Genomic DNA, 72,089 nt, shown 5'->3' with positions numbered 1-72,089 from the left:
TCAACTTTAACGGTAACAGGAAGAAGTGTGGAAGCAAAAGACACAACTCTGTCTGTTAATTGGCTCATGTGACCTAAGATACAGTACAGTGAATCCTACGATCCCTTATTTTTTAAAATGGCAGTTTTCTATTTATGATTACCCAATGGTACATACTACTAGAAAAGTATATCATTATGAAAATTGTTTATTTACATGAAGCAGGATTTTACATATGAGCTGTTTTATGCAATATCTTTTTATAGAGACCTACATTGTTTGGGGGGTATAGTTTTCCTTTAATATCATTTTAAATGACAACCATTTCTGTTCTGTGTTTTTAGCTGAAAACATAATGCCCAAATCAATGCTCTGAAGGGCAGCCCCCAAGGCACTAAAATTAGCTTTTATGAAATCCATGGTTTTTGTTGCCCCAGTGTTTATTTGTTTTTTGCACCAGCCATTACATGATATAACATTATGGTCATTATTACCCAGGGGTTCAATAACTTACACATTTGCTATAAGTTCTGGGTTATTTGAGATCACTAGATCCAGAATAGCATTTTTAAATGACATTAAATGATATAACATTATGGTCTCACATTTTGGTAAAACTTCCCATAGTGTTGGTTTACATTGTGAAGAAACAGAATAGTATAACATGGAAACAAGGAGAAAAAAATAGAAAAGTAGGCATTAGAAAACAAACCAACTGCACTCAGGAATAATCTTTCATATGTATGATTTGTGCTCTCATATATGTTTACCTAAGAGTGCTGTAGGAATAGGTTTGCTAAATCTGTTTTGATGTACAGTAGTCTTGTAATTTTGCAGGTTATGCGCACCAGAGTGGGCTTAGGGACCTTTACAATGGGCAGTAAAATAGCAAGCACATTGCAATTCTTGATACAGTATGTAAGTCAACACAGCAGTATTCTGTCTCAAGTAAAAGGCAGAACCAGAAAATATGATGCAACAGCATGCAATTTATAGTAGAGGATAAAAAGAGGGTCAGAATTGTGAGTAGGATGTCCTTCCTCTTTAGCTTTGCATTTTTGCTAAGGACACAGGAGATCCTAGATATACAGTGGGGCTAGGCTAAAAGTTGTCAAAGATAAGCTGCTTAGTGTTTGAGAGTTGAGGGCATTATAACTCCTTATACCCTTATGTCTGAACTGTGGATCCTAAATGAATCTTTGTTAGATTTCTTGTTACTAAAAAGGAGATTTTTTTTTTCTACTTGAAGCTAAATTAAATTTTCCACTTTTACAAAAAAGTGTTCAGACAGTATCTGTTTTGCTTATATTGATTTTAAAACCTCAGCAGGAGCTTGATTTTTCTAGTATTTGATGGAAACTTGGGACCAAAATGTGTTGGTTAAAAATTTATAACTGGTTACAGTTAGTAAAAACACAATCTTCATTCAATCTGGTCTTTTGGACCCTAGCAACCAGATTGTCGAAACTGCAAGCTTAAGAACTGCTGAATAAAAAGCCCCAAATAATAGAAAATGGAAACCCATGGCATATTGTCTCAGAATATAACTTTCTGCATTATACTAAAGATTAATTAAAGGTGAACAAAAATGAAGTAGAAAGCTTCACAGATCTGAAGAATACCAGTAACCTGCCCAGAACACGTTTTAAGCTGGCCATAGATGCAAAGATCCGATCGTACGAATCATCGTACGATCGGACTTTCCCATCTCCCGACCTGCCACTAACCATTCAGATCAAAGTCTTACCAGTAAGATTAGTTAAAGAACAGATCAGCAATGATGTGCCCCTGACAGCAATCGTACGATATCTATATCCAACCAAAGCTAGTGACAGTCTCCCACTGAAAATCTTACGATCGGCAATACACGCAGAGATATTATCGGCAGCCGACAGAAATTTTCTAACCTGTCCGATCGACCAAACAACCGATCTCTGCCGGACGAAAAATGTTGGGACTCTCCACACACGGTCCGAATATCGTACGAATCCTCGATTCGTACGATCAGATCTTTGCGTCTATGGCCAGTTTTACACAGTAGATTTGTTAGGTTTCATATTATAAAAAAATAACACCGTAATGTCAAAATGTTAGATATAAATCTCGCTTACTGGTATGTAGTGCAGTCAGTTCTCTTTATACAGCGTCAATGGAAGCTTCAGTAACACAAATGTAATCAACCATTATAAATGTGGCATTGTAAGTTGTGATCCAAATATTGTTTAATAATATCTTAAGCATGTTTTTATGTTTCAGTCAAATGTATAAGATGAAAACACTTCATACTCTGTATTTCCCCTATGCCACAGCAGTTACTTTTAAAAAGTAATGCTTGTCAAGTAGCCAGTTTTATTTCTTTTTAAGTTCGACCTTGTTCTTACTAATGTCAGAGTTCCCTGTTACTTGACAGATCTATTTCTTTTTTCATTCTTTTTTTCCTTAAATATTAACTAGTTATTTTCCTAGGAATTTGTTATATTCTATTTTAAGATACATAAAAATACAAATAGCTTGTGCTCATTTATAGCATTAACTATGTCAATAAAACACTTTCAAAATGATTTCAGCTATGATGCCATTTGATGAAAATTAAAATTCATAATTATACTATCTTAATACATGATACCAACTACTTTGGTGGTTTATTTTGGTAAGCACTGCTAATGGAAAGCATTTAACTGAAGGACACATAAAATCTGGATTATAAAATCACTTCAAATGAAAAATTGTGTCATAATATGTGAAAGAATGGAATATTAATGTTTATTTCACTGCATGCCTTTTAGCTGTCATTTGTATTGCTATCATGTGTTAAAGAATAAGGCATTAATATATTATTGTTAAGATATTATTTCGGGGAGAAAATTTGATATCAGATAATTCAATACAGAATACACATCCATCATTTTGGCAGGCAATGGATAAATATTTGAGCATAATGTCACAAGATGTCAAAAATACTCTAATGCAAAATGCAAAGCTCATCTACTGAGTACATTTTTCACCTCTCTAACATATCTGATATCCAACAGAGATTTTGTACACACTGGTAAAACAGTTTTCTTGTAAATTAAGGTGTCAAGAGTCAAGAGGCTCGTCATTCCCCACTTCAAAAATGTAGATATACTCTGTATATATATATATATATATATATATATATATATATATATATATATATATATATAACAATACTGCACAGAATGACAGCACTCCAAGGAAGATCACAGCGAGTCGATATTGCTAAAGTGGAGGTCTTTATTGAAGATCTTCAATAAAGACCTCCACTTTAGCAATATCGACTCGCTGTGATCTTCCTTGGAGTGCTGTCATTCTGTGCAGTATTGTTATATATATCTATAGACTAGCACCCAGGTATCGATTTTTTCTTATGGTTGTGCACTCCACTCCCTCTACTTTATATATATATATATATATTTATATATATATATATATATATATATATATATATATATATATATATATATATATATATATATATATATATGGAACATACCCTTGAACGCTTCAAGGGTGATATCACTCTCACTAAGAAGCAGAAATTTGACCATGATGTGATGGATTATGAGAATGGTACTGTATATAAATGGTCCTCTTCAACACAAATTAGGGAACGACATCGACGGGATTTGTATTGATCACATGACCGCACATCTGAAATTAACAAAATGAGTGACAACACAACTTCATTTCCTCCAGCTTTTTTAGGCGTGGAAGAAGGCGCACAGGGACCAAAACAAGGAGAGGTCTTAGAAGGCAAAGAGAGGGGACGCAGAAAAGCACAAACCCAGAGTCGAAAACAACCACGTTGAATGACTCACAACAAATAGTCTTGAACCTTTCATCTGTGAAACATTCTACCTTACAACTACAAGTGTTATCCAAAGGACTTAATTTTTGCCCCACTGTAAAATTAGATGATTTTCAGTTACAGGTTGATCTCTATTGTTTTCTCAGGAATCAAAGTTAATTTTTCTAGTGGCCACGAGGCTCTTCCTGCCTCTATTCATAAAGAGGGATTTGATGTAAACAATATTGGTCTTAAAACCAAAGGACGGTATCTTCCATCTACTACCTATGCAGTTGTTGAGACCTACATACATAAGGTTAAATCAGAGAATGAAAGCTTTATCACTAATGAGTCACATAACAAACATAACGAATTAATTACTAAATTAGAATATGATGCTTTGGGTGATTTACATGCCATGTCCAATATCACGATTAAGCCCTCTGATAAGGGTGGAGCGATCGTGGTCATGGACATGGCAAAGTATATAGGAGAGATTGAGCGACAATGTGTATATACGCTTGTAGAAAGATCCGACTAAGGAATTTAAGGGTGAATCAGAATTCAGGTTACCCACAAGAAATTTTGGACAGCAGCCTAACTAAAGCCAGAGAGAATTTGAGGAGAACAACAAATAGAAACAAAACCGAAAATAGGCAGCGCTTGGTTTTTGTTGGGCAATACCATTCACAAAGTGATAATTTTCTACATATTTTATGCAAGCATTGGCATTTGTTGAAGGATGCTTATCCCACAATTTCAGAATTTGAACAAAAGCCTATGATGTCGTTTAGAAAGGGATGTAATATAGGCAAAAAAGTTACACAGGCAGAAATAACACCTTCACCCAGACAATACACCTTCATGGGGCCTCCAAAGGAAGGTATGTTTTGATGCAGGGGGTGTGCACAATGTCATTTTGTTCTAACTGGAGCTACCTTTACCAATCCAACAATGAATATGGAGTACAAAATGTGGGGTCATTGTAGCTGTGATACTAGCTTTGCTGTGTATATGTTAGTATGCCCCTCAAAATGTAAGGGACAGATTTTCACAACATAGATCTACGGTCAATACTCACAACAGTGTTTTGCCAGTCTGTAAACACTGCATAGAAAAAGGACACACAGCGGAGGATTTAAAATTTAGGGTTATTCAACAGGTACCCCAGCCTTGAAGGGGAGGTGATATGGTACTCCTATTGAAAAAGACACATGGATACATAAGTTAAAAACCCTTAGCCCATTGGGCCTGAATAAGGATTTTGACCTTCATCTATTTATTAACTAGCTCTTCCCCTCTGGGATGTTTATAACATTTGTTTATTTATGCATTCTACATAAATCAATTTTATTCCTTCAAAGATGTTCATGATCATGCCAATATGCCAAAACAACAATGCCTTATATATTGAGCTCATTTCTAAAATGGTGGCCACTGTTGAAACGTCCATGGTGAGGGAAATTACTCCGGCACGACGGTGCAGGGCTCTTGCGTCGCGCCATCACTCTGACGTCATCGCCTGTGCACTAGTGCTGCATATTTACTTTGCGCTGCTGTGCACAAAGGTGACATCATCTCGACCACATGGGACGCCACAGGGCTTTAGCGAGCTTCTGGGAATTGTAGTCCTAACACTGCATGGAGACCAGCTTGAGAAAGGGAGCAGCAGGCACCCAAAACGTTGCATAGATGCATGACAGGGGGGATGTTTTCTTCTTGTGTTATTTTGTGGGGATTTGTAGTCATTGCATTGGAGATGAGTGCCAACCTCTGATCAATGTGATATGCTAGACTGGCAGAGAGAGTGAACCAGTTTGGGGTTAAGGTGCTTGTATGGGCTTCAATTTTTTACAGTGGTATAGGATGGTAGCCACCAGCCCCTGTTTCAGAAGTGTCATATGGAAATGGTCATTATGATGAAATGAGTTTGCTGGGATTGCTGCAAATAAGGAGTGCTATGCTACTATGTGCTTTGGTCACTGGGACTGTAAGAGATGTTACATCATGCGAGAGGGGGGTCACAGATTTGCTATGAAATATATCTGATCATAATTTATAAGAAGCGGCAGGCTGAAGTGCCAATATGACTTACAGATGAGGGAGCTATTTTACCCTCAGGAGTTACTGTGTCAAAACGGACCAGTGGATACTATGTTAGTTAAAGCTATAATAGCCCATAGCTGAATAGCACTAATGATAAGGTTTGAAAGTCATGACAACACTATGGACTAGGGTTCCCTGAGATTACATTTTACATATGATTCTGAGAAAGATTCCAAATATATAGGTTGTAAAAGTTAATTTTATTAACTCTTACTTTTTTCTTTTCTAGCTACAGTTAGCTATTAGCTAGTGATTTTACTTGGACTGATATATAAAATTGATATTATATATATATATATATATATATATATATATATATATATATATATATATATATATATATATATATACACATATAAGCAGGATCAAACGGCACTCACCATTCAAAAGTATTCTCGCCGGGTGATGACCAATAAATCAGTAAAAGTTCAAAGAAAGTACTCACGGCATTTTCCATCGGATGTAATTCAAAGTGTATTTATTCGTGCATGGTGCATCAACGCGTTTCGGCTCTCATAGAGCCGTCGTCAGGATGAAAAACAGGAAGTAAGACAATTCACTAAATAGTCATAATGTCCAATCAACACATCAATATGTAAAACACATAAAGTGAATAACAAGTACCACCTGCCCACAAGTGTGTTAGTTAATACATATGTTCACACCCCCTTGGGTGTCTAGAAACCCAAATCATGTGACAATATCTTATAGAAAAAAATCATGTATCAAGATTAAAACATATTAGAGTATATTAAAAGAGATATTTTTCACAAAAATGTGTGCAGTGTGTCAAATATTAAAATACCTTGCTATAGCAAATCTACCCATATAGAGGAATAAATAAAAACATCATGATCGGGGAACAGTATAACAAAATAGCAACAATTATAAATTTCTTAATATCATACTGCGCTAACCCCAAGCCTTAAAGGGCTATATATTTCTACTCCAATGTATCAATATCAGTCTAAAAGGGTCTATAATTATATTCTACTAGCAGAAAACCACTGAAATCGGCCATTTCAAGTTACAGAAAACTAGCTAAAGAGTACATTTCGTTAAGCCCTTTAAGGGCCACCGTGTCCGAAATCCGCATCCATTTGGCTTCTCGCTGTAATAGAAGTTTGGATCTATCTCCACCTCTATTCAGAGGGGGGATATGATCAATAAGGACTGCTCGTAGTGTAGGCAATGGGTGTTTCTGTTCCAGAAAGTGCCTAGCCAGAGGCGTATCTGCCCTACCGGTAGCTAAAGCTGTGTGTATAACAGAACGATGATTATTCATTCGCATCCAGAATGTCGTGATGCACTTACCTACATAATAGAGGCCACACGGGCATATTATGCAGTAAACGACAAATTCTGAGATGCAAGTCAACCTATATCCAATTCGAAATCATTTCCCACTATGTGGGTGAGAAAAGGTTTCACCAATAAGTAAACACCCACAGATTTTACACCCAGAGCACCTATAGCACCCATTCTTAGTGCTCCTAAGCCAAGTACCAACCTTTGGGTTCCTCATATCAGTTGTCATAAGTAAGTCCCTTAGAGACCGACCTCTTCGATAGGCACATATTGGGGGCCACATATGTGTAAAGGGTAGATTGGTGTCCATCAGTAAAATAGGCCAATGTCTCTTCACTATCGTACTGATCTTTCGACTCGCAGGTGTATAATCTGAGACATACACCATTTTCTCTTTATCAGACATTATGCCCTTCCCTGACTGTTCACCATCAACTACCACTCTCTGTGCCCGATTGAGTTCAGCATTAAGGAAAGCGGCTTTGTACCCTCTCTCCAAGAAATGATCCCGCATCTCAAGCGCCTGCTGTCTAGCCGTAGTCACATTGGAATTCAATCTAAACACCCTCAAAAATTGTGTGTAAGGTATGGAGTTCAAGGTGGAGGAGGGATGATAACTATGGGCATGTAAGATCGTATTCCGATTTGTATTTTTACGAAATATCGTAGTGCCAATTCCCCTCTCAGTACGAAATATCCTTATATCCAAGAAGTCAACCTCATCCTTATCACAAGTCAGCGTAAATTTGACAGGGGTAGGTAAAGCATTCAACTCAGTTACAAACACCTGGATTCCAGCGTGGTCCCCTCGCCAAATCATCAAAATACCATCGATATATCTACAATACAATATAAGATGTTCAGAATATTTGGAGTAGATATATGTCTTTTCAAACTGATCCATATACAAATTGGCATAAGAAGGGGCCACGTTGGAACCCAACGCGGTCCCGTTTTCTGCAGGAAATAGGTTTGCTCAATTCGAAAATAGTTACATGTTAACAGCATCTCCAATAATGTGCACAAAAATTCAGCAGACGGGTCCCCCTTTGAAATTTGCACAATGAGTCCTTACAAGCCGATATCCCCTCTTCAGTCGGAATAATAGTGTATAGGCTACATACATCAAGTGTAGCGAACACAGTATCATCAGGTAGAGGTCCTATGCGGCATAGGATGTCCAATAGTGATGGGGTGTCAGCAATGTAAGATGGCATCTTGGCACATAGAGGTTGTAAGAAGCTATCCAAGAATACAGCCACATTGGAAAACAATGAACCTCTCACCGAAATTATCGGACGACCAGGTGGAGCAGTTGGACTCTTGTGCACCTTAGGAAGTGTGTATATAATTGGCCATTAAGGGTATTCAACCGTAAGAAATTGGAAACACTTCTCACTGATCCAACCCGAGTTGAGTGCCAAGGTCAACAGGGAATCAAGTTGTAATTTAAAACGTTCAGTTGGATCACTGGAAAGTCTTTCATACACCCCAAACTCTGAGAGTTGTGACAGAAGTTCCTGTCTATAATATGAACTATCTAAAAGTAGTGATGGGCGAATTTGCGCCGTTTCGCTTCGCCGAAAAATTTGCGAATTTCGCACGAAATTCTCGAAACGGCGAAAAATTGCCGAAATGTCGCCAGCGTCTCGTTTTTGACGCCGGCGCCCGTTTTTGACGCCGGCGCCCGTTTTTGACACGGGCGTCCGTTTTTTCGTAAAAAATTTTTTGACGCCGGCGAATTTTTTCCGCGAATTTTCGCTGGCGTTTCGCAAATTTATTCGCCTGCCGCGAATTCGCGCCTGGCGAATAAATTCGCCCATCACTATCTAAAAGCACTACGGCACCACCCTTGTCCGCGGGGCGTATGATTAGTTCACTATCATCCTGTAGAGATTTAATCGCTTCTCTCTCAACTAGTGATAGATTAGAAAAATAGTTACTCGGCTGACGGAGTGTTTCAAAGCATTCATTTTGTACAATTCCACAATATGTTTTAATAGACACAGCAGTATTTGGTGGATCAAATGTGCTAACCAGACGAAAAGTCTCACTCTCCGTATTCTCACTATCCTTAAAGTGATCCTTCAATTTTAATTTGCGTTGGAATCTAAAGAGATCCACTTCTAAATGAAATGCATCGTTTTTATTGACTGGCACAAAGGAAAAACCACGTGAGAGTAGAGACACCTCGCCCTGCGTAAGCACATGACCACTCAAATAAAAAATCACTGTGTCGGTTTCCTTGGTGGTCTGCCTCTTCGGGCCCCCACCACCCCGCCTGGTATGTTTCCTTTTCCTACCCCTAAAAAACGATCTTGTGTCTGGCTCCATATGGAGTAGGATCCTGAATAACACATTGTGTAGCTATCTGAGGGGACTCGCCATCCGAGGAGGGAGAATCACCAGAACTATCAACAGTGGAAAACTTTCTTGGTTGTCTGAATCTACGTCTATCTCTTCCCTCCGCAGTTGACCTGCCAATTAACCAACCGTATACCCTACGATCCTTATAGTCTTGATCTACCTTGATAACCTTAGCTTGTTTAAATGTAATTAATTCTTGTCTATACCGCTGTATACTCTTATCCAATTTCTGCAACCAATTATTAGATTGGTCAGATTTCAAAATTGACAACGATTGTTCTTCGAGTTCACTGATCTCAGTTCTAACCTTTTTCAATTTCCTTCCAGATTCCTCTATTACAAGCACCATAAGATCAAGGGAACATTTGTTTAATATGCCACACCAGCGGCTGCAGAATTCTGCACTCGAACGCCCTATAGTAGGGGTGTTCCGCACTCTAAAGCCCCTAGGGATCTTACGCTGCCTGTAATAGTCAGAGAGATAGGAACGATGCAACAAAAAATCAGTTTCCCTTTTTTTTAGGGTTATATTCAGTTGGTTAAACACATCTCTTGGCAATTTACCAGCTTGGAGTACAGCAGCTGAATCAGAAAATAAAATACGTGTAGCATCATCCTGGGTAGATGCAAATTCACTCGTTACATCGACCTGAAAGTTTATAGCATGCTCAGCCATTAGTAATGATGTAATGAAAAATTAAGCAAATATGGCGTTAGTTCATATAGCACTGTTCACACCCCCACAGCGAAAGGTCCATCTGCATAGGTTATTTTTCAAAAGATAAGAGAGGCAATTCATACATATGGGAGCCACAATGGAATCCTAGAAAAAAATGATGCTATTAACTATTTCCTGGGCTCAACCTTTCAATATAAGTCCAAATTTAGTCTCGTGGAGTGTATGAACCAGAGTTCAGATGGTTAATTAACTCTTCTTAGATTGTCAATCAAAGTCATTAAATAATGTTCAAATGAAGAGTGCAGGTTGGAACACAAAGAGCCCATAGAACAGAATGCCCATCCTTCTATGGCGGCAATTGATCAGCTACAAGTCATTTTATCAACAGGGTATAGAGCTTAGCCAACAAGCCCCTGGTTATGGCGGTGACTCAGTTGTAATTCAGTTGTATAGGTGCTCTGGGTGTAAAACCTGTGGGTATTTACTTACCAGTGAAACCTTTTCTCACCCACATAGGGCGAAACGATTTCGAATTGGATATAGGTTAACTTGCATATCAGAATTTGTCGTTTACTGCATAATATGCCCGTGTGGCCTCTATTATGTAGGTAAGTGCATCACGACATTCCGGATGCGAATGAATAATCATCGTTCTGTTATACACACAGCTTTAGCTACCGGTAGGGCAGATACGCCTCTGGCTAGGCACTTTCTGGAACAGAAACACCCATTGCCTACACTACGAGCAGTCCTTATTGATCATATCCCCCCTCTGAATAGAGGTGGAGATAGAATCAAACTTCTATTACAGCAAGAAGCCAAATGGATGCAGATTTTGGACACGGTGGCCCCTAAAGGGCTTAACAAAATGTACTCTTTAGCTAGTTTTCTGTAACTTGAAATGGGCAATTTCAGTGGTTTTCTGCTAGTAGAATATAATTATAGACCCTTTTAGACTGATATTGATACATTGGAGTAGAAATATATAGCCCCTTAAGGCTTGGGGTTATCGCAGTATGATATTAAGAAATTTATAATTGTTGCTATTTTGTTATACTGTTCCCTGATCATGATGTTTTTATTTATTCCTCTATATGGGTAGATTTGCTATAGCAAGGTATTTTAATATTTGACACACTGCACACATTTTTGTAAAAAAATCTCTTTTAATATACTCTAATATGTTTTAATCTTGATACATGATTTTTTCTATAAGATATTGTCACTTGATTTGGGTTTCTAGACACCCAAGGGGGTGTGAACATATTTATTAACTAACACACTTGTGGGCAGGTGGTACTTGTTATTCACTTTATGTGTTTTACATATTGATGTGTTGATTGGACATTATGACTATTTAGTGAATTGTCTCACTTCCTGTTTTTCACCCTGACGACGGCTCCATGAGAGCCGAAACGCGTTGATGCACCATGCACAAATAAATACACTTTGAATTACATCCGATGGAAAAAGTCGTGAGTGCTTTCTTTGAACTTTATATATATATATATATATATATATATATATATATATATATATATATATATATATATATATATATATATATATATATATATATATATATATATAGACAAATTTAGATATATTTGTCTATATGTTTTTTGTGGTCACATCCTCATTGCACCCCCGCCTAATGATTTTAAAAACTAGTGGTGAGCACAACTTTCCCCTGTTTGTTATAGTTATACAGGAGCAGTGACCAGCTCCATGTTGTAGCTCCCACCCCCTCCAACTATAGTCAGGTGATCCCACTGGTGTCTAATAAAAGGGCAGCCAAGTTTGGGAGTTTTACTTTGAAAGCAGCTAGTAAGTTGCAGGTAAAACGTTTTCGTCCCTTTTATAAAATGTATAATTAAACCATAGAATTCTTAATGAATCAGATGAAAATTGAGCATAGGACTGGCCAGATATGGGATGACTTTGACGTAGTTGGCCAGCTTAAATATATTGCAATATATGGACAAACAATCCCTGTTTTGTTTAAAGGGTAAGGCATTTTTCAGTAGCAGTATGCACAAAATGTCGCTGTCTTAAATATATTGATAATGGGTTGAGTGCAGAGGAATCTTGTATTTGTCTATATGTTTTTTGTGGTCACACCCTCATTGCACCCCCGCCTAATGATTTTAAAAACTAGTGGTGAGCACAACTTTCCCCTGTTTGTTATAGTTATACAGGAGCAGTGACCAGCTCCATGTTGTAGCTCCCACCCCCTCCAACTATAGTCAGGTGATCCCACTGGTGTCTAATAAAAGGGCAGCCAAGTTTGGGAGTTTTACTTTGAAAGCAGCTAGTAAGTTGCAGGTAAAACGTTTTCGTCCCTTTTATAAAATGTATAATTAAACCATAGAATACTTAATGAATCAGATGAAAATTGAGCATAGGACTGGCCAGATATGGGATGACTTTGACGTAGTTGGCCAGCTTACATATATTGCAATATATGGACAAACAATCCCTGTTTTGTTTAAAGGGTAAGGCATTTTTCAGTAGCAGTATGCACAAAATGTCGCTGTCTTAAATATATTGATAATGAGTTGAGTGCAGAGGAATCTTGTATTTGTCTATATGTTTTTTGTGGTCACACCCTCATTGCACCCCCGCCTAATGATTTTAAAAACTAGTGGTGAGCACAACTTTCCCCTGTTTGATTGCTCAATGGAGGGTTATTCTAGCTTGCTGCATTTGATTTTATATTGTTGGTAAGGTACTCAGATAAGTAAGTAGGGGTAATAATTTAAATTTTGTATGAACACTCATCATTTACTATAGTGGTCTGTAAATATTTACACAATTTTGAACTTGGATGAAAAATATAATTATAAATACACTGTTAAAATCTTTCTTGGAAACTAGACTAACCTTTATAAAGACATTTTATTATTCACATACTTGTGCGACAGACAGGGATTGCAAATTCTATTGAAGTTTGAAGTTACTTAATGCCAGTGATTCTGTACATGGCAACGCCTCATCGTTTCAGCTTTTGCCATCTGTAATACTATTTTACATTGTAAATAAAATTGTACTAATAAAGTTTAACATTTTTCTGTATGGAAACCTAATTTCCTCTATTCTCATTGAATGTCCCATTAATAACTGCATTTTCTTTGCAATACATGTACTGTATGCTGTATTGCATTATTATGTGCAGTTTATTTTTCTTATTTTTCAGTGTTATACCCTATATGTTCGTAACTAAAACTAAAAATAAATAAAACATCTATGTTAGAGTGTTACTTATCACTGAAATTCATTCCAGCTTTTTGATATTCAAGCCATCTTGTATTTTGGTGCTAATGACATTGTCTTGAGGACAGCTATTTGTCAGGAAACCATTGATCTAACAACATTTGAAGTAGGAAAGCACATTCCCAGATTATTTGCTAAAATAAAAAGAGTGAAGTTACGCCTGAATCTCATTTGCTTTGTTTAATGAAGTAACAAAACTGAATAAAATATTATTATAGCATCATATGTATAAGTTAATTTAGTTTCTTCTCTTTTAATGGAAATCAGAGTAAATACATAAGCATCCTATTATCCAAACCACTGCTGCAGGTGATTTTTAAAAATACACACCAAATTAGATATGTGGTTGGAGTGCTCAAGTCCTAAGCCCGTGACTTGAAATCACAGCCAATTCCTCAGCTCTCTAGTTTTGAAAACAGATTTTGAAGTCTCTGATACACTCACTGGGAGTTGTTGGTGGCCCAGATGCTACAGTCCTGAGTCCATAGCAAGGGGAAAATTCCAGCATCTTATCCTGATGGGTGTGCATTCACCAGACCACCATTCATAGAAGTATCATATAAAACTCAGAACTTAGAACTTTATTAAAAGCATGCTTGATGTGTTTTGTGTCTTGCACTAAGGGGGCTATTTATCAACAGTCTTGTTTTAGTGTTTTTTGAAACCATGATTAAACTCTAAACCTATGAATGTTATGAGATTTATTAAAAAATCAGAATAAAAAAAGTACGAACAAAAATTACACCGGACTGTGCTAAAAAATACAAATACCTTGAAAGTCTCTAAAAATGTTAGTTTTTTTCGGACAATTCCTAGTGAAAAAAATATATGAAAGTCTCTAAAAGTCTGAACTGATTTAGAGCAGCCCAAAATGATCAGCACAGCTCCCATTTATTTATATGGGTTTTTGTGGTTTTTTACAGCTCAAATTTTTCTCAAATTTTATCAAAATTAGATTTTTTTGTAATTGACCCCCTTTAGTCATATCCTTATAACTAAGTGCATGACACAAAACGCTTCAAGCTTTTTTTAATCATATTCCAATAAAATCAGAAGTTTTATACAATACTCCTATGAATGGTGGTCTGGGTGAATGCACATCCATAGGGATTATAGATTAAATACAAATGCATGCCATATATAATAGATAGAGGATGTTTTTTAACAGGTAATTTATTTTTTACTTGTGTTTACTTTGCTTTTTAAATGTCATACTAAGGCACATTTTCTATACAGGCACTTGTGGGTCAGTAACTAGGGGGCAGTGTCCTGTTGCCCATAAAGGCACCCATGGTGCTAATATGGCACCAGTGGTTTCAGCTCACCACACTATGGTCAGGGTCTTACTCCTGACCAGTTATTCTACTAACAACAAATAATGGTTTATGGGTCATAGATATATCCATAATCGGTTACCACAGGGTGTTAGTCTTCAAACAACAATAGCAGAATACAAGTAGCAGACCACTATTCTCATGTTAGTAGTAGCCCTTTACTCCTCTGCTTATATTAAATAAGCGCCAATCAGCACTAAAAAAGCTCAAGTTTTTGTCATCTTAATTTAAGTGAGGCTGCAGGAGCAGGAAGTTCCAAAGAAAATGTTGACACATATGGAAGAAGAGATAACTCACCACAAGAGATGACACATCCAATAGGTGATTTTCTTTTCTATGAGGAGCAAGGAGGGGAAGAGCGCCTACACGTCTCACTGCCCACTGCATATAGCACCCCATTCAAGGGGCTAGCCAAAGCTCTTGTTGGTTCAAAATGGAGAGCAGATTTGTAAACAACAAAACACAGTGTGCACAATGCAAAATAAAAATGGCTGATTGTGCTCTTTTTTGCTTTTTGCACACTGGGTTTTCTAAATGACCCCAACACTATTGCAGCAACTGAAGGACAGTGGGTAAAACACAGGTTATAGCAGTGTAACTTTAGTAACACCATTATTGGCAGAAGATAAGCTGCTTGTGCAGTAGTTAGTAGTGGCACAAAAGAGCTGCAATTCTGTGATGATTTGGTAAGGAGGGCTTTTTTGAATAAACTACAACTTAAATTCACAAGACTGTAATGATTGTATTTAAATAAAAAAATATGTAAGTTATTATACCTTGCATTATACACAGTATGGTACTGATGCCTTCATTACAACAGAAGGAACAGTTCAAGACAGTAAAAAGATATGTTATGCACACATTCTCTGCCCCTGGTATAGCCTCAATTTGTTTGAAAGCAGTCAAGTGGACACTAAATTGATAGGTATGAACTTTCAACCCATACTTACTTCAACCTAAACATTTTTATGCTTAAGAAAGCAACTGTAGCTTCTTCTCAGTGCGATTAAACCAAAGAACATTTTTATTTTTGAATAAGAAAGTCTTCTGTTAAAATCAAATAAAGCGTAAAATATTTAAATATTATTTTGTTGTTTTTTTTAATTGTGTGTTGTTTACATTTAACAAGAGTATAAATATATATGAAGAGAACCATAGATAGAAATCCAATTGAGATAAAAAAAATATTATGATGTAGATGCTGGAAGTATTAAATATGTATTTTAAAACACATAAATTATCCTTGCCTACGTGGTTTTGTGGAATCAAGTTATGTTTATTTATTTCGTTTTTTTCATTTATGTATATATAAAACACCATATTTTAATGCTTTTCTTTCAGCCACCAGCATGATGTATATAAATACATCACAGAAAATGCCTCTCTGTGCAAGTTTTTTTTTTTTTTTAATATATCAAAGCTATAATATATTTAGCATGGACAGCTATCGCTTCAATTTCCTTAAGCTAGGAAAATAAAATCATTTCAGAGAAATGTTTGATTTTTTTCATCCAACAAATTTTTGTATTCAATGTGCTCAGCCTGAAAAAATGATTAATGCAATAGATAACATTTTTACAGTGATTGATGCTCTGGATGAGCTTATATACTTCACCCTAACATCACTAGTAACAGGAAAACTGTAACTTGGAATGCTTTCTCTTAGTCTGGTCCAACCTATAAAATGTATAATGTGATGCTCTAAATCTGAATTAGCAATAGTTACAGATTGTATATGCTGCATGCAGCTAGCATGTGTCAATCATTTTTTTTTTATTGCAGAAACATTTAATATCCTACAAATAAAGCTGGCCAAGTCACCAAAGAAACAATAATTTGCCCAGGCTAGCAATATTAGATACATACACATACAGACAAGAACATGCACATAGCATGTGTTCAAATGTGTGCAATAATCAATTTTTTTAATCATTTAAAGTCAGTGTTTCGTGCAAATTTTATCATGCAGTTAGACAACAATCTAAAGCAAACTTCTAAGCTATTGGGAACTTTGTGGAAGAAATGGGGACTTTGAGTACTACTGACAAGCACAAGTGCTATACCTCAACCATATCAAAATCTTGTGGAAATAGTTTCACCATTAAATTGCTAAAAAAGACAGTTGCACCTCGGCAGAGCTACAGAAGATAATGGCTGAAATTTCCATTGAATATCTTAAACAATGACAGTTAGATCGATAAAGGTCTACAAAACTGAAATTTTTGCAAGTGGAGGATTCTTTGAGCATGTCTCTTCTTTAAAGACAGGGTCAAATTCACTAAAGAGCGAACTTTTGCCTGCGAAGGCTTTACCACATGCAATGCACTTTGCCAGCCTTTAATTTGCTTCCACTATGCTTATTCACTTAAATTCGAAGTTGACAGCTGAATGCTGGCAAAGTATCTTTAGCGCAAACTCATCAGCATAAGTATCATCAAGTAGAATTTGGCATCTATTAAACCTATGTACAATGGGCATCAAACTGTTCATCGAACAACTGGAATTCATATTTAGTGTGTTTTATCTTGGTACCTAATAACATTTGGGAGATAAGATGCTTCAAAGTGGTAGCTTTGAGGTTATGTCACCAAATTTACCAAATTTAGGAAAGCTTTGCAGCTTAGTACTTTGGAGTAAACAGACACATGTACCCGTTTTGGATTTGAGAGAATGTGTTCTTTCCAAAAATATATGGTTTTCTTGGTTGAATGTACTTTTTTGTACCTTTACCCCTCATAAAATGCTGTAAATGTGTTTATTTTGCAGTTCCTGAAATGATAGATCATATAGGGGTGTCTTCATCTTGTGGTTCCCATGTAAACTAAAACACATTGGGCATCAACCTGTTCAGTGGACCCCTGGTATTCATATTTAGAGTGTTTTACCTTTGTATATAATGATAGGAGATGCTGCAAAGTTGAAGTTATGAAGTGATTTTCGGAAATGCCACCAAAATCATCATATTTAGGAGAGATTTTCAACTTCAATTTCAAATCCAAATTTGGATTTGGTGGAATGTGTACTTTCCAAAAATATATGGTTTTCTGGGGTGAACATACTTTTTCTTACATTTGCCACTCATAAAATGTTGTAAATGTATAGATTTTGCAATATCTGGAATTACAGAATTGATAGCTTGTATGGGATGCCTTCATTTTGGAGCCCCTATATGCCACATTCTTAGGTAAACCGATGCATATCAGGCATCAAACTATTTAGCAGACCCCTGATGTTCATCAATATTTTATTGGTGACCTAATGATATGTGGGAGATATGATGCTGTAGACTAGAAGCTTTGAGGTAATTTTTCAAAAATGTCACAAATTTTTATAAAAAATTATAACTTTAGGAAATAATTCTAACTTGGTTGATTGGAGTTGAAATATTAACTCATTTTGGATTTGTCAGAATCTGTTCTTTCCAGTAGTGTGTGGTTTTCTAAGGAAACCCTACTGTCAGTGGAATATTTGGATTTGAAATCAGAAGTATGCAGTAATGTGAAGCCGCGCTTTGGGAATTTGGTAGCGTTTTGACCTATACAGGTGAGAAATCTCCATAAAACGTTATAAATCAGCTATGTTCTTGTGCATAAAATAAACTATGTTTCTTACAAATGTGTTTGTATTATGGGAAACATGATTTTTATTTTTCATTTTTTAGACACCTACTGTATATTTTTTTACAGAAGTAGAATTAAAAAAAACATTTTTTTAGCATGTCTTGAAAGCTTATGTTATCCTGGAAAAAACAATATATTGATTTTCTGGGAAACTAAAAGACACCCCCAGGAACAGCCCTTAAAGTGAAAGAGCAAAAAGTTCTCAAAATGGTATGGCAATAAAAGTACCAAACTGGCCGAATTGGCAGGCAGTGAAAGGATTAATGCTTGTGAAAAAGTGTATAGGTGTTTTCCTAAACATGCATATACAAACATTAATAGCAATATTGCTTATGCAGACACCACAAATATCAATGCAAGGTACAGAACACAAGAAAAGTAATTGTGCAGTGTTATTCAAACTGCTAATTTTTATTTGATATACAGTAAATTATTCATACAAAGCATGTTGTCCCTTTCTTTTCTTTTATTCTCTTGCCCCCTTGGGAGAATTTAATTGGTATCTAAAAAAAGAATGTTTCTGACATTGCTTGAATAGTTGAAAATATGGAAAACAACATTATAAAGTAAGATTATATTCAGCAGCTGTATATTAGAAATGCTGACATGAAGAAAATGAATCCTAAAATCGAATGTTAGAACTGCAGCCACAAGTCAGTAATTGCTAGCCATATACCATGGACTATACATGACTGCGAATAACTTCACTATTTGCTGTAAAGTTCATTTGGTAATATAACAGTGTAACTAAATCAGTCACACAGAGACTTGTTATACATAGAGAAAAAATCCAATGAGTTTTTCAATCTAAATGTACAATAGTAAGTAAGTTCCAATTTAAAACTTTGTAGTTAAACTGGAAAGCAATTAGAGGTAACATTCCTCTAGCTACTCCAGCTCATAGTGTATCTGCTGCATGCCAATTATCCGCAATACTATTTATTCAGTATGAAATTATCATGAGCTTCATACAGCCTGATGGAACCTAACTGCTACAGTGGTACACTGATAGGAAAAGTAAAATTGTGCTTTTTAGCTTCATAGCCTTCAAATGTTAAGAATCTCTTCCATTACAAGGACTAGATACATTTTCATGTGACTGGAAAGGTTATTCTTCTTCCTGGAATCATCTTTATTATTATTATATACATAGAATAAGGAACTGCAGTTCCCCTTTTGGTCAAAACCAAAATTACATAAAAGATTGCAACAGACAAAACATCAAAATAATATACACATTCTTGGTAATTATTCTTCTTATAATTTATGAAAATGTCCTTTTATCTGACACTACTACACAATATTTAATTATTGCTGTCAGGGGCAGATTAAAGCCTAGGCTAGCCTAGGCTATAGCCTAGGGGCCCATAGTGGTCAGGGGCCCATGGGGTTTTTTGGCAATTTTTTTTTTTAAATTCACTAACCAGCATCCACTGACCTGCCCCCCCCCCCGCACGTGTGCGTCAATGGTTGCTGCAGCACTGCCTGGGACTGGGAGATGTCAGGTACATCATGCATTACTTCTATATGTGCGTCACAGTGCATGATGCGCATGCTTTTGCGACTCTGCGTGCAATCTCTCTAAGCCGGGCTGTCTTTGTCGGAATTGGTGCTCGTCACACGCACACGCGACTTAGTTTAGAGAGATAAGCATGCACTTGAACACGAGGTCTGAACAGAACAGACACGCAGTCTCTTCTTGCCTAAATCTAGCTATTAGCTATCTTCTTGGCTGAATCCTGCCTAAATTGTCTCACTAGAAAGCAAGGCATGGGGGGGGGGGGCAGCACCCGATCTAGCAGCAGTTTTGTAGCCTGCTGCAAGAAATCTTTTTCTTTTTTTAAAGAATTAAAAACTTCAGCCAAGCCAGCAAAGCAAACACAGGCTGAATCAGCAGGTACCGCTGGCAGTGGCTGTACTCCACTGGGATCAGTATTGCATTGGGTCCCACTCCCATGCAGTAGCTACGTACATTATTTGGGGGGGGTTGTGGAAGCACTCAAGGCTAAATCAAGTATATTTAAGTATAATGGAAGTGCTACTTACAATGCACTTCCCTGGTCCCCTGTCTCATATGTAATTCAGTATAAATGCAAGTGCATATGTTTACAAAACAGGGGTTTTTAGTTACAAAGTTATGATCATAAAGTTGAAAAGCCACCATACCACGTCAAGGTAAACCCCATATGGCGGTCCCTAGCTTGCTTATTTAAAAAGAGAAACTTCTCTGCATAATAGCATTACCTGTATTCAGTGTGTGTTGAACATTGGTTTCAATTTGAAGGCTGAATCCAACCCCCGCCAATAAAGGCTTTTAAGAGAGAGGGATTGCACAAACTAGCGCCCATATTTTCTAGTTTCTGTGGTCTGTGATGGAATTAGCCTGAAAATTCAACTATTTCGGGCTTTTTGAGCGATTCAGGAAAAATCTGAAAAAAAACATATGATTCCGGTTTTTGCTCAATTTTATCAAGTTTTTCCCCGATCCAATTAATTATAAAGTCAAATCTTGGATTCTAGTTTGGTCTGACTTTTTTATTTTACAAAATCAGATACATTTTTTATAAATAACCCCCTAAATGTTATTATGAAGCTAAATTTGTTTTCTCTGGAGAAGAAGCTATTGCTTATTAACAAATAATTCAGAGAACATTAAAGACAAATAGCAGGAGATGCTATTTTTCTGACTAAGGGGCAAATTTGCTAAGGGCAAAGTGGCTAACGCTAGTGAAAATTTGCCAGTGTGACGTCATTTTGCCACTTCGCCAATTTACTAATGGGTGCTGGTGTACATTTGCCAGTGAAGTAGACAGACTCTAGCGCTACTTCGCACCCTAACGCCAGGCGAAGTTGCGTTCTGGCGAAGGGACGTAACTACGCTAATTCACTAAGTTGTGGATTTTACTGAAAGTTACCTCTAGCGCCAGACTTTACTTCGCCATCTCAGACCAGACGAAGTGCAATACAGTAGATAGCAGTTTGTCAAAAAAAGTTTACATTTTTTCTAAGTCCGAAAAAACGCTGACATTTTTTACATTTAACTAGGTGATACATGTAGGCTGAAAAAGATCGAAAATTGTTTTTGGGGTACCCTCCTTCCCCCTTACATTTTACACCTAAACTATACAATGGGCACATGTGTAGGGCAATATAAGACCTTTGTTTTATTTTATTAGGTTTCCCTGGCCTTGTGTAGTGTAATGTAGTTGCTGCAGCATACACGTCCATTGTACTTTTAACTGCACGCCGTATGCTAATTTGGCATCGATAGCGTAACTTTAGACTGCTTATCATAATATCGGTAGCGCAACTTCGTAAGCGTTCAGTAACCTGTGCGCAGCTTCAGATGTTCGTGAATAAGCACAGCCCTAGCAAAACTAGAGAACTGTATTATACGTACTGTAATTTCTATTTCCAAGTCACCTAGAAAAGAATAAGTTTCTCTATTTCCCAAGCCACTCATGGCAGCAATTACCAATATGAGAATTATCATAGCTAGTAATGCTTAAGTGTTTTTTTTGTGTTTTATGAATGTTTTTTTTTGTGTTTTATGAATGCAACACAGCCTATAAGACTTTCAACACATTCAATGTATAATGCTTTATAAATTCATGTAAGGAAGACCATTGTGCTGCCTTACAAATCACTTCTGGCAGAGCCCTGGCCTCTGCTGCCCAGGAAGTAGCCAACACTCTGGTAGAGTAATCCCTTTAGTCTCCAGGAATCTCTCTGTCTGCCTTGTGGTATGAAAACACAATACCACCAATGGTCCAATGGCTAATTGTCAACTTTGAAGGAACATTCCTTTTCTTGGACCTCTAGGAATGATGAATAACCTGTTGGTCTTCCTCCAAGAACTTGTATGATAGATAATAGGATAGAGCTCAAACTAGCTCCAAGGTATGCCACTCACGTTCTTGCTCGTTCCCTGGATTCGGGCTGGTGTTAACACCTTTAAGACTAAAGGAAACTCCCACGGAGGAATCCTTGGCTTCTGAGAAGGTCTCACCCTCTTTAAGTCATTGAAAAAATGACCACGTCTCCTCAGCCAATGCCCTACCTGTTAATGTTGAAAGGGTCAAAACTTGTCCTCAAAGTAATAACACCTCTGAAACCCTGAAAATAGGAATACCACCACCAACACTGCAGAGAGGTTCCTAGGATTGAATCCTGAATCTTCTGCAAACTTGACAAAACAAGTCCACACCCAGTAGTATTGGTTAAACGTGGACTCCTTCCTGGATTTTAATTTTGAATAAATCTGTTAGGTCCGTTCCACATCCTGCATTTGAAAGCAACTTCTATGCCGTTAGAGACAGGTGGCACACATCCTGAAAGGGTACTGAACCTTGCATCAAGAGATCTCCAAGAACTGGCAACTGCCATCTGCTTCAGGAGAGGAAACCAAGGGCATCTTGCCCAAATCACTACTCAAGTTTTGAGTAGAAACCTTTGTCTTGTTCTCTGAACCTTTGGGACCTCAGATATACGAAACACCTTGCGCTTTGGAAATCTTAAGAATTCCAGCCGATATCCTACCTTTATATTCTCCAGGACCCAATGATGTTGAATTTTTTTGACCCAAACTTCTTTGAAGAATGCCAGGCGAACCCCTACTTTGTAGGCTTGGGCCAGCCTGATCTAATTGTATTCTACTTGAGGAGGCTCCAAAGGAGATATTCTTTCTCACCAGTTGACAAGACTCTACTTTTTGCAATCCTCCAGGATGCCTGTCTACTCTGTAACCTCCTAGGTTTATAGTCCTCCGGACTAGAGGTCCTATTCCCGGAAGATTCTGCCCTAGATCCTTGGCATCAGAATCTTTTCTCCTGTGGCAGGAACATACTCTTGCCCCCTGACACTTTCTTTATAATAGAACCTATATTTTCTATATTATCTATAATCTGTTATCTATAATCTTTCCACTTCATACAGAAGTTGCCACAAGTTTATTTTTGAGGCAGAGTCCGGCAACCAGGGCTTCAAAGGCGCCGGCATCCATTTTTTTGGATGCCGGCGACCAAAAAAAATGGACGCCGACATCCGTTTTTTTATGCCGGTGAATTTTCGTGGCGGTTTCGCAAATTTATTCGCCGCCGGTGAATCGCAGGAATTCGCTGCAAATTCACGCCTGGCAAATACATTTGGCCATCAATATTTACTACAAAAAATGGATAATTAGCATATTAACCCTAGCTGAGAAAACATAAATCTGATTAAGTAGTGAAACTGTGGAAGTGGAGCTCCCTGTTCATTCAAGGGGTAGTTCACCTTTAAAATAACTTTTAGCATGATGTAGAGAATGATATTCTGAAACTATTTGCAATTAGTTTTAATTTTTTATTATTTGTGTCTTTTAATTATATAGCTTTTTATTCAGCAGCTTTCCAGTTTGCAATTTTAATAGCTATCTGGTTGCTAGGGTCAAATCGACCTTACCAACCAGGTAGTGGTTTCAATGAGAAACTGGAGTATGAGTATGAGATACCTAAATAGAAGATCAGTAATACTTACAAATAACAAAATTAATCTCTTAACAATACAGACCATAGTACAATGGTTTATGGGCTACCTGGGGACTACTGTGTGACCCCCATTTGAAAGCCAAGTTAGAAGAAAAAGGCAAATACATTAAAAACTATAAAATGAAGGATGAATACAGGAGCAGTTCCATGAATAAATAGCCCCAGAAATCATTGCATGATGGCAATTTACTGTATAAATACCCACAGAATTAAAAGTAGGATGGCACAGGGGCAATTTCATGTACGAATACCCCCAGAATTCAAAGTAGGATGGCATAGGGGCAATTTCATGTATAAATACCCCCAGAATTCAAAGTAGGACGGCACAGGGGCAATTCCATGTACAAATACCCCCAGAATTCAAAGTAGGATGGCATAGGGGCAATTTCATGTATAAATACCCCCAAAATTCAAAGTAGGATGGCACAGGGGCAATTCCATATATAAATACCCCCAGAATTCAAAGTAGGATGGCACAGGGGCAATTTCATATATAAATACCCCCAGAATTCAAAGTAGGACGGCACAGGGGCAATTTCATGTACAAATACCCCCAGAATTCAAAGTAGGATGGCATAGGGGCAATTTCATGTATAAATACCCCCAGAATTCAAAGTAGGATGGCATAGGGCCAATTTCATGTATAAATACCCCCAGAATTCAAAAGAGGGTGGTACAGGGGCAATATCATGTATAAATACCCCCAGAATTCAAAGTAGGGTGGCATAGGGGCAATTTCATATATAAATACCCCCAGAATTCTAAGTAGGATGGCACAGGGGCAATTTCATATATAAATACCCTCATAATTCAAAGTAGGATGGCATAGGGGCAATTTCATATATAAATACCCCCAGAATTCAAAGTAGGATGGCACAGGGACAATTTCATATATAAATATTCCCAGAATTCATATAAAAAAATCATAGTTGCAAGTTGCGAATTTCAGTAATGATTTTGCAACATTGTATCCGGATTAAGTAGGTTTTAGCTAGCTATGCACCTTGTTTACTTTATTTTATATATAGGGAATTAATTAATGAGATTAACACAAGTATGAATTTTTATTCATAATTTATTCATCACTAGTTTGCACAAAGATGAATTTTGCACATATATGGATTGTTTCACTGTAGGTTAGTCTACATCATCAAAGTTTGCCAAGCTGATGACGAGTTGCATGTCATGGTGGGTGTTACAGAATGGTTCCCGCTGAACACTGTATATTTAAGAGTTGTTTAACGTGTGATTTGAAACTTTGAGAATGGCTGTGGTGACAGCCAATACATTAGTGTCTGTACAATAAATGAATTCTTGTTTTCATAAGTCCTGTCTGTACAACGTAGTAGATTGGGATTGATGGATGTCGTATGATGAATCTATAAGTGAACATGTGTCTTATGAGAATCATTTTGCATTAAACAGCTAAATAATTGTGAAGAACATTATAATAATAACAATAAATAATAAAAATAATAATAATACTAAAATAATGTAATTAGCATCTTTTAATGAAAGAATAAGAAATATTATATATAAATATAAAATATATATGCTATGCAGGAAGGGATAAACAGTTATATCTTCAAATAAAATTACTGTGTATAACATTAGCTATAAAGTAGAATACTGCAATTCAATGGGGCTATGATGAAAACAAAAAAGTAATAAACCTCAACTCATGGAAATAAGAAACCTTATTTGTTTAGAATTCGTTACAATTTCTGAAATGATCAAGTTACTCTTCAATAGAGTATGCTGTTACACATAGGGGCATACAGTATTTATAATGCTGTGTAAAATTAAATTTGCCAAAAATGGTATAAAAAACTGTGTAAAATAAATGGCAAATTCATCAAGGTGTGTTTTATTTTATGCCATGAGAATTCCAGATTTGTCACTGTTATTTTACATTACATCCAGTGGAAGTCCCTGGACTATTCTCCACCTAAAACCTGCCGAGCTCATGTAGAAGTCAATGGCAGAGGTCCCTTGAACTATTTGAAGATGTTAATAGTAGTGATGATATAAAAAATTTGATGCCCAAAAAAACCCTTTAAAATTGTTAATAAAAAATAATTTATTACAGAAAAAAAAATTCATTAAAAATATGACCTGTGACAAAGAGGCATTTAAGTGTATAAAAAACAGGAATGATTGTCATTTGCTCTAGCATAATTTGGGCCAGTGACTTTGATAATTTCAAGTGTTGTCCTATAGCTGCATAATTCATTTGTGTTATAATAAATTGAAAGATACGTTTTGTATTACATGTGGCATCTGAAAAAAAATTGTCCAATGTCAATTCTCCAAATGTAATACAGCAATTAATATTGCAGTTTAAGTACTAGTGTCATCATAACAAGGGTTCAGCTCAACTTTTGTGGTTATTAATGAATATGTACTTTTAAGAAATGCACACCTAGGTGAGCTGCATGTTTTGTGGAAATATGTAAATTGCTTTACACATACCATATTAGTTGTTTTAGAATACTTTCTATGAATTTGAGTATTTCATATCAGTGAAGCAATGAGACAAGAATGTGAAAGTAAAAATCAATGATACATACATCTTATAATGACAGATAACAGGCAACACACTTTATTATTATTGAATTATATCCTTGTCATAAGTTAAAAATAAAATGTTTTTGTCAGAATATGCACATTTTTGCAATAATAATATTTACTGCAATATGTTTCACTCCTGTAAGCAGGCATTCAAAAATGATTTTCAATGAATAATGAAAATCAGTGAATTTAAAATTGACATTGATTAATGTCAATTGATTAATGGTTTTTTGGTACTTAGGAATCAAAAATATTTAAAAAAGCTATAGGGAATACTGCTGTTTACTTTTCCTTCATGATAAATGAACATATCCCTCTGCTCAAGAGTAGTATTAATAGAACTCTTATCAGAGGGGCCTATTTAGTATGCTGTATAAACGGATTTACGTTGAATAAACAGTGGAAAATTGTGAATTTATAAAGGTGTGAATGGTTTTACTTTACACCATAATTTTTTATTGCATAACCCATGCAAGTCAAAGGGAAACATGTTAGGGCAAGCAGTAAGGACAGGACTGGGACTTGCACATGCCTTTACTGCAGTTTGCATTTTGCACTTTTTATCCATGTCCATGGAAGGTGCTGAGTGCAGTCATTCCCCAAACAAAAGGAATCTCTTCATAAGCACTCAGGTGTGCGGTCTTGTGCCCCTTATTTTATTTGCCACCTATTAAAAAAATATATACTTTCAGAACTAATTCAGCAATCTTAAGAAAAGGTGACGTATCTTAAGAAAGAATACACATGTAACCAGTTAAAAATGAACAGCTATGGTTATCATTCCAACATGAATTACAGTTATACAGCTAGTGTTACTTTGAAGTTAATTGGAAAGAACACAGTTTAATCTACTCCAGTATTTAACCTTTTAAGTGCCAGCAGAATTTCACATTTTGGTTACGCGAAATGCCAGCCGTTTTTGAAACATTTTGTGCTCTCTCACTTTAGGGGCATTTTCTGAGGGGAAACCTATAGTTTACCTAGGAAAACTATACATTGTTTTTTTCGGTAGAAACTGAGCTTTCTAAATCTGCCTGAGTTTTCATGTATTTACACCTGTGCAAAAAAATTTATAGTGCTAAATACCAAAAAAAAATGAAAAATTACCATTTTTCATCGTATATCAATTTATACCAGAAAAATATTTCATTTTACGGATGAAAATCCAACTGATTTGGAAAGCCTTATGTCTCTCGAACGTGCCAATACCAGATATGTATAGTTTTAGGGAGATTTAGGATTTCTGTACAGCAAAAACTCCCGGCAGTCTATTACCAAATTTTGAAAGCACTAAGGCAGAAAACGGCATGCTTTAGATTCCAAGGCAAAAAATCCTGAAACCGTAGGTTTACCCCAGAAAACCATACATTTTTGAAAAGTACACATTCTGCCGATTACAAAATGGGTAACTATGTCTCTCTACTCCCAACTACCAAACATAAAAGCTTGTCTGAACATAGCGGTTTTTCAACAAAAAATTCAAAATTCTGAAAAATCATTTCAAAGGTTTTATTTTGCTGCTCCGCATATCCCAAACTATATTAGGTACCAAGAAAAAGCACCTGAAATATGATTGCCAGGGGTCCACTGAACAATTTGATACCCATTATGCATAGGTTTACCAAAGTATCTGGCATTTAGAGACACCAATATGTAGTTAGCACATCCAAATTGTTCAGGACTTTACTTCAGCTACTGAGAAATCAACACATTGACTGCATTTTTTGTGGGGTAAAAACACAGAATTATATGTTTACCCCCCAAACCCATATATTTTTGGAAAGTACACATTCTACTGAATCTAAAATGGGTACCCATGCCTTTCTGCTCCAAACTACTGAGTCGCAAGGCTTTCCCAAAATTGTCGGTTTTGGTGAAATATCTGAAAATTTCCTCAAACCTTCAACTTCCCAGCACCATATCACCCATGTATCATTACGTACTAAGAAAAAGCACCCTAAATATGATTGCCAGGGTTCCTCTGAACATTTTGGTGGTCATTGTTCATAAGTTTACCAAAGTATCTGGCATTTAGAGGCCCCAAAATGAAGTTAGCGCATACAAACAGTCCCGTGGGTAACTTCAGCTAATGAAAGATCAACACATTGACTGCATTTTTGTGGGGTAAAAACACAGAAATATATGTTTACCCCCCAAAACCCATATATTTTTGGAAAGTACACATTCTACTGAATCTAAAATGGGTACCCATGCCTTTCTGCTCCAAACTACTGAGTCGTAAGGCTTTCCCACAATTGTCGGTTTTGGTGAAATATCTGAAAATTGCCTCAAAGCTTCAACTTCCCAGCACCATATCACCCATGTATCGTTACGCACCAAGAAAAAGCACCCTAAATATGATTGCCAGGGTTCCTCCAAACAGTTTGGTGGCCATTGTTCATAGGTTTATCAAAGTATCTGGCATTTAGAGGCCTCAAAATGAAGTTAGCGCATACAAATAGTCCTGTGGGTAACTTCATCTAATGAAAAATCAACACATTGACTGCATTTTTGTGGGGTAAAAACACAGAAATATATGTTTACCCCCCAAACCCATACATTTTTGGAAAGTACACATTCTACTGAATCTAAAATGGGTACCCATGCCTTTCTGCTCCAAACTACTGAGTCGCAAGGCTTTCCCAAAGTTGTCGGTTTTGGTGAAATATCTGAAAATTGCCTCAAAGCTTCAACTTCCCAGCACCATATCACCCATGTGTCATTACGTACTAAGAAAAAGCACCCTAAATATGATTGCCAGGGTTCCTCTGAACATTTTGGTGGCCATTGTTCATAAGTTTACCAAAGTATCTGGCATTTAGAGTCCCCAAAATGAAGTTAGCGCATACAAACAGTCCCGTGGGTAACTTCAGCTAATGAAAAATCAACACATTGACTGCATTTTTGTGGGGTAAAAACACAGAAATATATGTTTACCCCCCAAACCCATACATTTTTGGAAAGTACACATTCTACCGAATCTAAAATGGGTACCCATGCCTTATTGCTCCAAACTACTGAGTCGCAAGGCTTTCCCAAAGTTGTCGGTTTTGGTGAAATATCTGAAAATTGCCTCAAAGCTTCAACTTCCCAGCACCATATCACCCATGTGTCATTACGTACTAAGAAAAAGCACCCTAAATATGATTGCCAGGGTTACTCCGAACAGTTTGGTGGCCATTGTTCATAGGTTTACCAAAGTATCTGGCATTTAGAGGCCCCAAAATGAAGTTAGCGCATACAAACAGTCCCGTGGGTAACTTCAGCTAATGAAAAATCAACACATTGACTGCATTTTTGTGGGGTAAAAACACAGAAATACATGTTTACCCCCCAAACCCATACATTTTTGGAAAGTACACATTCTACCGAATCTAAAATGGGTACCCATGCCTTATTGCTCCAAACTACTGAGTCGCAAGGCTTTCCCAAAGTTGTCGGTTTTGGTGAAATATCTGAAAATTGCCTCAAAGCTTCAACTTCCCAGCACCATATCACCCATGTGTCATTACGTACTAAGAAAAAGCACCCTAAATATGATTGCCAGGGTTCCTCTGAACATTTTGGTGGCCATCGTTCATAAGTTTACCAAAGTATATGGCATTTAGAGGCCCCAAAATGAAGTTAGCACATACAAATTGTCCGGTGGGTAACTTCAGCTAATGAAAAATTAACACATTCACTGCATTTTTGTGGGGTAAAAACACAGAAATAGATGTTTACCCCCAACCCCATATATTTTTGGAAAGTACACATTCTACAGAATCTAAAATGGGTACCCATGCCTTTCTGCTCCAAACTACTGAGTCGCAAGGCTTTGCCAAATTTGGCGGTTTTGGTGAAATATCTGGAAATTGCCTCAAAGCTTCAACTTTCCAGCATCGTATTGTCCATGTATCATTACCAGCATAAAGCATCCTAAATATAAACATATGGGTCTACTAAACAGTTTGATGCCCAATGTGCATAGATATACCAAACTATGTGGCGCACAGAGACCCCCAAATGACAATATGTATAGACATTTTCACGGCTGACGCTCTGGCTGCTGCAATATGAGCACCTGGAGTGTGTATTATGCGACATTAGACCCCCCTAACAGTACAGAGACCCCAGAAAACCATATATTTTCAGAAAGTACACATTCTGACGAATCCAATATGGGTAAATAAGTGTTTCTACTGCAAACTGCCAAACTGCAAAGCAATGCTGAACATAACGGTTTTTATCAAATTTCTGAAAATCGTCACAAAGCTTGAATTCTACCCCATTATATGCCACACATTTCATAACGTATCAGCATAAAACATCCTAAATATGAACGCCAGGGGTCTACTGAACACTTTGATGCCCAGTATGCATAGATATACCAAACTATGTGGCGCACAGAGACCCCCAAATGACAATAGTGTATATACATTTTCATGGCTGACGCGCTGGCTGCTGCAATATGAGCACCTGGTGTGCGTATTATGCGACATTAGACCCCCCTAACAGTACAGAGACCCCAGAAAACCATATATTTTCAGAAAGTACACATTCTGACGAATCCAATATGGGTAAATAAGTGTTTCTACTGCAAACTGGCAAACAGCAAAGCAATGCTGAACATAACGGTTTTTATCAAATTTCTGAAAATCGTCACAAAGCTTGAATTTTACCCCATTATATGCCCCACATTTCATAACTTATCAGCATAAAACATCCTAAATATGAACGCCAGGGGTCTACTGAACACTTTGATGCCCAATATGCATAGATATACCAAACTATGTGGCGCACAGAGACCCCCAAATGACAATAGTGTATATACATTTTCACGGCTGACGCTCTGGCTGCTGCAATATGAGCACCTGGAGTGTGTATTATGCGACATTAGACCCCCCTAACAGTACAGAGACCCCAGAAAACCATATATTTTCAGAAAGTACACATTCTGACGAATCCAATATGGGTAAATAAGTGTTTCTACTGCAAACTGCCAAACTGCAAAGCAATGCTGAACATAACGGTTTTTATCAAATTTCTGAAAATCGTCACAAAGCTTGAATTCTACCCCATTATATGCCACACATTTCGTAACGTATCAGCATAAAACATCCTAAATATGAACGCCAGGGGTCTACTGAACACTTTGATGCCCAGTATGCATAGATATACCAAACTATGTGGTGTACAGAGACCCCCAAATGACAATAGTGTATATACATTTTCACGGCTGACGCTGGCTGCTGCAATATGAGCACCTGGTGTGTGTATTATGCGACATTAGACCCCCCTAACAGTACAGAGACCCCAGAAAACCATATATTTTCAGAAAGTACACATTCTGACTAATCCAATATGGGTAAATAAGTGTTTCTACTGCAAACTGCCAAACTGCAAAGCAATGCTGAAAATAACGGTTTTTATCAAATTTCTGAAAATCGTCACAAAGCTTGAATTTTACCCCATTATATGCCCCACATTTCGTAACGTATCAGCATAAAACATCCTAAATATGAACGCCATGGGTCTACTGAACACTTTGATGCCCAATATGCATAGATATACCAAACTATGTGGCGCACAGAGACCCCCAAATGACAATAGTGTATATACATTTTCACGGCTGACGCGCTGGCTGCTGCAATATGAGCACCTGGTGTGTGTATTATGCGACATTAGACCCCCCTAACAGTACAGAGACCCCAGAAAACCATATATTTTCAGAAAGTACACATTCTGAAGAATCCAATATGGGTAAATAAGTGTTTCTACTGCAAACTGCCAAACTGCAAAGCAATGCTGAACATAACGGTTTTTATCAAATTTCTGAAAATCGTCACAAAGCTTGAATTTTACCCCATTAAATGCCCCACATTTCGTAACGTATCAGCATAAAACATCCTAAATATGAACGCCAGGGGTCTACTGAACACTTTGATGCCCAGTATGCATAGATATACCAAACTATGTGGTGTACAGAGACCCCCAAATGACAATAGTGTATATACATTTTCACGGCTGACGCGCTGGCTGCTGCAATATGAGCACCTGGTGTGTGTATTATGCGACATTAGACCCCCCTAACAGTACAGAGACCCCAGAAAACCATATATTTTCAGAAAGTACACATTCTGACGAATCCAATATGGGTAAATAAGTGTTTCTACTGCAAACTGCCAAACTGCAAAGCAATGCTGAACATAACGGTTTTTATCAAATTTCTGAAAATCGTCACAAAGCTTGAATTTTACCCCATTATATGCCCCACATTTCGTAATGTATCAGCATAAAACATCCTAAATATGAACGCCAGGGATCTACTGAACACTTTGATGCCCAATATGCATAGATATACCAAACTATGTGGCGCACAGAGACCCCCAAATGGATATAAAGTAGATAAAATTTACAAGGCAAAACAAAATAAGGCAGTAAAGAGTGAAATGCAAAAAAATCCAATAAAACCACAAAAATCAATGTTTTTTTTCCAGACTAGTGTTATCGGCCGTCAGAATCACAGTTTGAATATTTTAGCTGGGCCAAACAGGTTATACGGCTAGAAACAAGTGAACACAACATACGCAGAGCTGAAAATGCAATAAAATGGCTAAAAATTCAATAAAATGGCTAAAAATGCACCAAAATACCCAAAATTGCAATATAATCACCGAAATAACATAAAAAAGATATTCCACAGTACGGTTAGCGAATACGCTATTCGTAATGGCAATAAAACATTTTTTTCAGCCAAAAAAAGAGACGATGCGATAAGAAAAAAAAAAAAAAGCCACAATGCCATGTATGTGCGTGTGCGTGTGTACAAATGGTAAATTACATGTTATGTGCGCGTGTGTGCGTGTGCACATGTGTGTAAGTGCAGTGAGTGTAAGTGACCCCCCCAATCCCCAAAAATGTATGTGTAAGTGTGTGTAAGTGTGAATCTAAGTGTGTATTACTGTAATAAGTGTGTGTTGGTGTGTTTGTGTGTGTAATTGTTGCACTAACCTGAAAAAATCGCTGGAGACTGTTGCAGGCGATCAGGAAGAGCCCCTGGAAGACATCTGCCTCGTGGTTCCTGTCTGTGTGCTGTGGGGGCGGAGATCGTCGATCCGGTGCAGGCTGCAGCAGCAGGACACGTAAGTAACACGTGCCTGCTGCTGTTTTTGGGCCCCTGGGCGATCGCGCCCCAGGGGCCACTCGATCCCCTGCTCTGCTCGTTGCCTAGGGGCAGGGGATCGAGCAGGAACGGAGCGAGCGGCTCTAACAGCCGCTCCTCCGCTTCTGAACCCGGAAGTGCTGCAGAACGTAGAATCTACGTTCTGTGGCATTTCAAGTACCTTTGCCACAGAACGTAGATTCTACGATCTGTGGCATTTAAAGGGTTAAGCTTGTAGGATGAAAAGATTTAATTATTTAGTTTTACATTTTTCCCCAAATCATATTGTATTACTTGCCATTCCTGACAGCAAATTAGGGATGTAGCGAACGTCGGAAAAAAAGTTTGCGAACATATTCGCGAACTTGCGCAAAAACGCGAGCGGTTCGCGAACGGTTCGCGAACCCCATAGACTTCAATGGGAAGGCGAACTTTAACATCTAGAAAAGACATTTCTGGCCAGAAAAATGATTTTAAAGTTGTTTAAAGGGTGCAACGACCTGGACAGTGGCATGCCAGAGGGGGATCAAGGGCAAAAATGTATCTGAAAAATCTGCCTGTGTGTGCTTGGAAGAGATAGTGTAGGGGGAGAGCTGTTAGTGATTTCAGGGACAGATGATAGTAAGTTTGCTGGCTAGTAATCTGCTTGATACTGCTCTGTATTGGAGGGACAGAAGTCTGCAGGGATTTGAGGGACATTTTAGCTTAGGTAGCTTTGCTGGCTAGTAATCTACTGTTCTCTTTAAACAACTGCCATACGTTGACCTTGTAGGCATTGTTTGCCCAGTTTTTTTGGACGCAGCCACTGAAGCACAGTTGCCAGAAAAAATATGCCATATAAATGCTGAAAATAGTCATTTTTCGCCATACGTTGACCTTGTAGACATTGTTTGCCCAGTTTTTTTGGACGCAGCCACTGAAGCACAGTTGCCAGAAAAATTATGCCATATAAATGCTGAAAATATAAATTTTTTTGGTTGCAGCCACTGAAGCACAGAGGCCAGAAAAATTATGCCATATAAATGCAGAAAATATGCATTTTTTTGGTCGCAGCCACTGAAGCACAGTTGACAGAAAAATTATGCCATATAAATGCTGAAAATATAAACTTTTTTGGTTGCAGCCACTGAAGCACAGAGGCCAGAAAAATTATGCCATATAAATGCAGAAAACATGCATTTTTTTGGTCGCAGCCACTGAAGCACAGTTGACAGAAAAATTATGCCATATAAATGCTGAAAATATAAATTTTTTTGGTTGCAGCCACTGAAGCACAGAGGCCAGAAAAATTATGCCATATAAATGCAGAAAATATGCATTTTTTTGGTCGCAGCCACTGAAGCACAGTTGCCAGAAAAAATATGCCATATAAATGCTGAAAATAGTCATTTTTTGCCATATACGTTGAGTCAACGTATGGCAAAAAATGACTATTTTCAGCATTTATATGGCATATTTTTTCTGGCCTCTGTGCTTCAGTGGCTGCGGCCAAAAAAACTGGGCAAACAATGCCTACAAGGTCAACGTCGTTGACCTTGTAGGCATTGTTTGCCCAGTTTTTTTGGCCGCAGCCACTGAAGCACAGAGGCCAGAAAAAATATGCCATATAAATGCTGAAAATAGTCATTTTTTTGGTCGCAGCCACTGAAGCACAGTTGCCAGAAAAATTATGCCATATAAATGCTGAAAACATAAATTTTTTTGGTTGCAGCCACTGAAGCACAGAGGCCAGAAAAATTATGCCATATAAATGCAGAAAATATGCATTTTTTGGTTGCAGCCACTGAAGCACAGAGGCCAGAAAAATTATGCCATATAAATGCAGAAAATATGCATTTTTTTGGATGCAGCCACTGAAGCACAGTTGCCAGAAAAAATATGCCATATAAATGCTGAAAATAGTCATTTTTTGCCATACGTTGACCTTGTAGACATTGTTTGCCCAGTTTTTTTGGTTGCAGCCACTGAAGCACAGAGGCCAGAAAAAATTAAACCAGTAGGGTTTGCACCCTAGTTTGTAACGGTGGCGGAGGGAGGAGGAGGACGCTAAAGGACAGCTGTGTGTGGAGTCATGAGGCTTGAAGAGAAGGACAGCTGCATAGAAGTCAGAACAAGTCTTCCGGCGTGCAGTAACCCTCCGAGATCCACCCCTCATTCATTTTAATAAAGGTCAGGTAATCGACACTTTTGTGACCTAGGCGAGTTCTCTTCTCAGTTACAATCCCTCCTGCTGCACTGAAGGTCCTTTCTGAGAGCACACTTGAGGCTGGGCAAGACAAGAGGTTCATGGCAAATTGTGACAGCTCTGGCCACAGATCAAGCCTGCGCACCCAGTAGTCCAGGGGTTCATCGCTCCTCAGAGTGTCGATATCTGCAGTTAATGCCAGGTAGTCCGCTACCTGCCGGTCGAGGCGTTCTTTGAGGGTGGATCCAGAAGGGTTGTGGCGCTGCCTTGGACAGAAAAACATTTGCATGTCTGACGTTACAGACTGGCCAAAGGGCTTTGTCCTTGCAGGTGTGCTCGTGGCAGGATTACTGGCACCTCTGCCCCTGGAATGTTGATGAGTTCCTGAAGTGACATCACCCTTAAAAGCATTGTACAACATGTTTTGCAGGCTGGTTTGTAAATGCCGCATCTTTTCGGACTTGTGGTATGTTGGTAACATTTCTGACACTTTATGCTTGTACCGAGGGTCTAGTAGCGTTGCGACCCAGTACAGGTCCTTCTCCTTAAGCCTCTTGATACGGGGGTCCTTCAACAGGCATGACAGCATGAAAGACCCCATTCTCACAAGGTTGGATGCAGAGCTATCCATCTCCGCTTCCTCATTATCAAGGACTGCATCATCCACGGTCTCCTCCCCCCAGCCACGTACAAGACCAGGGGTCCCCAAAAGGTCACCACTAGCCCCCTGGGAAGCCTGCTCCTGTTGGTCCTCCTCCTCCTCCTCCACAAAGCCACCTTCCTCCTCTGACTCCACTTCTGGCACCTCTCCCTGCGTTGCAGCAGGTGCCTGGGTTCGTTCTGGTGATTCCGACCAGAAATCGTGCGCTTCCAGCTCCTCGTCACGCTGGTCTACAGCCTCATCTGTCACTCGTCGCACGGCACGCTCCAGGAAGAAAGCGAAGGGTATTAGGTCGCTGATGGTGCCTTCGGTGCGACTGACCATATTTGTCACCTCTTCAAAAGGTCGCATGAGCCTGCAGGCATCGCGCATAAGCACCCAGTAACGGGGGAAAAAAATCCCCAGCTGTGCAGATCCAGTCCTACCACCCAGTTCAAAAAGGTACTCGTTGACGGCCCTTTGTTGTTTGAGCGTTGAATTCCAGCGAGTCTGGCTGTCAGAAATCAAACGCCTGACTGGCATGTTGTAGCGCTGCTGAATGTCAGCAAGGCGTGCCATGGCTGTGTAGGAACGTCTGAAATGGGCCGACACCTTTCTGGACTGGGTGAGAACGTCCTGGAATCCTGGGTACTTGGAGACAAAACGTTGGACTATTAAATTTAACACATGTGCCATGCAGGGCACATGTGTTAAATTGCCTAGTCTCAACGCTGCCAACAGATTGCTTCCATTGTCACACACCACTTTTCCGATCTGCAGTTGGTGTGGGGTCAGCCACCGATCGGCCTGTGACTGCAGAGATGACAGGAGTACAGATCCGGTATGGTTTTTGCTTTCCAGGCACGTCATCCCCAAGACAGCGTGACAACGGCGTACCTGGCACGTCGAATAGCCTAGGGGGAGCTGGGGGTGCACAGGTGTGGAGGAGGAGAAGGAGGACCCAGCAGCAGAGTAAGAAGAAGAAGAAGACGAGGTAGAGAGCGATGGAGGAGTAGAGGTGGTGGCAGAACCGCGTGCAATCCGTGGCGGTGACACCAACTCCACTGTTGTTGTTGAGCTACCCATTCCCTGCTTCCCAGCCATTACCAAGTTCACCCAGTGGGCAGTGTAGGTGACATACCTGCCCTGACCATGCTTGGAGGACCATGCGTCAGTAGTCATATGGACCTTTGGCCCAACACTAAGTGACAGAGATGCGGTAACTTGGCTCTGCACATGTTGGTACAGGTGTGGTATTCCCTTTTTAGAAAAAAAATTGCGGCTGGGTACCTTCCACTGCGGTGTCCCAATTGCTACAAATTTGCGGAAGGCCTCAGAGTCCACCAGCTGGTATGGTAAAAGCTGGCGGGCTAAGAGTGCAGACAAGCCAGCTGTCAGACGCCGGGCAAGGGGGTGACAGTCAGACATTGGCTTCTTACGCTCAAACATGGCCTTCACAGAAACTTGGCTGGTGGCAGATGACTGGGAATGGGAACAGGTGGTCAAGGTGGAAGGCGGAGTGGAGGGTGGTTCAGACGGGTCAAGGAGAGCAGAGGTAGAGCAGTAAGATGCTGGACCAGAAGGAGTGTGGCTTTTAGTTTGCCTGTTGCCTTTGAGGTGTTGCTCCCAAAGTGCTTTGTGCTTGCCGCTCATGTGCCTTCGCATAGAAGTTGTACCTATGTGGCTGTTGGGCTTACCAAGGCTCAGTTTCTGACTGCACTCATTGCAAATTACAATGCTTTTGTCAGAGGCACACACATTAAAAAAATCCCACACTGCTGACTTTTTGGAAGTGTGCGATCTGGCGGTAACAGTAGAAGTTGGCGGAGTTGGCGGAGTTGGCGGTATTGGCGGCAATGGCGGGTGCGTTGGCCGGCTGAACACAGGTGCCGATACATGTTGTTGCCCTGCTGATCCCTGCGGGCTGTCCTCCCTGCTTCTTCTAAGTCTTATTCTCCTACTGCCTCTCTGACTCTCCGTCTCTCCATCTGAACTACCCTCCTCTTGCTCTCTTCTACTAGGCACCCACAAAACATCAATCTCCTCATCATCATTCTCCTCAGATGCATCAATTTCTTCTGACACATCACAGAAGGAAGCAGCAGCGGGGACCTCCTCCTCATCACTCATTATGTCCATCTCTATCGTGTTCTCTGCCAGAATTAAATCTGGTGTAAGGTCCTCATCTCCTTCATCTTCTTCTGGCAATAATGGTTGCACATTACTCAGTTCAAGAAACTCATTGGAAAATAACTCCTCTGACCCCAGTGAAGAAGGGGCACCGGTGGTGGAGGAAGTGTTACGTGGGGTGGCCATAGCAGTGGAGGATGAGGAGGATGTTGTGGTAAAGTTAGAAACGGTAGAGGATGGGGTGTGCTGTGTAAGCCAGTCAACTACCTCTTCAGCATTTTGGGAGTTCAGGGTCATTGGCTTTTTAAAACTGGGCAATTTGCTAGGGCCACAGGATTGCATAGCAGCACGGCCCCTAGCACGGCCTCTGCGTGGCGGCCTGCCTTTGCCTGGCATTATTTTTAAAAAAACAACAACAACAACAAAAACTCAGTTGGTTTTTCTGGAAACGATAATACACACAGCTAGATGGCGGGTTGAAGAAAACACTGTGCAAATAATGCCTACAAAGTCAACGTATACACTACTACAGCGGTGGATACGGATTACGTAAAATATATGAATGCTGCTTGAAAAAAAGTAACTCAAGTGGTTTTTCTAGAGACGATAATATTATCAATATTTAGACAAAATGTGAACAAGGTCACACAGCTCGATGGCGGGTTGAAGAAAACAGTGTGCAAATAATGCCTACAAGGTCAACGTATACACTACTACAGCGGTGGATACGGATTACGTAAAATATCTGAATGCTGCTTGAAAAAAAGTAACTCAAGTGGTTTTTCTAGAGACGATAATATTATCAATATTTAGACAAAATGTGAACAAGCTCACACAGCTCGATGGCGGGTTGAAGAAAACAGTGTGCAAATAATGCCTACAAGGTCAACGTATACACTACTACAGCGGTGGATACGGATTACGTAAAATATATGAATGCTGCTTGAAAAAGTGACTCCGGTGTTTTTTCTGGAGACGGTAATATTATGGATATTTAGACAGAATGGGAACAAGGTCACACAGCTCGATGGCGGGTTGAAGAAAACAGTGTGCAAATAATGCCTACAAGGCCAACGTATACACTACTACAGCGGTGGATACGGATTACGTAAAATATATGAATGCTGCTTGAAAAAAGTGACTCCGGTGTTTTTTCTGGAGACGGTAATATTATGGATATTTAGACAGAATGGGAACAAGGTCACACAGCTCGATGGCGGGTTGAAGAAAACAGTGTGCAAATAATGCCTACAAGGCCAACGTATACACTACTACAGCGGTGGATACGGATTACGTAAAATATATGAATGCTGCTTGAAAAAAGTGACTCTGGTGTTTTTTCTGGAGACGGTAATATTATGGATATTTAGACAGAATGGGAACAAGGTCACACAGCTCGATGGCGGGTTGAAGAAAACAGTGTGCAAATAATGCCTACAAGGTCAACGTATACACTACTACAGCGGTGGATACGGATTACGTAAAATATATGAATGCTGCTTGAAAAAAAGTAACTCAAGTGGTTTTTCTAGAGACGATAATATTATCAATATTTAGACAAAATGTGAACAAGCTCACACAGCTCGATGGCGGGTTGAAGAAAACACTGTGCAAATAATGCCTACAAGGCCAACGTATACACTACTACAGCGGTGGATACGGATTACGTAAAATATATGAATGCTGCTTGAAAAAAGTGACTCCGGTGTTTTTTCTGGAGACGGTAATATTATGGATATTTAGACAGAATGGGAACAAGGTCACACAGCTCGATGGCGGGTTGAAGAAAACAGTGTGCAAATAATGCCTACAAGGCCAACGTATACACTACTACAGCGGTGGATACGGATTACGTAAAATATATGAATGCTGCTTGAAAAAAGTGACTCCGGTGTTTTTTCTGGAGACGGTAATATTATGGATATTTAGACAGAATGGGAACAAGGTCACACAGCTCGATGGCGGGTTGAAGAAAACAGTGTGCAAATAATGCCTACAAGGTCAACGTATACACTACTACAGCGGTGGATACGGATTACGTAAAATATATGAATGCTGCTTGAAAAAAAGTAACTCAAGTGGTTTTTCTAGAGACGATAATATTATCAATATTTAGACAAAATGTGAACAAGCTCACACAGCTCGATGGCGGGTTGAAGAAAACAGTGTGCAAATAATGCCTACAAGGCCAACGTATACACTACTACAGCGGTGGATACGGATTACGTAAAATATATGAATGCTGCTTGAAAAAAGTGACTCCGGTGTTTTTTCTGGAGACGGTAATATTATGGATATTTAGACAGAATGGGAACAAGGTCACACAGCTCGATGGCGGGTTGAAGAAAACAGTGTGCAAATAATGCCTACAAGGCCAACGTATACACTACTACAGCGGTGGATACGGATTACGTAAAATATATGAATGCTGCTTGAAAAAAGTGACTCCGGTGTTTTTTCTGGAGACGGTAATATTATGGATATTTAGACAGAATGGGATTGTTCCATTCACACAGCTCGATGGCGGGTTGAAGAAAACAGTGTGCAAATAATGCCTACAAGGCCAACGTATACACTACTACAGCGGTGGATACGGATTACGTAAAATATATTATGGCTGCTTGAAAAAAGTGACTCCGGTGTTTTTTCTGGAGACGGTAATATTATGGATATTTAGACAGAATGGGAACAAGGTCACACAGCTCGATGGCGGGTTGAAGAAAACAGTGTGCAAATAATGCCTACAAGGCCAACGTATACACTACTACAGCGGTGGATACGGATTACGTAAAATATATTATGGCTGTTTGAAAAAAGTGACTCCGGTGTTTTTTCTGGAGACGGTAATATTATGGATATTTAGACAGAATGGGAACAAGGTCACACAGCTCGATGGCGGGTTGAAGAAAACAGTGTGCAAATAATGCCTACAGGGCAAATAATGCCTAAAAGGTCAACTTATACACTACTACAGCGGTAGTAAAATAAAAAAAGTAAAATAAAAAAAAATGAATATTAAAAAAAAAAATTAAAGTTGGTGCTGCTGAACTACTAGGAGCAGCAGATTAGCACACCAGTCCCACTCCCCAACACTGCTAGACTAATAGCACTGGGCTCTTATAGTAGTAGTAGTAGTAGTAGTAGTAAAACAACAAAAAAATAAATAAAAGCAGTCCTTACAAGGACTACTGTTATTGCAGCAGTCAGCAGATGAGATCAGAAGCAGGACAGCTGCCCACTGCAGCTACATACAGAGCACTGCAGTAGAAGGTAGATTACTAGCCAGCAAAGCTACCTAAGCTTAAATGTCCCTCAAACCCCTGCAGACTTCTGTCCCTCCAATAACAGAGCAGTATCAAAACGATTACTAGCCAGCAAACTTTCAACTGTCCCTGAAATCACTAACAGGCAGCAGCTCTCTCCCTACACTATCTCTTCAGCACACACAGGCAGAGTGAAAAAACGCTGCAGGGCTTCGGTTTTTATAGGGAAGGGGAGTGGTCCAGGGGAGAGCTTCCTGATTGGCTGCCATGTACCTGCTGGTCTGGGGTGAGAGGGCAAAAAAAAGCGCCAACAATGGCGAACCCAAAATGGCGAACGTCGCGCGACGTTCGCGAACTTCCGGCGAGCGCGAACACCCGATGTTCGCGCGAACAAGTTCGCCGGCGAACAGTTCGCGACATCTCTACAGCAAATAGAGTAAAATAGATTTTGATTAATGAACTCCTTTTTAATTTTTCATTTTCAAAGTCCTTAGAACGTGTCAATGTATTTTTAATTTGTATTACTATTTTTATTATTTGCACAGTCATATGAAGTGTATAACATACTTTATTCATGGGAAAGGAAGAAAGGCAAATTAGAGGTTCAAGCTATTATCAAAAACTCTGTAAAGCATTTACTAATTTATACAAAAGAGTTCAATGACATACAGTAAAAATAACCAGATATTATTCATAGGGGAATTACAAAATGTTAAGATTAATATTAAAAGTCTTTCTTTATATCAAGAATTCAAGAGTTTTAATTGTATATATCTGCCCAGCATGGAAACCAGTGTTATTATAGAACCATTTAAAACTTCCTCTTAGTACTAATATAATATTTTGTTATGTGTTAAAAAATTAACACAATTTAGTTACATATTTAATCTGATTTAAAAAGACAATAAAATAGACTTCTGTCTAGTTCAAGATGCTCCAGGTAAAATGTTCCACATGCGGTCAAAGGAGCTCTCCATGCAGGTGAAACAAACCATCCTTAAGCTGCAAAAACAGAAGAAAAAAAAAAACATCAGAAATTGTTACAATATTAAGAGTAACTCAATAATTTCTCCAAAACATGCTATTCAATAAAAAAATTATTTTATTCACATCAGTAGTTAAAAAACATGTATAGTAATCCCTCTAACGCCTAACGCGTTTCATGCTTACCCAGCACTTAGTCATAGGCAGAATCTGGATTCTGCCTATGACTAAGTGCTGGGTAAGCATGAAACGCGTTAGGCGTTAGAGGGATTACTATACATGTTTTTTAACTACTGATGTGAATAAAATAATTTTTTTATTGAATAGCATGTTTTGGAGAAATTATTGAGATTGTGGTTTTGCCTCTTTTTGGTCACTAGAGGTCTCCAACATGCTTACGAATAGTATTTACTACTTCTGCTCCCAATTCGATTTAAATAAGTACAATATTAAGAGTGGCAAAATCTACAGTTTGGTATATCCTGAGAAATAAAGCACTGGTGAACTCAGCAACGCAAAAAGACATGGACGTCCATGGAAGGCAACAGTGGTGGATGATCTCAGAATCATTTCCATGATGAAGAGAAACCCCTTCACAACAGCCAAACAAGTGAACAACACTCTCCAGGAGGTAGGCATATCGATATCCAAGTTTTCCATAAAGAAAAGACTGCATGAAAGTAAATACAGAGGGTGTACTGCCAGGTGTAAGCCACTCATAAGCCTCAAGAATAGAAAGGTTAGACTGGACTTTGCTAAAAAATCTAAAAAAGCCAGCACAGTTCTGGAAAAACATTCTTTGGACAGATGAAATCAAGATCAACTTCAACCAGAATGATGGCAAGAAAAAAATATGGAGAAGGAGCAGCTCATGATCCAAAGCATTCCACATCATCTATAAAACATGGCGGGGGCAGTGTGATGGCTTGGGCGTGCATGGCTGCCAGTGGCACTGGGACACTAGTGTTTATCGATGATGTGACACAGGACAGAAGCAGCCAAAAGAGACTTTTTCAGAGACTTACCATCTGCTCACATCCAGCTAAATGCAGTCAAATTGATTGAGAGGCTTTTCATAATACAGTAGGTCAATGACCCAAAACATACAGCCAAAGTGACCCAGGAGTTTGTAAAGCAAAGTAGTGGAATAGTCTTGAATGGCCAAGTCAGTCACCTGATCTGAACCCAATTGAGCATTCATTTCACTAAACATCGGACAGAAAGGCCCACAAACGGCAACTGAAAGCAACTGCAGTAAAGGCCGGGCAGAGCATTAAAAAGGAAACCCAGAATCTAGTGATGGCCAAGAATTCAGGCTGTCATTGCCAGCAAAGGGTTTTCAACCAAGTATTAGAAATGAACATTTTATTTTCAGTTTTTTAATGTGTCCAATTACTTTTGAGCCTTGGAAATGAAGTGATTGTGTTAAAAAATATCTATTTACTCAGTTTTTACACTGAACTGTTCCTTTAAAGCTGGTACGAGAGGACTGTAGACACGGCAAGAGGAAAACTCAGGCTCACAGTTTAGGTGAGAAACCTATAACACAGACAGGAATGATACTAATATTAGATTTCTAACATACCAGCCAATAATAATATGACATATAATATGAAAAGAATGTGAAGCAGTAAGTAAGGAGTGACCCACTGTAAACAAGTAAGCAAGTAGAAAAGAAGCAAGCAAGAAGTACATTAAAGAGAGTTGACAATGCTACAGCAAATAAGATGCAGATTGTTGGATTGTGAGTGTATGAAAGAAATTAACACAATCCTTGCCTGTAATTTGCAGGAAACAGCTGTCACTCGACTAAGAAATGGCAGAAGGCAACTCCACATGCAATAACAGCTGATTCTCAGATTGTTCCAATGTAAAATAATTAAGAGTCTCTTACTGTAGGTTGTGTTGTAGGAAACAACTATTTCTGGCAGAGAGCAGACAGGTCAAGTTTAACAGCAAACTGAATGCTGTTTGCAGACATAGTGGGGGTCATTCATAAAGTTTGCGTAGCGCATATTTAGTCACAAATGGTTGTGTTGTCAATGTTTTTTCCTCAATGCTAAAATATTGCCTGCTGTGACCATCTCTTTCCATTTTTTTAATTTACATTGATTTTCTGCAAATGTTTCCACAAAAGGCTCACAAATGAAATGGATGTTTGCCCCAGTGAAATTCAGTAAGCAGTATGTTAAGAGCAGGACAGGCCATACACAAAAGATAGTCTAATCCGAAGTGTGGCACAGATGGAACAAATGGGAACTGAAAGCAAATTTTTTTTAATAGTAACTTTTTATTATTATTCATTAACAAACAAGAAAGAAGGAAATAAAGAAGGAAGGAAGAAAAAGGGTTGGCATGGAGAGGATATAATGGTATTTCACAGTAGACTTATTTGGTTGTTGTTGCGAGTGAATCCAGCCAAGGAGACCATATACTTTCGAATTTCTGTGGACAGCCTCTGGCCATATATGTTAACTTATAAAGTTCCAGCTGGGAATTAATAAGACTTATCATTTTCTTAAGCGTAGGAGGTGTTGGCCCCATCCAGTGTAGGGCTACTGTTTTCTTGGCATAGAACAAAAGTGCCCTCATCAATAATCTTGAGTGGATTCTGGGTACCAGAGCATCTGTTACTCCCAGTAGGCAGGTAGCTGGGTTCAATACTTGTGGTAGAGCAAATTGGTCGGCTAAAAACTGCATTACTTTTTTCTGTATCTCTGTACAATACCATATAAGGTGTATAAAATCCGCATCTGGTGAATTGCAGCGAGGACATCTGAAATGCTCTAGGCGGCCCATGAGTTGTAGTTTTTTGGGTGTTAGATACGTTTGATGTACAAGTTTGAATTGAATGAGCCTGTCTCTTGTACTGATTAGGGGGAGATAGAGGTTGTCTTCTAACTCCTCCCAGTCATCGGGATCTAAGTGAACTCCACTACTTTCCCACTTAAGTTTGACCCTGGGTCTGGGATCGTATTTTTGAGATGCAATGTATGTGTATGTTTTGGATACTAATTTCTGTTTCCCTGGTGAGCTTATTATAGCCTCAGCATTAGTCTGTTGTATTTTGGGTGGGGTAGAGTGAAATTGAGCATGGTATAAATGTTGCAGTTGCAGGTAACTATACACCGACAAACCTGACAGTTCCGGAATATGCTGGAATTGTTCTAGAGTTTTAAAAATACCCCCTTGTGTTATGTGTTGGAGTTGTTTGACTCCCACTCTTGCCAAGAAGCCCCTATAAATTTATCAAAGTTGCTTAGTGAAGCATTATGCCACAGGGGCACATCTGGTGAGAGGGAATTGTCCTTATTGGTAGATTTGTACAACATGTCCCATGATTTCTTAGTGGCATCTAACAAAGGAATTAATGGTGGTAAGGATTTTTTAGGCCTGTAAAGTGCATGATGTAGTGATTCAATGGAACCAAAGTATAGAGCTTCTAACAGTGAGGCAGGATTTTCAGTGTCAAATGTTCCAATTGGAGGCATGTATTGCTTGCGTTGCTAGGTAGTACGATTCGTAGTTAGGCATTGCAAAGCCTAGTTGTGTTCCAGGGGCGTGAAGAGTTGTTCTAGCTACTGTGGAAGTTTTTTGGGCCCACACAAAATCCGCTTGTGTGCGGTCTATCGTTTGTAGAGATGATTTTGGTATGTAACAAGGCGAATTAGTGAAGATTTATAAAAATTTGGGAAGAAATAATTCTCTATCGTTGGGATGTTTCCAACGCCAGACATCTGTTAGATTGAAGGCCTGCAGCCAATCTATCAGTTTGGACGTATGCGAGGGAGTAAGCTTATCTGTAGACGGGTCTAAGTACATGTTAAAGTCTCCTGCTATACATATGGGGGATGGGGGCAACTGTGCAAGAGCAGAAGACACATCATGTAAAATTATTTCAGAAAATGGAGGTGGAGTATACAAATTGATTATTGTGATGGGAAAACCCGATATCAAGCCATGAATTATTTGAAATCTGCCAGATCTGTCAGTGCGCAGCCCCCCCCCCAACTGAACTGAAAGGCCTTTCCTGATAAGAATTGAGCTACCTCTGCTGTAGGTGGAGTAAGTAGAATGGTATGCGTGTGCGACCCAGGGTTTTTTTAGAGCAAGGACTTTTTGTCCTGTTAAATGTGTTTCTTGTAATAATAAGATATGTGGATTATACGTTTTCAGGTAATTAAAGACTAAGGCTCTTTTTATTTTGTCATTTAAGCCTCTGACATTCCATGAAATTATTTTGATGTCAGCCATTTTGAAGAAAGGTTATTTGTGCAGTTGTCTTACCAAATGGGTAGTCGCCGAGTAGCTTCCAGATGCCCCCGCTTGGTCGTAGTATCATCGTATCTCCATAAGTTACTTGTCTAGAAAGAGAAAGCAAAGAAAAAGGAGAAGAAAGAGTAGTAGAAAAGAAAGCAGTTATTAACACACAGTAGTGTAAAACCCAAGAAACCCTCCCTCCCACCCTGCCCAACCCTCCCCAAGTGGGTGGGCCTTATACCCATAACTGTATTAACAGGAAAATGTGATTGCCACTAACTAGGAAGACTTTAACAAACTTTTAGTAATCGAGCATTGCTCCGTGACCTCGTAAAGAATAAGGGAGATAACTGGAAAGGGAAGATTTCCCAGGGAAGGGAGCGTGGGGAAAGTAAACCCGAACAGACGGTACATCAGTGAACCCTAATGCCATTCGGTGCAAGTAGTGTATTCTAGAATAAATTGCAATAGAGTTCAAAGAATTTGGATGCTAATCCTGACAGAGATCAATTAATTACAGGTGTCAAAGAATATTATTTACTGTAAGAACATAAAAGAAAAAAGTATTGTCTATTCTGTTCGCATCCAATAGTAATTGCTTATAGGTAGCGTCTTGGTTCCTTAAATATTTGGGACATTACAAGCGTGTATGTACTGACAAAGTGTCCATGAACCTATATGTGGCATAGGTGGACAATTAGTAGACACAGTGCTTTAAGACAATGATGATACATATACCGTCACAGGGTTCCCACCCCTTGTAGAGTATTATTGCCAATTCAAGCACGCGGATCCTGTCTGGGTCTGGATTCAATCCATTCCATCGCTTCTTCAGGTGACATGAAAAAGTGTGATCTGTTGGTATCCATTATTTTGAGTTTTGCTGGGTACAGCATTGCGTATGTCAGGTTCAAGTCTCTCAGTTTACACTTGACTGCTGTAAAGGAGTTACGTTGCTTTTGTAGTTGTGTGGAATAATCTGGATATAATGAGATGACTGCTCCGTTATGTTCCAGATGGCCAGCTTTCCACGCTTCCTGTAGAGCTATGTCTCTGTCCCTATAGTGAAGCAAGCGGATCAAAAAGGGACGTGGTGGGGCACCCAGAGGTCTAGCTCTGCCCGGACCTCTTTGAGCCCTCTCCACCGTAAAGTGAGGCATAAACGTTGCTGTTGGAAGCAGGGTACGGAGCCAGGATTCAGCAAAGTCTGAGGGTGAATTGCCCTCAGCTCCTTCTGGGAGCCCCATAACCCGGACATTATTCCTTCTTTGTCTGTTTTCATAATCGTCCAGCTGTGCTGCTTGTTGTTGCAATTGGTGCCTTAAGTCCGATATTTACGCTGGAATTGGATTACAAGTGTCTTCCAAAGTACTCAGCCTTGTTTCTGCCTCAGTTGTGCGTTCACGTATTGTTTGCAGGTCTACCTTAATTTGATTTTGTCTATGCGAGCCATGAGTGTAGCTTGGCAGTTAGCTATGGCCGCCAGCACCTGTGACACCGTGTCCTCCTGGTGTTCTGTGGGAGAAGGTGGTGGGGCAGATGGTCCAGCATCTTCCTGAGCCGGCCTGCGGACAAACTGGGCCATATTTTGCGAAGCCGGGGTTGCTTTTTGGGAGGGCCGTATTTCCCCATCAGTGAGCAGATCGTTTGATAGTTGATCCCTGGGGAGTTAATGATCCGGCCACAGAGGTAAGCAATGTACGTTAAGGTTGCATTAATAAGCCAGAGGTGCTATGAGCATTAGTTCTTATATGAAGTATGCGGAGCACCCTTGCGCCATGTGGCTGTCAGGGCCTGGCCATCAGCACCATGGCCCCTGTGTGTTGCCTTAACAGTCTCTATGGGGCTATGGCTGTGTTTGGCACAATTTTATAGACAGGAGGGGCGCCCCCGGGGTCTTCTTACCCTTATGTGGGACAGTCTGTGGTTATTAAAGGGCACTGGCGCGCCGTCCTCACTCGCATTCACACGCGGCCACACCAGTCCCAAAATTTAGGCTGTGGCTTTAGCGCACCGCTAGGCCCCAAACTGAACACAGCCGCCGCTGCAGCTGCAGCATCTTAAAAACTCTTGAGCGGGTCCGCAGTGGGTGTCGGGTGTGTCCCCAGACCGAGCCGGATGTCTTTGCCACACCAAAAGTCCAGTTCAGAGGCGGCCCTGTCTTCTTACCCCGGGAGCGCCAAAAAGCATGTCCTCCCTGCTGCGTGGCTAGACGCCCCCCCTGAAAGCATATTTAAGATGCAGTAGGTCACTGGAACAGAGACTGACACAATAACCAAGCCAGGTACCATGGATAGTGCAAATATAAGCTGGAAACATACTATAAACATGCTCTGAACCAGACCAAGGGGTATATTTAAGAGTGAAGTTAATAGTGAAGTTCCGCCACTAGAGTGAAATTCCGTCGCTCTCCATTCATTTCTATGGGATCTTTATAGGCGTATTTATCAAAGTGTGAACTTCCATAGAAATAAATTGAGAGCTGTGGAATTTCACTCTAGTGGCGGAACTTCACTCTTTGATAAATTTACCCCCAAATCTGGACCAGATTCCTGGCCATATAACAAGAACAGAACATGTTAGCTAGGTCAGAAATGGAAGAAATCTTTGTCAACTTTTTGAAGAACATACTGAAACCTATAGGAATAAAATATGTAAGGGATGAAATCGAATTCTTGGTATGGACAATCTTTGACTATGCAGTGTCACTTTGGGCTCCAGTCTGTAGGAATGATATGAAAAAACTGGAAAGTATGCACATAAGTGAAACTAAACTGGTAAAAGGAAAGAAAGCTAATTTAATTGAGAATTGAAACCTAAAAGGTATCCAGTCATGGAAAACCATGTTTTTGTTTACAAAATGAATCTGTAAATAGCTTTCCAGCAGCTTAATTCTGCATTGATATCCATCTTTCAAAAAGACAAACAGATTTTTTTTTAATATTTAATTTTGAAATCTGACATGGCACTAGAGATATTGTCAGTTTCCCAGGTACCCCCAGTCATGTGACTTATGAATATGTGAACATTTGATAAACTTCAGTTAGCCTGTACATGCCGCACTGGAAGTTGGAGTGATGTCAACCCCCTACCTTTCCCCATAGCAGTCAATCATCAGAACAATGGGAAAGTAGCCAGTTAACAGCTCCCTGACACCTGCTTACACCTGCTTAAGTCATGACTCCTTCATTTACATTGAGTAGGAGACACAATAGCCTTGTCTGAAAGTGGTTCCATTGTGTTTTGTTTTTTCTGGACCTAACTGTATGTTTCTCTCCTAAACTATGAGCCATGTTTACAGTCCTCCGGAAATAGATTAGGCCCAGCGCTGAATTGTTTCACAGGTAGGGGGCATAGTAGAGAGCAAAAAGGTGGTATTCAGTAGAAGAGCTAAAAGGGGATGTGGCAATACTTTGTTTGTGCAAATAATCATTTGAATTTCTGAGCCCTTTTAGTGAAGGGAGGAAAAGAAGTTTACTCCTAACTATACGGATTTGGCTTCACTGACAGATAAGAATTATTTATGGCTTGTTCCTCTGCAGTTCCCCACCGCTTCAAACCCCCCCCCCACACACACACACACACACTTGGTGGTATTTATTTATCCTGTCTGCATTCCCACTAGCTTTATCTTGCAGCAATTTGGATCTTTCGGTATCTTCCACCTTACATGCAATTAACTCTTTCCTTGCCTTAATTAGCCATTCTGAATGTTAACCTCTGGGGGAATCATAAATCAAATTGCTACTGTGTCATCCAGCTATGAGTTCTGGGGTTATTTTACATGGAATAATTGCCACAGTGTCATCCTGCTATGAGTTCTAGGGGTATTATACATGGAATTTCCATTGTGTCATCCTGCTATTAGTTCTGGGGGCATTTACACATGACATTTACACTGTGTCACTGAGTTCTGGAGATATTTTAAATGAAATTGTCACTGCAGTCATTCTGCTATGAGTTCTAGGGTTATTATATGTTGCATAAAAATGCCACTGTGGTCATTCTGTTACTTACTGAGGGTGTATTTATAAAATGGGGAGTAGTTTATTGGGGGGGTGTTGCAAAAGTGGGCGTTGTCTAAAAATTTATATATACCCTTAAAGCCATATACCTCCTCATCCCCTGTGGATAACACAGCACTCGATTAAACACTTTAGGGGCCCCTAACAATAATCTATTTTCAAATGCTAACAAACCGCCAGAACAAATACCAGGCTTATGTTCCACAGGCAGACTAGGGCACACACAGGCAGAGTATGTCACACACAGGCAGAGAGGGGCACACAGGCAGAGTAAGACACACACAGGCATAGTATGTCACATACAGGCAGAGTGGGGCACACACAGGCAGAGCAGGGCACTCACAGGCAAATTAGGACACACATAGGCAAAGTATGTCACACACAGGCAGAGTGGGGGCACACACAGGCAGAGTAGGGCACACACAGGCAGAGTATGGCACACAGGGAGCATAGTGCAGAACAGAGCAGGAGACAGGGAAACCAATCAGGACCACTCTAAGATGTACTACATACAGTGATACAGTGCTGATGCCCCATTAACATTTCGTATAAAGTGTGAACAGGTGAACAATGTGGGCAGTTTCAGTCTGGGTCTCAGGTCTCAACAGTACTGGGCTTTAGGGTGTGAACAATAGAGGTGTCAGAAGGTGTCACAAGTGTGAACAATGCAGGGGGATCACAGATGTGAACAATAAAGGGGAGTAGTCTGCATTTGAGGTTTAAACAATGCAGGGGCCAGTTAATCTCTGTAGTGATACTATTTAAAGTTTACACATGGTAAACAAACACAGCAGGTAGGTGGGGGGCCACACAAGGGGGGGGGTCATGGGACGCATACGGCCTGCAGGCCACCAATTGGACAGCAAAAAGAAAGACTTACACTCGCACACCCTGGCCGTCCAGACTTCAGCGACTCCCAGGTGCTCGATGCTAGAGGGAATGGGCAACCTCAGAAACAACGTAGGAACAGGACACACCGGCACAACATGGGTAATTTCAGCAGGTAAAACCTTGCTCGTTTATTGCGGATGCAACGTTTCGGGGCGTGACCCCTTTCTCAAGCATAACAATTGGACTGACCTGTCCTAGGTAATGGTAATGTAGTAATACAGGTTTATGATTCATTATTAAAAAATATGTTTCAGGCTTTAGGTAACTTGCACCAGTTTCCTTTATTATTTTTGTTATTTCCTTTGTTATTTATCAAAGTTGAATTTATCTCATTATTTCTATTAAAAATGTCCACCCAACTCCGAATTGCTGATTGACCTTATTTATCAAAGAAAAAGCTCGCTAAAATTGGATCAGGCAAAAAAGATTAAAAAAAAAATCGGATTTCAGAAAATCCCCAAAAATTCTGATTTCCAGCCAAAAAGTCTGATTTTCCCACTCAAATTGAATTTTTGGCGCCAATTTTGAAAAAAAAAATATATTTTTTATATTTTTGGCTTAAACTCAGCGCGAACCATAATTTTGAAATGGGACCTTTTCCATTGACTACAGGACCCCGACAGCTTGGAGATGGCGGATTTTCAGATTCAAACTTTTTATAATAAATAAATTCCGAAAAAAAAATATATTTTTTTATTTGGTCAAAAAAGTCTGAATTTTTCGTGATTTCTGTATTCGGAGTTTGATAAATAACCCCCTTAATGTTTAAATTATTTTTTTTTTAGCAGGAAAGGCAACTTTTTCGGAAAAAACCCTGGTCCCGAATATTCTGGTAATAAGTACCATACCTGTATATTGTATTATATTGTACCGATAGGCAAAAAGTATTTATTTGAACAGATTATCAATACATATATTTCTGACATTACCTCCCTCATGTTTTAGCAGAAAAAGGGTTAATTTATTACTGGTTCAGTGAAAGTTATATTTCAGCAAGAAGAATCGAAAATTAAAAAATGTCTAATAATAAGATATCTGGTATCTACATAGATACCCTTTATGGCATCAAGTATAAGCCACACACGCCATTGCTAACATAGGTGTCACAACATTATACAAAGACATTCTTTCGGAGCCAGCTGAATTTCTTACTTCATTTGCATTAAACAAAAGACATTTTTTTATTATTTCATGCTATTTCTTGGGTTGATCCTTTAGTTTAGCTAGAAATACTAGTTTTTTTTTTGTAATTTTTGGTGAACTTCTTTTTCTTTAAGAAGAAATAAGACCCAGTAGATTAGATTAATAACATTTTCAGTGAAATGTATGCAACCCTTTTGACACCCCTTTGTCGGTGTTACACTCCACGTGTGGCGCTTACCTGATGACACGGGACAAACTTGAGCCACTCTGCAGTGGTATTGGGAGAGACTGGGTACCTGGTACTTACTAGCACAGTGCCTCCACCTAGTGGGATCCGGGAATACACCTATGGGTTGCCCCACTAGGAATACAGTAATAACACACTCACAGTATTAGTTAAACGGAATAACGGTTTATATAAAATAAATGGCCAACTAGTACATGTAGCACTTCTAACCGGTGGCAATAGGGCCTCACTAACTAACGTGCTAGCGCCAAGCTGTCTGCCTAACTAAGAAAAGGCAAAGTCCTTTAACAAACAGTCTCTTTATTCTTCAGCACATCTTTTGGGAACTGTCCCTTTTACCAGGATACTCACAAATCCTCTTTGGAAACTTTAGAGCTCTCTTCAGGCAAATCCAGCACATTCAGGCATACAAGCAATTACCAGCCCCTTTGGATACTCAGATAGGAATCTCCTGCTATTTGTTCCTCCAGTCTGGATTCCTTTCACACTCTCTGTCTCTCCAGGCACAGTATTGGGCTTCCCTGTGCCAGCCTGATCCAAACGATGGTGCAGTCTCTCAGCTCTCTGAGCCCATCAGCAGCTCTCTTGCTTCCTTCTCTGTCCAACATGCGGCTCTCTATACCGGGCTCTCTTCATTTGCCAGTATCTGTGACTTCCTTTTCCTGCCAGCCACTCACTAGCTGCTGTGTCAATTCCTGTTGCACTGAGATCACTGAATAGCTGGTTGCTAGGTAACAGCTTAAAGCACACAGACACAGGATCTGGGCTTCAGGGATAAGTGCAATGATTTTGCACAGATTCTCTGGATATATATATATATCCAGAGAAAGATCTGAACTCTCAGGACTTTGAAAAAAAAACTGTCCTGCGAGTGTGGATCTTTCTCTGGAGGTATGGATAACACCCTGCCCCTCCCTGGTCTGTTCCAGCACTACAACTTTGCAGTTGTTTAATTTCTATCAGAAATTCTCTCAGTCACCTCTGATAACATCACTTCCTGGTTCAGAAAGGAAGCAGCCATGTCTGTGGTAACAGCCACACTTCACTAGAGTCTGTAAAATCCTCAACCATCTTTGTTTCCAAGCAGGCCTATCCAAGCATTGTTGGTACGTTTGCATTTTGCCTTAATGCCTGTTCATTATACGATGTGTATTTTACCGCTACATGCATCCTGGTTTTAGTTTGAGACTCGATGTTTCCCTCTCAACAGACACCTATGTTAGGCCTCATTAGGACTGTATAACGCATATCAGATGTTATATATGTTTTTATTGTATATCTGTATCTTATGTATCCATAATTTATTGTGATAGCTTTGTATTGTTTGTACCTACAGCTCTACCTTCTTTTGATCATCATCATTAAATATGTTCCGTAACTTATACAGTGTGATGATTAAAGGGCAAGTAAACTGCCTGTTGATTCACTTCTCAAAGTGTTGGGGACAGGACAGTAGAACAACACTGGACGTAGGCTGTCCCTAATCAGGGTTCTACGCCACCAAGCAACGCGGCATAGACACAACATCCACCACAGCGTGATTGAAGGTACTAACACACTTAGTCACACATCTAGCAACAGAAAGATCTCTGAACATACATTCAAGGCCATATCTAGGGTGTCATGTTAATCTAGAAACTTATATTGATCCCATGCCTCTGACAAGGCAGCACTTGGTCAGAGCTGAAGCAGAGGCCATCAGAGCACAAAGAGCTTTTGATGAACAAGAAGCAGAGCTAAAGAAAGAAAGGACATGTCTAGAAGCCTCACTGGAAGTGCTGCGTTTGAAAAAGTCAGCAGCTGCAGCAGCTGCAAAAGCAGAAGTTTTAGAGCCTGCAATAGAGACTGACTACAACATCAGTGACAAAACTGACATCCAGCTTAATGTGAAGCCCAAAACTGTTATGCAGTGAACCAAGGAATACGTACAAAAACATTTCCAGATGCTCAGCTGTTCTGATCCAGCTCCAGACATGAGAGACATGCATCCATACAGCAACCACAAGCTGTCACAATTGCTTATCAGCATAGAAAATCCTGCTACCAGCAACCAGTGACATGACACTTCGCACTACTGAGTCGATTCTCCAGACTGTCATAGTTATCCCCTATCTCCACAAAAGGATGAGGCTAACACCAGTCCACCAGAATGATACCTCCCACCAGCCGTCACTCAGACTTACCAGCTCACAACCAAGACATGTCAGACCGGGCAAGATTCATGGCTAGATGAGAGATCATCACTAAAGGACTTGTGCAGTTTGATGATCTCCCAGAGAATTATAGGGCCTGGCGGGCTTCATTTAGAAATGCTGTAACACATCTACATCTTTCATATAAGGAATAAATAAACCTTCTGATGAGAAGACTGGGTTCTGAGTTGGGTAATCAAGTAAAATACATTAAGCTGTGTATGTGAATGACTTCAGAAAAGGGTCTGCAGATGGCGTGGCAGAGACTTGATGAGTGCTATGGGGCCCTCGATATCATAGAAGAGTCACTGTTGAAAAGCATTGATGGCCTCGGAAAAATCTCCATAAAGATCCTCAGAGGTTCAGAGAGTTAGGAGACCTGCTGATGGAACTCCAAGCTGCAAAGAAATAAGGTGACTTCCCAGGATTAGCCGTTCTTGACACAGATCGAGGTATAAACAGCATTGTGCAAAAACTGCCATTCTCCTTGCAATAGATGACCTAGGGTTCTAATTATAAAGAGTTGCATCATGTGCATTTCCCATCATTCTCTTTCTTTGTGAACTTTGTCACTCAACAAGCAAAGAGGTAAAATGACCCAGGGTTTATTCTGGCTCCTCAAAGCCAGAAACTGGAGAGAAACCTTCACAAGGATGGCACTCACAGAACTCCCATTTTAGTGGGTAAGATTGACATCTCTTCAGTTACCACCATCACAGAAGGAGCCACGGACCCCAAGATGGCAGATTTACGCAAGGTTGTCCCATCTATTGCAATCCCCATTTTCTGCTTATATGCTGCAGCTTCAGGGCAAAACCTTTTGGAGGAAAGAAAGATTTTCCTGAAGCAAAATAACATTTGTTATCGTTGTTGTGCATCTACAACACATATACCAAAGGACTGCGGAAAGATGGTGAGCTGCGCAGAATGCAATAGCAATAGACATGTGTCCACTCTACATCCTGGTTCTGCCCCATGGTCTTTGAGGCTGAGGGAGAGCATAGTGGGGAGGGACAGGAAAGCAGTACAGCAGCAGCAGTAACAAGTTTGTGTACAGAAGTGTTTGGAGGAAACCAGTCAGTCAGAGGCCAGTCATGCTAAAAAATCTGCTTGGTCAACATCTTTCCTACGGTACATAGGGAAAGGCCGATCAAAGTGTACGCAATTTTAGATGATCAGGGCAACAAATCGTTGGGCAGATCAGAGTTTTTTGAGCTTTCTGGGTCAAAGGGCTACCAAATTCCCTATTCTCTCAGAACCTGTGCAGGAGTCATTAACACCACCGGGAGAAGGGCACATGGCTTTCACTTAGAATACCTAGACTGACAAGTGCCTGTTCCACTATCCACACTCATAGAGTGAAATGAAATCCCAGATGACCGGACAAAGATTCCAACCCCTTAGGTTGCACTTCACTATAAGCATCTGAGACCATTAGCCAGTCAGCTATCCAAGCTTGATCCTAATGCTCCCATTCTCATTTTGCTAGGCAGAGACATGATTAGGATACACAAAGTAAGTTAAACTTTTATGTGGATGTTTGGACTAAAATCCATACCCACTACAACACAGGCCATCAACCTCTTGAAAAGAACAAGAGAGATGCTTGCATGTTCCAACTTTCACCTGTACAAGGTAGCATTTAACAACTGATTTCTGTGTTGATGCCTTGCCCATGCAAATAAGCCTTGGCATTCACTGGGATCTTAAAGAAGATGCTTTGACATTTCAAGTGTCACTTAAGGAAAAACCTTTCACTTGTTAAGGAGTTCTCTCTGCAGTGATCGGTGTGTGTGTGTGACCCTCTCGGAATAGCTGCACCAGTCACCATGAGAGGTAAAGTGCTTCTTCTTGATCTCAATACAGAAGTCCAAGACTTGCATGCACCCCTACCCAAGGAGTAGACACAGCAGTGGGAAGATTAGCGAGAATCCCTCCACAGCTGAAATTGATCCCGGTATCTAGATCTTATGTTCCAATTTCCTGCTCTAATGCTCAGTACAAAAACTCTGAGTGTTTTCAGATGCCTCAGTCCAGGTTACAGCAACCTATTTAAAAGTAGTTGATGTCAAAGGAGAGGCTGATCTTGGATTGGTCTTAGGAAAGGCAAAACTAGCCCCACGCCCAGATCTCACTGTCCCACTGCTAGAGCTATGAGCAGCAGTCCTTGCTTGAACATAAACACTGTCAACTATTTCACCGATAGTTAAATTGTCTTGGGTTACATTTACAATGAGAAGAGAAGATTTTATCTGTTTGTCAGCAATCAAGTCCAGCGCATAAGGAGATGCTCTCTCCCCAAACAATGGCAATACATGCCAACAGAGGAAAGTCCAGCAGGTCTTGCCACAGCAGCACATCTACAGGATTCTATGTGGCTCACGGGAGCAACCGTCTTGTTGGTTCACATCACCAAGCCAAGCAGATTGAGTGGCTTATGGGTCGTGTGACAAAGACCTTCCCTGACGAGGACGGTAGGGTCCATAAGGTAACGGTAAAACTAGCAAAAGAAGGAAGTTCAGGTTTGTTCATTAGACCACTTACAGAACTCATTTTGATTTTACCTCCCAAGGAGTGATCTTTAATGTTTACATTAGGGATGCACCGAATCCACTATTCGGCCGAACCCCTGAATCCTTCACGAAAGATTTGGCCGAATAACGAACCGAATCCGAATCCCAATTTGCATATGCAAATTAGGGGTGGGAAGGGGAAACATTTTTTACTTCCTTGTTTCGTGACAACAAAATCACACAATTGCACTCCCTTTTATCAGCAGGATTCGGAATCGGTTCGGCCAGGCAGAAGGATTCGGCCGAATCCTGTTGAAAAAAGCTGAATCCCGGCTGAATCCTGGATTCAATGCATTCCTAGTTTACATTAAACTGATTGTATCTGTTAAAGATACCAGGCAGGGAGTGCGCTGCCACAGCAGTATTTCTTTCTGTATTTCACGTATAATAATTCCTTAAGTGCCATAAATTTCTCCATATGTAATGACTTCTTATACCTAGGTGTATTGAGCATCTAGGGTACCCCCCCCCAGGTAGTCATTTCCAGCACTGCGGCCTTGCAGCTGTTTATTATCTATTCTGAAATTCTCTCAGTCACCTCTGATTACATCACTTCCTGGTGCAGAGAGGAAGCAGCCATTTCTATGGTAACAGCCACACTTCATTAGAGTTGGTAAAATCCTCACCCATCCTCTTTTTTAAGCAGGCCTATCCAAGCATCGTTGGTACATTTGCATTTTGCGCTAATGGCTGCTCATTATACTGTACGTCCATATTTTACTGCTACGTGCCTCCAGGTTGTAGTTTGTGACTCAATGTTTCTCTCTCAGCAGACACCTGTGTTAGGCCTCATTAGGACTGGATAACCCATATTAGATGTTTATATATGTTTTTATTGTATATCTGTATCTTATGTATCTAGAATGTATTCTGATATTGTTGTATTTTTTGTGTCTCCAGTTCTAACTTCTTTTGATCATCATCATTAAACAAGTTCCAGAACTTATACAGTGTGGTGATTGAAAGGTGAGTAAACTGCCTGTTGATTCACTTCTCACAGTGACTGGGACAGGACACCACATTGAAAAGTACATGTTACAGAGAAAAAGTAAATATTTTTAATTGGAGTCAGTGAGAGATGACCTTTCTGTAATTTTCAATCTTACTGGATAACGGATAAGGGATCCAATACCATATTAGCTATGCTAAACATTAAAAAAAACAGAACACAAAACAAGTGCATGTACTGTATGTGTAGCATAACAATGGGACAGCTCAAACTCCATTATTACTAATGACTAAATTCCCACCAATAGGAGTCCATGTAGTCCTACACTGAATTGTACTGTATCAATGGTCAGGATGAAGGAACCTGCAAGAGAGAAAGTAACAAAGCAGAGGTTTATCTGTAGAAATATGTCAAATTAACTGTACTTGCTGAGTTTTTTTCCTTCAGAATAACTTGTAAATAGGATCTTTCTTCGGAAATATAGCCTCTGGAATATTATTCCAATCAGCATAATATGTTTATCATAATCCACAAGGATGTCATGAAGTTAGATGTTGATTGTATTAGCATAATTGGAGCTTTGAGGTGTTATTAAACCTTCCAGAGAGAGGTGCCAAAACAGCATTCTATGTGGCAGACAATAGATGTCGCACTCCTCCGCCTCTATTCTTGATCTGAGGAGCTGGCTCTTCTGTGCTGCGCCATACACTGGTGTAACTGTTGTTTGGTTTCTTCCACATACAGAGCACTCCTCACTTGAAGCAACATTCAAGAGGATATATTCCCTAAGAAAGATCCTATTTACAAATTATTCTGAATTGAGAAAGCCAGTTGGATGACTGGTGAAACGTTTTCAAGAAAAAAAAAACAGCAAGTCCAGTTGATTTTACTTATTTCTACAGATGTATCATGGCCTGGATGAATGAGAATCTTCACAAACAAAGCAGAGGTTTATGTTAATATATAATGCAAAACAACATTGCTTCCATATCCCAAGGCACATTACTCACACTAGAATACTGTCTCGAGTGGTCACCCCTAATTCTAAAATAGCAGGTTCTGAATTCCTTCCTTGTCAAGTCTATCTTATACAAGCCTTTACTTTATGCTAAAACTGTGGTAAAAGAAATCTTTCTTGTGCGTTGAGCATTTATGCACCAACTAAATGGACTGCCACTGTTTTTAAATTATAAAAAGTAATACCCTTTTCCATGGACCCTAGTTTATGATTTATTTATGTAAAACATAATAAAATCATTTCCCAACACCAACACTTTAGACTACTTTGTTTATCTGTGCTCAATTGGACTAATTCACAGTACATTTTTGTATTGGGCCATTCTGTTATCAATTCACTTAACCCTTCCATATTAGTGGTGGCATAAAATTATTTCCCTCCATCCTTTCTACTTCTAAAGTCATTTACATGTTGCAACAAGACACCAAGCACATAAATCAGATGACATACAAACTAGGCAATACCATCTCTATCAATGCTTTAGAATTCTTTTTTTCTGTATCAGTATGTGACTTTCGGCATCACAATGCCCTCCTCAATATGTTTGGACCACTTATTTCCCTTAATCCTGTTATTTTATGACACCTTTTGTTTCGCTGCTTTATACCTGCTTTCTCCTGTTCTTTTTCAGATCCCTACAGATCTCAGGTTTCCTTATTCTTTATATGCATCATAATTGTAAGAAGTAAGAATATTGCACATATTTCAAATTTATTATTACCTTTTTGCCATTTGGGCAGTAACATATTTGCTGAGAACTGGATTGTGGCCTGTGTCACTTATGCTGCAATATTGCCACATATTTCCAGTAAAAATAGGTAATGGAATTTCAACACAATATTGGAGATAGCAGAGCTAACATAAGACAAAGACAATTTTTAAATAGACAGTACATGATAAATTGCAATCTTCAATTTTTTTTCAAATTCAGATTGAATTTGGACTAATCCCTAGTCAAAGTACACAAAAATTAGCTTGAAATTCAAATTTTTTAAATTTGAATTTTCACTTTGACCTTTGATAAATCTGCCCCTCTGTGTTGTTTGAATCCAGGGGCCTACTGTCAACTCCTGTCAAGATGGTAGCTCCAGGGTTTTCTCAGAACCCTGTGTATATAGAGGCAGCAGATTTGTGGCAGAATCGGGAGAAGATGTCATTCACACACCGTACACTGCAACTGACCCCAAGCAGAGTGAGAAAATGTTGACTCAATTACATCACACACAGTTGCCTCCATTTTAACAAATCAGATGCAGTTGAGTTTGGCACAGCGCACAAGATTCAGATGCAGCACAATTGCATTTAATTTAATGCCTGCATTGCATGTAAAATGACATATGAATTGTTGGAAAAAAGTGCATTGTGGGGAAAAAAACATGGTGATTGTGACCACTATGAGACATGTTATAGAAAGCATGTCTCTGTTTCTAAGAGAAAAAAGTGCTTAGAAATAATCAGTGTCTAATTTGATGTTAGAGAAATCAGGACCAGTATATGACAGAAACTGAGAATAGCAGATTTTTTAAGATTGCTATCATAAAGGTGTGCGAGCGCAATTTTAATTCCATAATATATTGACCTATTTTAAAAAGATCCAAAAAACTTCTTAACAATCATTACAAGCCATTTATACCTCTGTGTTCAGCTGGCCAAATACTTGCGAGGATAAACAGATTTCAATTCATTAACTGAATGAATGTGTTTACTCAGTAAGCAAGAATTGCAATTTCAGTTTTGCAAATTTATTTTCATTTCTGAAATTTGCATTGCTCGTTTATTTCTAAGCTAAAAGCTTTCAAGTTCACTCATTACTATTGTACCTATAATATTGAATGTAATCTGCAATTGTTACTTTTTCTATATTACCACCTGTGGCCCTAGGTCCTTGACTTGAATAACCTTCTACTGGAGAATAACATATTCATAATTGCTTGAAGAGGGTGCTTAAATATATGACAGAGCAAGAGAGAGAGAGAGAGAGAGAGAGAGAGAGAGAGAGAGAGAGAGAGAGAGAGAGAGAGAATGAATATCTGATCCAGGTATACTGTAGGTGGAATCAAGAGGGACAGATGTGTCATTTTTTCTTTGGAGCCATTCTTCTGGGTAGTAAACTAGCGTTTGGCATAACTATCTAGCATCTGATTTAATCTCTGAAAAATCTTTGAATTTTGAGATTTATCATATTCTGGCCCTTTAAGACCTCGACTATTCACCACTATTCGGAGAAAAAAACTCAAATCGAGTTTTGTCTAATTTGATTCAAATTTGATTTGAGTTTTCTAGTCTGTAAAATTAGTCCGAGTTTTAGTTATTCAATTTTTTTAATTAACAACTCCCCAGTTGGATTTCGAGAATATTTGAATGAAAAAGCTCGCTTGAATTCGAAAGTCGACCTTTTATAAATGTGCTTTGGCATGTGTAAGCATTGCATCAATCGCAAAACAATAAACAATTTAGAATCAATTGCTATATTTGAAGCCCAGCTGACTTTATCACTAGGATCGTTTCTCCATAGTATTGTTCTTTCATTTTTGTGCAGGTAAGGCAATAAGTCCTTAGTTGTAACATTTGCAGCCATGTTCTAACCCTGTTTTATATACATATAATACACAAAAGCCATGAATATCTTGTAAATTATATCCTTATAAACAGTGAGTTCTGATGTCATCAGTTATAAACGGTGAGTTCTGTAATTTCTGTCACGTGACTCACTGAAACTTGTGTATTATAATAAATAAATACCCCCAGTTGCAAAATATGAGGATATTAGAAGTTACCTCGGAGTTCCATGACCTTTGGCCTCGTGTTTTTATATGGTCATGAAACGAATCAGTAACTTATAATATCTGTATATTTTACAATAGGGGGTACTTTATTCACTATATAATCACAGCTTAGGAGTCATATTTACCCAGTGCATGTTCCTGGGTACTCTGTCATAGGAATGCTGCTGGGCTCCTACCCCCATACATTTTTCCTTAACCATTTGAGTCAGAAAATCATAGATAAAGATACTCCTTGAGCTTGAGATTGCTCTTGCCTTAAAGAACATCGAACATAATAGCCAGAATCCTTCTGATTTGCAGCTCTCTTACCAGTATGTAACCAGTGGGGGTCATTTATCAACACTGGGCAAATTTGTTCATGGGCAGTAACCCATGGCAACCAATCAAATTGCTGCATTCATTGTTCTACTTGCAGCTGGCTTTAAAAAGCTAATGACTGATTTGTATTTTGCTTAACCTACTGAATTTTACCAGTTTAAATTTTTACACTGACCTGTTCCTTTAAGAGTTAAATGTTGAGTGGATTGTATTGTTAGCTATGCATCCATGATATATGTAGATGCAAACTGCTATTAATTGATAAAGTCACTCCTTTGTGGCAGATCAAGTTAATTAAAAGTAAAATCATATATTTTTATATGGATATACTGTATATTTTGGCATATTTAAGAATGTACTGTAGGCTTACTATATTGTGTCAAACTTACTAACTTATGTAGAGTATATTGAAATCTAAATGTTTTTCAAGTATTCCACATTCCTGTAATAAAGTAGAACATGAAAGAACCAAGACAAAAAGGTTGTGAAATGTTTAACAGTTAGAATATAAATCATCAGCAGATAACGGATTGTATGTATCATTAGATATTGAATGATGTATTGGGTTGTCACACATTCAGTATCCAGAACAAGGGTGTTTTCTAACTGTAAGCTTAATTTTCCTTGTTTTATGACTTTAAAATATTTTGTTCTTTTGTGTATTGCAATAGAAAACCCAAATGTATCTGTCATGTTATTATTCATTTCATTCTCAGTGTATAAACTGCTACTGTTTAGGGGAAAGTGAAAATATTCCATAGGTATGTTTAAATGAAATTAAATGAAATATTAGAAAAAAAAACTTTTCTATTCAATGTGCTCAAATGCATATGGCACATGTTAAAAAAAAAACATCCTTTCACCTAACCTAATTTTCTAATAACTTAAGTTTGTCATTCTTTCTGCAATAACTTTAATACTGTCATATATTATTTAGTGTGATTAATATCCTTTTAGTTTTAAGTAATTAAAATGCCTGTTCGCAAAGAAAAACAAAAGTGGAACTTCTATGTCTCAGGATTAAAATGTAAATCAAGTTTCAATACAATGAAGCTGTTTATGTAGGATGACCTAAAATCATCATTCATTGGGGCAAATTCACTAAGATGCTAAGTTGCGCCAGGCGCAACTTCGCCGCACTTCGCCGCACTTCGCCAGGCGTAGTTTCGCCAGGGCTCCGCAAATTCACTAAAATCCGAAGTTGCGCACAGGGGTAGCGTAAGGTTGCGAAGTTGCACTAGCGTTGATTCGCTATATAAAACGAAGTTACGCTAGCGAAGGCTAATTTGCATATGGCGCAAAATTCAAATTTCAATGGAGGAACACGTATCTGCACTACAAATGCCTAGAAAACCTTCAAATCAGCAAATAAAAATTTTATTTTGCCCTACACATGTGCCCACTGTCTAGGTAAGTTGCCATGAGTCAGGAAATGTAGGGGGGAGGAAGGGGAGCCCCAAAAATTTTTCAATCTTTTTCAGCCTATCAGCCATCATGTAGAAAACACGCCAGCGTTTTTTTGGGACTTAGAAAAAAAATTGACTTTTTTTTTAAACAATCCCTATCTACTCTATTGCGCTTCGCCAGGTCTGAGGTGGCGAAGGAAGTCTAGCGTAAAAGGTAGCGTTCAGTACACTGCGCAAGTTAGTGAATTTGCGTAGTTTCGTCGCTAGCGAAAATTCACCTGGCGTAAGGTTGCGAAGTCACACTAGCGAAACTACGCCAGCGTTCGTTAGTGAATTTGCGCAGTAGCGAAAATGCCAAATGCTAGCGAATTAACGCTAGCGTTCGGCGCTTCGCGGCTTAGTGAATTTGCCCCATTGTGTTGAAGGGACATTTTATTTAAACTAGAACTACTGTTCTTTATTATATATAAACAAAAGGAAAAACACTATACCCCCTACAATGTAGGTCTCTATAAAAACATATTGCAACTAAAGTGCTCATATGTAAAACTGGTTTCATATAACCCATTTTCATAAAATACTTTTTAGTAGTATGTGTCGTTGGGCAATCCTAAATAGAAATTGCCATTTTAAGTACTATGGGCCACTCTCTGGGATCGTATGATTCACAGTGCACACAAACAAATCAAGGGCACATATACAAGTTAGGTTACATGAGCCAATTATTGGACAATGTTTTTTTTTACTCTCACACTTCTTCATGTTACACTTAGAGCTTCAATATTTCTGATCAGATCACTGAGAGGACACTGAGAATATCATGAAATGGTGGCTCAAGTTAAAACAGAGGGATAGGCAATTTTTTGTATTGGATTGGTAAGATTCTTTAATATGCCACTTAATATGATATAAATCTGTTGGTTAAGTATTCATTCTAGGGTTATAGGTTTCCTTTAAACATGTTGATTTGCCTGCACAATTGTCAGCACAAAACATCTCCTCTGAACACATCTGAGGGCATAATAATGTAATAACTGGACTTTTTTTTTCTTCATTGAACCACCGCAGAGAGGTATCCTTTATTCTCAGAGCTCCAATGGAAATGTACCTTACATCAACAGTAGAACTTTATAAGGACAGTCCATAGCTACATTGATTTACTATATTATTTTCATTGGTTTGTTTCATAGTTTCATTCCACCACCAACCAGTGGCACAAAAAAATTATCAAAAGCAGAAAAGGGCTGGCAATAGCCAAATATGAGGACAGAATATAACAATTTTCAAACAAAATAGCTATTTTGATAGAAAAAACAAAAGTGCTGTTTCAACCATTATAGTTCAGTTAATTAATGAGTAAATAAAATGTTCTCTTAAAAATAAACATGCTCTACCAATATATTCTCAAAAGAAAGTACAAAGAAATGCTAGATATGAATACTGCAAAATAATCAAAGAGATTTACCCCACAATGTTAGCCATGGTAATCCACTAAACTAAATCCCAGACAGACTTCTTATTTTCTGGTCAGAGCAATCATAATGTTAACTCTTCCCAATTGAATGTACATCTTTCATACCATTCCTGTATATATTGTAACTTATATATTATATCTTGTGACATTGGTGGTATGACATGCTAATTATTACTCTAATTATTACTCTAACAGCATGCTGGAACACGTATCTCGATGGGACTTAGCCACAAATTAAAAGAGTTGGCTTGAAACTGAGCTGTATAGAAAATTAGCCGAACAACACAAGCTGGTGTTTCGGGGGCGTGCCCCTTCATCATGTCTGATGAAGGGGCACGCCCCCGAAACGTTACATCACTTGACTAAATAAACTTGCAGGGGAGATCCCCGCTACACCAGCTTGTGTTGTTCGGCTAATTTTCTATATAGATACGATTGGGAGAGGTGCCGACCCCTCCAGCCAACACCAGGCATCGACTATCAGGAGAGACTCTGGGGAAATTAGGTAATATATTCGCTTTTTGAAACTGAGCTGGCCATGGTTATACTAAAAGTTTAGCATTAACTTTCATGGTCTACCAATTTCATTCAACAGACTATTACAGGCCATTAAGTACAATCTACTATCAAGATATCTCAAAACAGGTTTGGCAAGAGTCTACAGGAATTTAATATACTAATTCATTTTTACAACCCAAACTAATTAGATTTCAAACTACTATACATTTGAATATCGAAAACTGGTCTACTACTCCATAAACCAGCTGAATGACTTATACAACAAGGACATTGAGTTTTCCTTCTAAGACCTACATTTCTAAGCTCACTCAAATCAACAAACTGCAGTACTATTTTGTTCTTTGTATCCTTGTGTTATACATTTTTCTGGGAGACAAAAAAAATTAAACAAAATCTCTAACATTATTGATAAGCCACACTTATTCTGTAAATGTATTCTCTAAATGGAAAAAAACACTTAAAAGTCTAATTTATCATCTGAAATAGGAAATGGCTACTACTATTAAGTTCTTAAATATCAATAAAACATTAAAATGACAAAGAAGATAATCTTCTGATTGTAAATATCTAACTAGAGTTGCAAGGTATACAAATACACCTCACATTTGTTAACATTGGGTTCAGCCATTTAAATTGGATAGGACAAAAATTAACATGTTTACACAACATGTGTTTACATAAGCCATGTAGAATATAATGGATATAGTTACAATAAAGGAATCAAATGGGTTCAAATGCCATTCTCTGGGGAACTATACAATGAAAACCCTTCTTGTATAAAATAAGTTGTCAAGAAATAGTTTATTTGTACGCACTGCATGAACACATGCCAAATGCAATTTAGATTTTTTTTTTACATATTTTAACATTATTTATGTTGATATTGTTGCAACTACAACATGATGAAAGCACCAGTATCATCAGAAATGAAAATGAATATTCCTTAACTGATGACAGAAGCCCTACCACAAAAACAGGTAGTTTCTTGGATAAATATTAAGAGGCAGATTTACCAAAGGTCGGATTTCGAAGTTATGTGATTTTTTTTTTGACCATAATGAATTCAAATTTATTCAACAGGAATTGGTATTATTCAATTCAATTGAATACGAATTACCGGAAAATTTGAATCACATTCAAATCGAGTTTTCCTTCAAAAAAAATGTCAGAAAGGCAATTAACACATTCAAATGGTTCAACAGACCTCAGCCATTGACTTGTAAATGAACTCACCAGGTTTTAGGTGGCGAATATTCAAATTAGAACTGTTTCCAGGGTCAAGGGTTTGATAAATCTCACATTCAAATTTAATTTGGTGAATTAAACATTTTTTGAGTTTTTAATTTTTTTTCGAATTTGTGAGTGAGTTTTGACCAATAAAAATTTGAAAATTCTAATTCAAATTTACCATTGGAACTTTAATAAATCTGCTCATCGTGTTCTAGAAATGGCGCAGGTTTAGGAAGTGACCAATTTAGCCCAAAACTATTTCACTTAAAAACATTCATGTTTATTCTGCAAAAATGTAAAAAGTCGTAAGTACAGCACGATGTGAGAACAACACAAATTTTTAAGTTTTGGAGACCATGAATGTTTTTAAGGAAAATGGCCAAGGATTAAATTGCAGATTTCTTCTTTAAAAATGCACTGTGTTCTGAGGTTGCCACAGAGGAATCCCCATGACTGCTGTCTGTTGATATTAGTAATATTGCCTTTGACCAATCTACATCCATGCCAACAGTGAAGTGAGCCCACTAACCCTCATCATTTTCCTGTACAGTACGTGTTCTAGAAATATGGTGCCACAATTCAAAAGTGCAGACTAAGTTAACATTATGGTGCAGATTTCTTTAATAATATTAAACTAGGGAATCCTGAGGGACTCCAATCAGTTACATTTACAGTATTCCCAAGTTATCATAGTTATGACTGTCAGAAAACTGACACATTGATCAAAAAAAGATAAAAGTGTCAATTTAACAGAATGTGTTTGACTACTTTAAGCAATCAAACATCATTCTGATCTATTGGGTTTTATCCATCTCTCTCTGACTCAAAAAACAATAGTTCATAGACATACTGTAATTGCATGCATATTAAATAGAATGTTAATTTAGCAAGGGATAATACAGAGCTTATTTATTATGCAATGTATAAATAGTTATAGAAAAAAATTGGTTTTGGGGTATATGCTATCTTAATAAGAAATGTGCATGGGTCCAAAGCCACATAGTTACATAGTTACATAGTTAAATTGGGTTGAAAAAAGACAAAGTCCATCAAGTTCAACCCCTCCAAATGAAAACCCAGCATCCATACACACACCCTTCCCTACTTTTAATCAAAATTCTATATACCCATACCTATACTAACTATAGAGTTTAGTATCACAATAGCCTTTGATATTATGTCTGTCCAAAAAATCATCCAAGCCATTCTTAAAGGCATTAACTGAATCAGCCATCACAACATCACCCGGCAGTGCATTCCACAACCTCACTGTCCTGACTGTGAAGAACCCTCTACGTTGCTTCAAATGAAAGTTCTTTTCTTCTAGTCTAAAGGGGTGGCCTCTGGTACGGTGATCCTCTTTATGGGTAAAAAGGTCCCCTGCCATTTGTCTATAATGTCCTCTAATGTACTTGTAAAGTGTAATCATGTCCCCTCGCAAGCACCTTTTTTCCAGAGAAAACAACCCCAACCTTGACAGTCTACTCTCATAATTTAAGTCTTCCATCCCCCTTACCAATTTAGTTGCACGTCTCTGCACTCTCTCCAGCTCATTTATATCCCTCTTAAGGACTGGAGTCCAAAACTGAACTGCATACTCCAGATGAGGCCTTACCAGGGACCTATAAAGAGGCATAATTATGTTTTCATCCCTTGAGTTAATGCCCTTTTTTATGCAAGACAGAACTTTATTTGCTTTAGTAGCCACAGAATGACACTGCCCAGAATTAGACAACGTGTTATCTACAAAGACCCCTAGATCCTTTTCATTTAAGGAAACTCCCAACACATTGCCATTTAGTGTATAACTTGCATTTATATTATTTTTGCCAAAGTGCATAACCTTGCATTTATCAACATTGAACCTCATTTTCCAGTTTGCTGCCCAGTTTTCCAGTTTAGACAAATCACTTTGCAAAGTATCAGCATCCTGCATGGAACCTATACTTCTGCACAATTTAGTATCATCTGCAAAAATAGAAACAGTACTTTCAATGCCCACCTCCAGGTCATTAATAAACAAGTTGAAAAGCAAGGGACCTAGTACAGAGCCCTGCGGTACTCCACTAACAACACTGGTCCAATTAGAAAATGTTCCATTTACCACCACTCTTTGTAGTCTATCTTTTAGCCAGTTCTCTATCCAGGTACAAATACTATGTTGCAGGCCAACATTCCTTAATTTAACCAGTAACCTTTTGTGTGGCACTGTATCAAATGCTTTAGCAAAGTCTAAGTAAATCACTTCCACTGCCATCCCAGAATCGAGGTCTCTACTTACATTCTCGTAAAAAGAAATTAAGTTAGTCTGGCAAGATCTATTACGCATAAAACCATGCTGGCACAAACACATGTTACATATAAATTAGAAGCATGCACAGTATTTTATTTAAACATTTATTTGTGCATTTCATAAACAGTAAAAATTCATATTAATACATCTAAACAAAGCTTTTAGCATAACACACCACAATGCGTCTTCCTCCCTGGTCTGCCTACCTCATGTGAGCCACTCCCTAACTTGAGGTAGGCACACCAGGGGAGAGACACTGCGGTGTGGTGTGTTATGCTAAAAGCTTTGTTCAGATGTATTAAAGGGGACCCGTCACCCAAAAAAATGATTCAAAATCCTATTTTATCACATTAGTCAAGCAAAATGAACTTTAATTACACTGTATAAATTATTTGAATCTTGTTTCCTTCAGTCTGGGAATTCATAATTATAACAGGCAGGCAGCAGCCATTTTGTGCACAGTGTTATTAAGACAAGTCTTGTATCATCTCAGAATCTTGTTTGTGCACCAGAATGGGGGACCTGATGTCCATCCCCATGCCCTGGTTACAGAATTAAATGGTAAAGAGAACGGGGGAATGTGTGGAGAGCAGTGAAATGTACTGAAGTGCTGAATGGAAAGTGAAAGTAATTGTCTGCCCCGCCTCTATGCCACAGGCATAGAGGAGGGGCAGACAATATTTGATTGACAGCTGAGATGTTTAAATGAGCTTATAACAGCTATGAATGCTTTAATAAAAAATAGAAATTGGATTTCATGTTTGATTTGAAAAGGACTTTTATCATACAGATTTTTGTGTCTGTGTGACAGGTCCACTTTAATATGAATTTTTACTGTTGATGAAATGCACAAATAAATATTACACATCTCATATATAAGTAATCTATTATTACTTATTAGGGATGGGCAAATTTTTTCGCCTTGTTTCGCCATGAAAATGACGCACATAGACTTGTATGGCGGCGTGCATCAAAAAAAATGATGCGCGTAAAAAAAAAACACCCATAGACTTTAATGGGCATCTGCGACATTTCGCTGGTGGCGAATTTTTGGCGTAGTGAAACGGGTCAAATTCGCCCAACCCTATTATGCAAGGATCTTAATAAATACATTTAGAACAAATAAACCGTTCTTCAGTAGTTTAATAAGAAAATGCATCCAATAAAGATTCTAGGCGCTTTGGCAGCCGATTGGCCTTATTTTACATACTGTAGTTAGTTTAGTTAAAGAAGACCTTTCCAAAACCCCAGTGCATACATATACAGGTATGGGACCTGTTATCCAGAATGCTCTGGACCTGGGGGTTTCCAGATAATGGTTCTTTAAATAATTTGGATCTTCATGCCTTAAGCCTACTAGAAAATCATGTAAAAACGAATTTAACCCAATAGACTGCTTTTGCTTCCAATAAGGATCAATTCTATCTTAATTTTGATCAAGTATAGGGTACTGTTTTTTATCACAGAGAATCATTTTTTAAAATTTGGATTAGATTAATAAAATGGTGTTTATGGGAGACAACTTTTTCATAATTCAGAGCTTTCTGGATAACAGGTTTCCGGATAACGGATCCCATACCTGTATACACATACTGTACTTATTCAGATTTACAACATATCTAAACACTCACATATATCAACTATATAATCTAAAAAAATTAATATGAATATTTGCTGATACTGATTCAATGAGCCAATTGATAAGACAATGCAAACACTCCTACCCCCTGTCCGGTAAGAAAATCTCTGCCCAAAGCAACTTGCAATCTGATTTTAGAAAACGTTAAACGAGCTGCTGATGTTTAGGCAGTATTTGCAGGTTTTATATTGATGTTTTAATGATTTGTTT

Source organism: Xenopus laevis, chromosome 6L (genome assembly GCF_017654675.1).
Source record: "Xenopus laevis strain J_2021 chromosome 6L, Xenopus_laevis_v10.1, whole genome shotgun sequence".
NCBI classification, from domain to species: Eukaryota; Metazoa; Chordata; class Amphibia; order Anura; family Pipidae; genus Xenopus; species Xenopus laevis.
Note: the sequence above shows the minus strand (reverse complement) of the source record.